Source organism: Anomaloglossus baeobatrachus, chromosome 5 (genome assembly GCF_048569485.1).
Source record: "Anomaloglossus baeobatrachus isolate aAnoBae1 chromosome 5, aAnoBae1.hap1, whole genome shotgun sequence".
NCBI lineage: Eukaryota > Metazoa > Chordata > Amphibia > Anura > Aromobatidae > Anomaloglossus > Anomaloglossus baeobatrachus.
The window spans coordinates 124,543,142-124,615,230 of NC_134357.1; the positions used below are offsets into that span (position 1 = coordinate 124,543,142).

The window sequence follows — 72,089 nt, forward strand, 5'->3', positions numbered from 1 at the left end:
TGCATGCCAGGATGGGGAAACATGCATGGCAGGATGGAGGAAACATGCATGGCAGGATGGAGGAAACATGCATGCCAGGATGGAGGAAACATGCATGCCAGGATGGAGGAAACATGCATGCCAGGATGGAGGAAACATGCATGCCAGGATGGAGGAAACATGCATGCCAGGATGGAGGAAACATGCATGGCAGGATGTAGGAAACATGAATGCCAGGATGGGGAAACATGCATGCCAGGATGGAGGAAACATGCATGGCAGGATGTAGGAAACATGAATGCCAGGATGGGGAAACATGCATGGCAGGATGGAGGAAACATGCATGGCAGGATGGAGGAAACATGCATGGCAGGATGGAGGAAACATGCATACCAGGATGGAGGAAACATGCATGGCAGGATGGAGGAAATATGCATGGCAGGATGGAGGAAACATGCATGCCATGATGGAGGAAACATGCATGCCAGGATGGAGGAAACATGCATGCCAGGATGGATGAAACATGCATGGCAGGATGTGGGAAACATGCATGCCAGGATGGGGAAACATGCATGGCAGGATGGAGGAAACATGCATGGCAGGATGGAGGAAACATGCATGCCAGGATGGAGGAAACATGCATGCCAGGATGGAGGAAACATGCATGCCAGGATGGAGGAAACATGCATGGCAGGATGTAGGAAACATGCATGCCAGGATGGGGAAACATGCATGGCAGGATGGAGGAAACATGCATGGCAGGATGGAGGAAACATGCATGGCAGGATGGAGGAAACATGCATGGCAGGATCGAGGAAACATGCATGCCAGGATGGAGGAAACATGCATGGCAGGATGGAGGAAATATGCATGGCAGGATGGAGGAAACATGCATGCCAGGATGGAGGAAACATGCATGCCAGGATGGAGGAAACATGCATGCCAGGATGGAAGAAACATGCATGCCAGGATGGAGGAAACATGCATGGCAGGATGGAGGAAATATGCATGGCAGGATGAAGGAAATATGCATGGCAGGATGTAGGAAACATGCATGGCAGGATGGAGGAAACATGCATGCCAGGATGGAGGAAAACATGCATGCCAGGATGGAGGAAACATGCCACGATAGGGTACATTTACCAGGAAGGGGTACATTTACCTGGATGGGGTAAATTAACCAGGATTGGGAACATTTACCAGGAATGGGGTACATGCCGGGATGGGGGAACATTTACAAGGATGGGCAATATGTCAGGATGGGGTACATTTACCAGCATGGGGGAACATACAAGAATGGGTAACATTTACCAGGATGGAGGACATTTACCAGGATGGGGCCATGATGGGGACAAATATACCAGAATGTAGGAAATATATATCAGGATGGGGGACATGTTTACCAGGAAGTGGCCCAGGAAGGGGGGCAGAACTACACAATGAAAGGGGAGGGGAGCAACTCCTACGTCTTTATGGGATTTCGAGATGTTCAGACTTTGAAATGTAGATGTGGATTACAGGATGAAATCTGATTGTATTCCAGGCTAAAATCTCTGTCTAATATGCTGCAATTTTTTTCCAGAAAGATCAATCCAACTGCTGTGTCTGGAAAGGGCAGGGGTTCAGCTTCAATGTGTGGTAAGCATGAGCGTGATACCCCCTGCTGAGGAGAAGACGGCAAAGGTAAGATTAAAATCAATTCTTTATATAATAGGATTGGTTGGCACTTCGGAAAAAAAATTGGGTTTAGGGCTACAGTTTAGGCACTCGGCCTGTAAAAGGTTCGCCATGACTGCCCTAGAGGCTTCTGGGTTGCATTGGGAGGTCCCCAAAGTGGATGTACAGGTGGCCAGGGTCGCTAAACAAACGGCGCTCCCCTTTGAAGATACTTCCCAGCTTAGAGATCAGATGGATAGGAAGGTCGAGGGCCTCATGAAGCGATCCTGGGAGGCATCGTCTTCTACCATTCAGGCCAATATTGCCTCCACTTGTGTCTCCCGGTCCCTACTTAGGTGGCTCGACCAGTTGGAGGCTCATATTTCCCAGGGTACCCCTCGGGATGAGTTGCTGGAATCCCTTCCCTTACTTAGGAAAGCTACCAGTTTTTTGGCGGATACCTCGGTGGAGTCAGTCCGCCTGGCTGCCAGGAACTCGGTCTTGTCTAACTCTGCCAGACGTGCCCTCTGGCTTAAGGCCTGGAGTGGAGACTCCACCTCCAAAATGAGACTTTGCTCCCTTCCGTTTAAAGGGGATTTGGTGTTTGGGCCTGGCCTGGATGACATTCTGGACAAGGCGAATGACCGTAAGGCCTTGCCAGATCCTAAACCCTCCAGGAAGCGGTCCTTTCATTCCCCGATGCCTCAGGCCTCCCAGCCCAGGGGGAAAGGGAAGTCGGGCCGGTGGAGCTATCCTAAGGGAAGAGGAAGAAACATTCTCATCCCTTCCCATCAACAACGTCCTCAGCAGGACAAACCGTGACTTGGCTCGGGTAGGGGGACGACTCTCGGCCTTTCTTCCCCAGTGGCAGTCCATCACCACCTGCCAATGGGTCCTGAAGATCATCTCCGAGGGTCTATTGATAGAATTCATCTCCCCCCCCTCTACCGGGCCTCCGAGTCACGGCTCTGGCGTCACAGGGTTTGCAGGCCCTCCTGTACTCAAAGATCCAGGAGCTAATGCACTCGGGGGTCGTTTCCCCAGTCCCGAGTCAGGAAGGAGGGGTAGGCCACTACTCCCGTCTCTTCCTTGTCAAAAAGCCGTCTGGCGACGTCCGGATTATCATCAATCTGAAGCGTCTCAACCGGCTGGTCAGATACCGGCGTTTTAAGATGGAGTCTGTGAAATCGGCTATCCCACTGATAGGTCTGCACCACCAGATGGCCTCAATAGACCTGAAGGACGCCTACTTCCATGTGCCCATCCATCCGCGTCACAGGCAATACCTCAAGTTTGCGGTTCTGCACGGGGAGGAGGTACTTCATTTCCAATTCAATGTACTTCCCTTCGGGATCTCCTCGGCTCCAAGGATCTTTTCAAAGATCATGGCAGAGGTGGTCGCCTTCATACGATTGCAAGGTGTCTGTCTGGTTCCGTATTTGGACGACTTTCTTCTCGTGGCTCCCTCCGCTCAGACCCTCCGGAGCCATGTGGAGAAGTCGTTAAGCATTCTTCGTTCCTTGGGCTGGATCCCCAATCTCAAGAAGTTCCAGCTGCAACCCTCCTCCACTCTGCGGTTTCTCGGGGTGCTGCTGGACTCCGACAGACAGGCATCCTTTCTCCCGGGAGACCACAGGTTGACCCTGCTAACCAAAATCTCAACGCTTCGCCGACAGGCTCGCCCGACCCTTCGAGCGGCTATGTCGGCTCTAGGTTCTATGATGTCCTGCATTCCCTCAGTCATGTGGGCTCAGGCCCACTCTCGTTGTCTACAGGTTCATATCCTGGCGCATTGGGACAGACTCCCTTCCTCCCTGAACAAACGGTTTCGCCTCTCAGGGACCGTCTCCTCATCCCTTCTCTGGTGGCTGCGTCCCAACAACCTGAAGGTGGGGGTTGCCTGGACTCGGACGCCCCTAGTTACACTAACAACCGATGCCAGCCTGCGGGGATGGGGTGCTATGGTGGCAAACTCCCCATTTCAGGGGGTCTGGAGTCCTTATGTCAGCTCCCAATCCTCCAACTACCGGGAGCTCAGGGCGGTCAGGGAAGCCCTCCTTGCTGCCCAGGATCTCGTCCGGGACACTCACGTCCTGGTCTACTCAGACAATGTCACCACAGTGGCACATCTCCGCCATCAGGGCAGTACAAGATCGGGCACCCTGAAGTCTGTGTCATCCCGGATCTTCCACTGGGCAGAACGGTCCCTGCTATCCCTTTCTGCAGTCCATCTAAAGGGATCCCTAAACCTTCAAGCAGATTTCCTGAGTCGTCGGGATGTTCACTCAGGGGAGTGGAGCCTGGACCAAGCAGTGTTCTGCTCTCTGGTGGCAAGGTGGGGTATTCCAGAAGTAGACCTCTTTGCTTCAGCAGGAAATCGCAAGGTCGCAACATTTTTCTCCCTCAACCCTCGGGACAATGCGTTGGGGGTGGACGCCTTCTGCCACAATTGGTCCTTTTGCCTCGCCTACGCCTTCCCCCCAATTCCTCTTCTCGCACGAACCCTGAGGAAGATCAGGGACGACGGAGCCGCGACTATCCTGTTAGCTCCTCTGTGGCCGCGGCGGAGTTGGTACAGCCTGATCCTGACTCTCGGGATCGACGGACCGGTCCTCCTGGGTTCAGACCCCAGTTTACTGTCTCAGGGTCCAATATTCCATCCGGACCCCCAGAAACTCAAGTTGGCTGCCTGGCTTCTGAGGCCCGGGCACTGAAGGCCCAAGGACTTTCTGACAAGGTCGTGGCTACTCTACAGAACAACCGTAAACCAGTGACTAATAGTATTTACAATAAAATCTGGATGAGATTTTCCTCCTGGTGTGGTTCTCGGCCTCCTGACCCGCTCCGGCCTAACATTGCGCAGATTCTCGACTTCCTCCAGAGTGGATTGGACTTAGGCCTTCGGCCCAGCACCCTGAAGGTGCAGGTCTCGGCACTCAGTGCAGTCTTTGACACGGCTCTGGCAGATCATCGCTGGATCCGCCGTTTCTTCGTGTCCGCTAGTAGGCTCTGTCCGTGGCAGAGGGTCCTGACACCTTGCTGGGATCTCAATGTGGTCCTTACCGGACTATCTCAGTCGCCCTTTGAGCCTCTGTCCTCCTATAGCATCCGTTCTCTAGCTCACAAGACTGCCTTTCTCGTGGCTATTACGTCCGCTCGGAGAGATCGGGGAACTTCAAGCATTGTCTATTCGGGAGCCTTACCTGACCGTCAGAGATGACAGCATTGTCTTTCAGCTGGACCCTTCCTTCCTTCCCAAAGTGGTTTCGGATTTTCACCATTCTCAGTCAATCGTCCTGCCTTCCTTCTGTCAGCATCCTAGGACTCCGGGGGAGGAAGTGTTCCATTCTTTGGACGTTCGTCGGACAGTGTTGCGCTACCTAGATGTTACTGCACCTTGGCGTATTGATCATAACCTATTTATCCAGCCCTTTGGTCGAAATAAGGGCAAGAAGGTGGCTAAGAGTACCGTCGCCAACTGGATTGTGCGGGCCATTAAAGACGCCTACCTCGCTCAGCATCTGTCTCTGCCTACCGGATTTACAGCACACTCCACCAGGGCTACCTCTGTCTCCTGGGCTGAACGGGCAGGGGCTTCTCCTGAGCAGATCTGCAAGGCAGCTACGTGGTCTTCCCTCCATACTTTCACAAAGCATTATCGTTTGGATCTGGATTCCAACAGGGATTTGGCTTTTGGCAGGAAGGTCCTGCAGGCTGTGGTCCCCCCCTAGGTATCAATTCGTTGGTATTCCTCCTATGCTGTCGTGGAAGGGACTAGAGAAATAAGAATTATTCTTACCGTTAATTCGGTTTCTAGGACCTTCCACGACAGCACGTAATTCCCTCCCTTATCCTCGATATTCCTGGATGTGTTGTACTTCTCATATGCTATGGGTTCTTTGTAAGACACTGGCTATGGGAGGTGGGAGGGTCCTTTTAACCTCTCTTGTGCTTCCTGTCCCAATTAGGGCGTGGAGAGACAACCTCCTATGCTGTCGTGGAAGGTCCTAGAAACCGAATTAACGGTAAGAATAATTCTTATTTTTTGCGAAGGGCCATGTGTATTAACATCACTATGATCAAATAGATTTCTTGAAGTATACCTACTTGTTGCTAGATGCACAGAAGCATGTTATTAGACTCTGATGGTTGACATATATAAATTGTAAGCACCTATCCCAGTCAGTTCACCTTCTGGTTGCAGTGTTGTTTTGTGTGATACACTTTGAAATTTAGCCTATTCATGTTTGTATTAAATGACATAGCACCTATTTATTCTTTTTTGTGCAATATAAGATATTAATTGGAACCTGGTGTCAGATCGCCCTCCCATTCTCGTGTAAAAAGATCCTCTGATTTTATATTTTTTTTATCAGTTTTTGCTAATAAAGATATACATTGTTTGTATGTATTAGTGAGTGTGGGTTTTTTTCTGGGTATTTGATTTCCGGTCAGGAGATCTTTGTTACATACAGTTAGGTCCAGAAATATTTGGACAGTGACACAAGTTTTGTTATTTTAGCTGTTTACAAAAACATGTTCAGAAATACAATTATATATATAATATGGGCTGAAAGTGCACACTCCCAGCTGCAATATGAGAGTTTTCACATCCAAATCGGAGAAAGGGTTTAGGAATCATAGCTCTGTAATGCAAAGCCTCCTCTTTTTCAAGGGACCAAAAGTAATTGGATAAGGGACTCTAAGGGCTGCAATTAACTCTGAAGGCGTCTCCCTCGTTAACCTGTAATCAATGAAGTAGTTAAAAGGTCTGGGGTTGATTACAGGTGTGTGGTTTTGCATTTGGAAGCTGTTGCTGTGACCAGACAACATGCGGTCTAAGGAACTCTCAATTGAGGTGAAGCAGAACATCCTGAGGCTGAAAAAAAAGAAAAAATCCATCAGAGAGATAGCAGACATGCTTGGAGTAGCAAAATCAAGAGTCGGGTACATTCTGAGAAAAAAGGAATTGACTGGTGAGCTTGGGAACTCAAAAAGGCCTGGGCGTCCACGGATGACAACAGTGGTGGATGATCGCCGCATACTTTCTTTGGTGAAGAAGAACCCGTTCACAACATCAACTGAAGTCCAGAACACTCTCAGTGAAGTAGGTGTATCTGTCTCTAAGTCAACAGTAAAGAGAAGACTCCATGAAAGTAAATAAAAAGGGTTCACATCTAGATGCAAACCATTCATCAATTCCAAAAATAGACAGGCCAGTTAAATTAGCTGAAAAACACCTCATGAAGCCAGCTCAGTTCTGGAAAAGTATTCTAGGGACAGATGAGACAAAGATCAACCTGTACCAGAATGATGGGAAGAAAAAAGTTTGGAGAAGAAAGGGAACGGCACATGATCCAAGGCACACCGCATCCTCTGTAAAACATGGTGGAGGCAACGTGATGGCATGGGCATGCATGGCTTTCAATGGCACTGGGTCACTTGTGTTTATTGATGACATAACAGCAGACAAGAGTAGCCGGATGAATTCTGAAGTGTACCGGGATATACTTTCAGCCCAGATTCAGCCAAATGCCGCAAAGTTGATCGGACGGCGCTTCATAGTACAGATGGACAATGACCCCAAGCATACAGCCAAAGCTACCCAGGAGTTCATGAGTGCAAAAAAGTGGAACATTCTGCAATGGCCAAGTCAATCACCAGATCTTAACCCAATTGAGCATGCATTTCACTTGCTCAAATCCAGACTTAGGACGGAAAGACCCACAAACAAGCAAGACCTGAAGGCTGCGGCTGTAAAGGCCTGGCAAAGCATTAAGAAGGAGGAAACCCAGCGTTTGGTGATGTCCATGGGTTCCAGACTTAAGGCAGTGATTGCCTCCAAAGGATTCACAACAAAATATTGAAAATAAAAATATTTTGTTTGGGTTTGGTTTATTTGTCCAATTACTTTTGACCTCCTAAAATGTGGAGTGTTTGTAAAGAAATGTGTACAATTCCTACAATTTCTATCAGATATTTTTGTTCAAACCTTCAAATTAAACGTTACAATCTGCACTTGAATTCTGTTTTAGAGGTTTCATTTCAAATCCAATGTGGTGGCATGCAGAGCCCAACTCGCGAAAATTGTGTCACAGTCCAAATATTTCTGGACCTAACTGTATGCATTGGTTACATGTTGCTTCTGGCGATCTTGTCGGGGGTGGACTGATGGGCGCATCGGGCATTGCACTCTTTAAAAGCAGCTGTCAGTTGCTACGGTGGCAAAATGATGTAGCTGGATGCCAAGGATGGTGGAAGAGGGATAAGTATTTGCTGTATATACAAATTAAAATATTTCATTGATGATAGACAACACGGATTTCTTCATCTTGTAAAGTAGTGATGAAAGGTGGTAGTTACAGGCGAGGGATTCCCTCCTGTAGGCGCCCTGGCACCACTTAACAGGCACAGTGTTGTGGTCCTGTCCGGTTGTGTGGATAGGTGAGGTGTTGTTCATACCTTTCAGGAGGCCGCTTCTCACCATTATCTTGGGCCGGTCAGAACAGGATCGTGGAAGCAACAGAAACGGGGTCTGATCGCTCTTATTAAACAACAATTCTTTACTACAGTCTCTGGATGGCAACTTTCTATGAGAAGTAGCAGGCACACATCTTACAGGACGTTTCATTAGTATCAAACATATTTCCTACAAGTTCACCTCAGCTGTTATTATTGTTGATGTGCGTTGCCCAGGGAATGGGGTACTTGGTCCCGGGCAGTGTATCTTTGGGGAATGTCACTTTGGTGGCCGTTGCCCGTTCCCGTGCCCTGGGTGCTTTTTAATGGGGAGTATTTACAGGGGAGAATAAAGTCATTTGTGTGACGCACCTGCGGGCTGCGGTTAATATGGGGGAACCGCTGCTGCTGGATTGGTTACTCCTAGGGCTAGTGGTAATGGCAGCTGTGGTGGTAGGCCCTCCGCAGGTAGGGCTCAGCCTGGGAGATGTATGATGGAGTAATAAGGAAGGCCACACCATTGGTGGTAATTAACAGTCTCTACTCACTCTTGACCCTCGGACAGCTGGTTCAGGTCCCTGTAGTTCCAGTGCCAGTTGATTACTGGGCCCAACTGTTCCTTTTTGTGGCAGTCACCTTGTTCGTACGGCGGGCAGTGTGGACACTGTAGGGCTAGTCTGTGTCCCAAACCCTGATCCTTGCTTTACTGCTGGTGCCCCCGGCTCTGTAGGTCAGTGAGGTCCGTGGTGGTCCCTCACTGTGTAGGCATTTGCCAGACCGTATGAAACTGGCGTCTGACCTAGGGCCCTGTGCCCCGTCGGTGCTCTGGTCCCAGCGGCACTCGGGTGTACCTGCCCTGGCAACCACTCTCCTGTGCCCCCGGGTCTCCGTTACATGACCCAGCTCTCATGCATCTCTTTCCACTTTCACTTCCTACTCTAACTGCCTACTCTCCCCTCCTACCAGGCTGTGTAGTACCTCTGGTCTGCCTCCGCCCTCTAGGTGGCCATCCCCTTGTGTCCGACTAGCCAATTACCCCTGGTGTGGAGTAGTGATGGGCAGTCTGGCTCTTTTTGGTGATCCGGTTCCCATGGTTCCGCTCACCAAAAAGAGCCGGCTCATTTGGATCGTTTTCTGTTCCTTATTAAATATGTGTTCACCCCAGGTGAACACATATTTAAGATTATAGTGACGCCGCTGAAACCACGCCCACTCGTGGCTAAACCCCGCCCACTTACAAGGGCCCAATTAGATCGCTGAGTGGGCGGGGTTTAGACGCGGGTGGGCGGGGTTTCAGCAGTGAAAAGAGACGTTTAGCGATTTTAGTGCCTCACTTTGGGGATCCGGCTCCTGTCAGTCACAACAGGGAGCCGGATCTTTGTGTCGTATTGTTCACGACCGACACATCACTAGTGTGGAGTGGAAACTAGGATTTTTCGTGTGTGTGTGGGTGTTGCTGGCACTGGTGTTCCAGGTCCCAGGGGGTAGGCCCTGTATCCTGGTGATGATGCAGTTCCTAGTAGTCCCCTGAGTGGCTCAGGGGCGCTACAGATGTTCATCAACAAAAGTCTATTGTTTGAATCAGGGCTTCATAATGAAGTGTTCAGCTCTTTCGTCATCTTTTTCGTCGTCTTTCTCAGTCCCGTAGCACAGCAAGGAAGCCCTAAGCGTGAACATAGCACGTAGGGAAGAGGATAATGACATTGGCAGTACAGACAAAGCACACTGTTGAAATATCTGACTGGGTGTCACGCTGTACAAAGTCTAGTAAGACACAGTACAGCGTAATCCCGACTAGGTGGCAGCAGAGTAGTGAAGAGAGACAAAGAAACACTGTAACGGAAAGGCAGCTGAAGTATAGCAGAGTAATTTCAGCAATGTTAACAGGCGAATCACCAGGGGAAAAAAGAGTCGTCAAACAGTCAGGGTCTAGCCAGGAAAGTCGAGTCACTGCAAAGGGAGGATCAATATCAAAGTCAGAAAGCAGAACCGAGTCAGAAGCCAGGAGATCAGGTATGCAGAGGGAAACACAAACAGACAGGAGAGGGAAGTCAGGAACCAGAACAGGCAGATAAATGGGGGAGGGTCAAAGTCATAACACAGTAGCAGGGAGGCAGAACAGATCAGTTACACTCACCAGAGCCAGTAAACAAGCTGCAAGGCAGAAATATCACTGGCACTGAGCCATAGGTAGAAAGGCAATATATAGCATACTGGGATCCAGAACCGAGGCAAGGGAAGTTAACCCCTGACATGACCAGGCCAGAGCTGGGTGTAACCAGCAGCAAGAAAAAGCCGGCCTGGATCATGACACTGGGGGCACCCCTGGAGTAGACCTCTGGAGATCCTGGCTTACTAGCGAGACTTGGCTGTCTCCCAGAGGAATGTCTGCTACTAGGGCTTCAGGGGGATCCTGGTGCACTTCTTATTCCCGAGGCGGTAATGGGTCGCCCAGTGCCAATGGGCTGTTGCCCTCTCACTGTGTCAGGAACAGTCCACCAGCCTTCGTCACCACTGAACCTTGGTGCCACGCACTCGAGCAGTGGAACAGGGACACCTGTTGTTGGAGGCCCCGGAGGAACTTTGGTCCTTCATGGCCTCATCATTTTTCGGTGTAGGGGTCAGCTGTCCCATCTTCCACCTGTACCTTATAGATTGGACCACTGGCAAACACTCATTCAATTACTTTTTAAGGCTGTACTTCCCTCAGTTTGCCCCTGGGGTGTTTCTCTTGGACTAGGACTGAGTCTCCAGGTTGAAGTGGTATCTCCTGGACTGGGCCGTGGCCAGTGTAGACTCTTTTCTACAGCTGCTCACTGGCTAACCGCCGAATGGTCTGTCATCACTAGCAATGTTCCTTCACCCATCAAGTGCTTGTCCGGTGTCAGATTTTCCAGCTGTTCCAGGTTTAGATCAAAGACCTCTCAGCCAGCCCTTCTGAACAGTATCAGATAAGGGGTGTAGCCTGTAGCAGGATGGACCCGGTTGTTGTAGGCTTAGACCATCTCTGGCAGGTAGTCTGGCCAATGCGCCTTCTTGTCTTGCTCCAATGTTCTCAGAATTTGGAGTAAAGTTCTGTTGAATCGCTTGTGTGGTGCCCCTGAATGTCAGGTGCCACAGGGTACTACATCTAATCCCGGATTCCTGGAAGACTAGTGCCAGAAAACACCACAACACACACACAAATCCACGCCCTTTTCCCCACACTGGGTAACAGGCTAGAGATGAACCTGATGGGTGGTCACCTATTGGCTGGGATGCATCCAATCCACTAGTCAGAAACCTGGGAGGAGGAGGGGCTAGTCAGTGGAGTGGACGGAAGATGGACATCTTGTTAAGGCTACTTTACACACTGCGATATCGGTCCCGATATCGCTAGTGTGGGTACCCGCCCCCATCTGTTGCGCGACACGGGCAAATCGCTGCCCGTGCCGCACAACAGCCGTCACACATACATACCTGTCCGGCGACGTCGCTGTGACGGGCGAACCGCCTCCTTTCTAAGGGGGCGGTCCGTGCGGCGTCACAGCGACGTCACTGAACCGCCGCCCAATAGCAGCGGAGGGGCGGAGCTGAGTGGGACGTAACATCCCGCCCACCTCCTTCCTTCCTCATAGCGGCCGGGAGGCAGGTAAGGGGAGCTTCCTCGTTCCTGCGGCGTCACACGCAGCGATGTGTGTTGCCGCTGGAACGAGGAACAACCTCGTTACTGCTGCAGTAACGAGATTTGAGAATGGACCCCCATGTCGCCGATTAGCGATTTTGCACGTTTTTGCAACGATGCAAAATCGCTTATCGGTGTCACACGCAACGGCATCGCTAATGCGGCCGGATGTGCGTCACGAATTCCGTGACCCCAACGACTCCGCATTAGCGATGTCGCAGCGTGTAAAGCCCGCTTTAGATAGTGAAAAGTCAGACAGACAGTCAGTCAGAAGTTGACGTGCTGACAGAAAGTGTAAAGTGACTTACTGAGTAAAAGGAGTATAGTTGCCAGGGAGAGTACGGTGTGAGTACTCACTGGACCGAGTACTGACGGGGTACAGAGCCCAAGTTCAGGGAGATGCTTCAGGCTCACCTGATAACAATCTGCCCGGTGAGGGGACCATCAAAGACCTTACCGACGTTAATGTCCGGGGCACAGCAGCAGAGAGGGAACCTGGGAACAGGAACAGAGGTCCGATCCAAGAGAGGTTCAAGCTTCCTGCCATACGGGCCACGATGGAGACGACAGGAGGGGACCCCAAACGCTCCAGGCCATGGGGACCCACCAACTACAGATGGGTGCATGGAAGTAAAGCTCACCAGTTCACTACACCGGCACTGCAATAAAGGGAATACCGGATTTGTAAAGACCAGCAGCAGCCGGGTTGCAGCAACTGTAAACCAGTGAGCAAAGCACAAGTTAAACCGCAGCCCCTGTGTTGTCTGAATTCTTCCTACACCTCTGCATCTATATACTACAACCACCATCATCCTCCCCTGGGGCCTAGCTCTACTTGCGGAGAGCCATCACATCTAAGCTGCCTAATACCACCAACCCCAGCAGTGAGAGACTTTGCAGCGGCGGCTTTCCCCATATAGCCGCATACCGCAAGTGGCGTCAGAAAAAACACTTTATTTTTATTTTTCCCTTATACAAAACCCATTTTAAGCGAACCCCAGGGTCACAGGACCGGGCAACGGCCACCCAGTGAACTATCCCAGTAATATACAGCCCGGAACCGAGTACCCCAAAGTCTTGGGGTGCGTCACTTGCATGTCCCATTACCCTGAGGGTAATAGTGGGTGGTCCTGGACCGCTTAATGCCATATCAGCGATATAGCTTTTCCACCACCTTGCCCTGGAAATGTGCGCCCTTTTCGGAATGGATCCACTTTGGGCACCCATACACTCGGATGAAATCTTGACAGATAGCCGGCGCTGCTGACTTAGCAGTCTGATCTCCAGTCGGGGTAACCACGGCAAACTTAGAAAAGTGATTGGTCATGCAGTATTGTGGCCTCCAAGCCGAATGTCCAATGAGGAAAGAGTCGATCAAGACTTTAGTTGGTATGGCTTGGACAGGTGCCCTCTATTCAGTGCTTTTGATGAGATTGCAAACTGACACCAAACTTCTTCCACAATGGACTCCAATCGGAGGTAGTACAAGTCCCACTTCAGCTACTGGTAGGTATTTGCAGGACTGAGGTACAAGCTTTCTTGGCGAATTCTTGGGCCAGGCCCCTTGGGATGACTACCTGCCACCTCACCTCGGGGTCTTTGGGGTGTTGTCTCCTGCAGTACAGTGATGTCTCCCAGACTTCTAGTCTATCCCACTGGCGTAGTACATTCTCCATCTCGGCGTTGAGGTTGTCTCTTTCTTCTTTGCCGGGCTTCTGTCACTGGATTACCCAGCGTTTTAGCTGCCATAGTGCTATATCTTCATTTTGGGCATGTACGCACTCCCCCTTGGTCCTTCCCAGAGACTGGGCAGTGTGCAGTCCTCCCCTCTGGACAGGGCCGCCACAAGTGAGGGCAGTAATTTCCAGACGTCCAGGGTTTCATCTTTTTCTATGCATTCAATGAGGTCCCCCAACACAGTCTTCATGGTCACTCTCAACAGAACATCTGAATTGGTGTTCTCGGTAGCAGAGCAGTAGCAGATGGTGAAATCAAACTTCACCAGACAAGCCACCCACTGTTGTTCCAGGGCCCCAAGTTTGGCATTCCAGAAGTGAGCAAGAGGATTGTTATCCATTCAGACCTGGATTTTGGTCCCTGTCAGGAAGCCTGCAAACTTTTTGGTCATGGCCCATACCAGGGCCAGGAGCTCTAAGCAGAAGGAACTGAAATTATGGGGGTTCCTTTCTGTGTCGCATGGAAACCTACTGGCATATGCGATGACCCATGACCATGACCATCTTATTTCTTTGACAAGACTGCACCCAGCCCATAGATGCTGCCATCTGTATACAGCAGAAATAGTTTGACAAAATTCACATAGGCCAGGATCTGGACTGATATGAGAGCATCCTTCAAAGCCCGGAAGGCTTTGTCCTAGTCCTGATACGAGAGGTATTTTGGTTCTTCGGCACTCCGGCTGTGCGCTGCTGCAACTCATTGAGGGGACCTGCTGACTTCGCAAAGTCCTTGATAAAGTAGCCGGCTAGCCCCAGAAAGGCCTTCAGCATTCTCAAAGTTTGGGGGACTAGCCAATGCTGGATGGCTGCCACTTTTCTGTGAATGAAAGACTCCATCTTGTGATTTAGTATGGTGCAGACACACAATCTCTGGCTTGAAAAGGTTTCACCTTCAGGTTATGAGCCCGCTAGCGCCCAAGTTCCTACCCGAGCCAGTTGAGGAGTTCTTAGAATGAGACAGAGTATATGATGATGTCATCCAGGTAAATGAGGGTACCTTCAAAGTACAGGTCCTCCAGACACCTCTCCATCAGTCGTTGAAATGTACCCGGAGCATTGGACATCTGGTTAATCTCTAATAATCCCATAGGGAAGATAAGTGTGGTCTTGGCTTTATCATCTACCACCACCGGTACCTGCCAGTATCCACTCACCAGCTCTAATATGGAGAAGTATTTGACCCTCTCCAAAGCTGTCAAGGATTCTTCAATTCGGGGTAAAGGGTATGAGTCTCGAATAGTGCATGTGTTAGGGTCGCCAAGGGGTGATGAGCATCTGTGGGTGGACTCACTGGACAATGCACTGGACACCCCTGAAGGAGCAATCAGCAGCGAACCCCTGTGGTGCACCAACAGAAGGCCTAAATGCATGGCAACCAGGGACCAGAGGAGATAGTCTCTTAAGGACGGGTACAGGCTCTTAATGTCCAATGCTGGTGTGCAAGGATGTGGCAGCACGGTGGTGGGAGCTCGAACTTGGCAGCACGGAGGTAGTGGGTCAGACGTGGCAGCACAGAGGTAGTGGCTCTGACATGGCGGCATAAAGGTAGTGTCTCTGACGTGGCAGCACGGAGGTAGTGGCTCTGACTTGGCAGCATAGAGGTAGTGGTAGAGAGCAGACTCTAGGACAAGAAAGAGATTAGGCACACAAGACTGGTACTAGGACTCACTAGCAGGACTAGACAGTGACACAGTAACGTACAGGGACCCGAGAACTAGCAACTCATAATAGGCAACATTGCTCAGGCGCCTCCTGTCAGGGGAAGCAGTCTTAAATACCTTTAGGGTAACAGGTGACATAGGAATAGCTTCTGGGTAATGGGACACCTGTGCCTTTAAGAAAAGTATTTACTAAACACAAGAATGTCAGGATCTGAATTTGCTGCTCCTGTTGGAAGGTCACCTCCTGGAAGACCTCTGTGAGATGAGTTAGCAGTGTCCATGGTCTTGCAAACTGTCACGCACACAGGCGTGGACCCAGTGTCATGGTACTGAGCTCCCCCAGGAGCGGCGTAACTTAGTGGCTACCTGGATCTTGACTAGAGCCTCTAATGGTCAGGTTAGGCCTGCTGCTACAGGTAGCTACCAGGTACCAGTCCAGGGGAACTCTCCGTACTAGATCAGGGGACCCCAAAGGGTCAGGGACGCTAATACGAGTCCAGGAGATTGGTAGAGCAGGACTATGAGCAGGAGAGGATTTGGGTACTGGTACTGACAGGATGGAAAGTGAAGATTAATCTGGTTCAGGGTCACGGACAGAACTGTTTCGGATACAGGCACAGGTGGGAGAGGCTGGTGTGGGATACAGCCCACAGGATATTGAAACAGGATATAGGAAGCTGGATGCTAATACTGGTACTGGCAACAGGACGTGGGTACAGGATACATATATTGGATGCAGAACATGAGTACTGGATACCGGACAGGACACAAAAACAGGTAAATGCACAGTAGAACAGGGTTAGGAACCTTGTTGCAAAGGCACCTACCTAAGGGAGAGGGTGCTCTAATTACCTAATGCCTAATGCAGTAACAGAAAGTGAGACAGTGCAGGAGGGCTGCTGCTCATGGTGTAACAGGGGCCTTCTTCCAAACTGTTCTTACAAAATTGGAAGCTACAATTGTCCAAAATATCTTTGTATGGTGAAGCATTAAGCTATCCGTTCAATAGAGCTAAAGGGCAAAAGCCGAACTCTAGAAAACAACCCCAAAGCATTATCCCTCCTCCACCAAATTTTACCCTTGGCACAATGCAGTCAGACAGGTAAAGTTCTCCTGCCATTCACCAAGCCTGGGATTCATCCATCAAATGCCAGAAGGAGAAGCAACATTTATCATTCATTAAAGGTACTTTCACACTTCCGTTTTGTTTTGTTTTTTTGCGCAATCCGCTGTCTTGGGAATCAGCGGAATCCATTAACAGATTCCGCTGTTTCCCATAGACTTGCATTGATGACGGATTGTGCCAAAAGTACCTGCGTTGCTTCCGTTGGCCGACGCTCTGTTGCTTCCGCCAAGCGGAAGCAACGCTGAATGTAACGTTATTTGCTTGCGGCAAAATGACGCGGACCAGCGGAATCCGTTGCTTCCGTTAAAATTTATAATGGCTCTCTATGGTAGCGGATTCCGTTGCAAAGTGCTTTACAACAGAATCCGCTGCTGGATTCTGCTAATTTCTACTGAGCATGCCCAGAATTAAAAAAATGGAAAAAAAAAACAGAGCCGACGCATTTCGTTAGACGGACGCCTAACGGACGCCAAACGGATGCAACGGGTCCGTTATTTCACAGGAATCAGCTAACGGATTCCTGTGAAATAACGCATCCGTTGACACCACAAATATAACGGATGCATCAAAACGACGCAGCACTGGACCCAGCAGATTTCGCCCAACGGAAATGTGAAACTAGCCTAACAGACATTTCCACTGTTTCAGTGTCCAGGGGAGGCTGCTTTATACTACTCCATCCAAAGCTTAATATTGTGCTTGGTGACATAAGGCTTACATGAAGCTGTTCGTTCATGGAAATCCATGCCATGAAGCTCTTGATGCACAGTTTTTTGTGCTGATGTTAATGCCAGAGGAGGTTTGGATTCTGCAGGTATTAAGTCAACAAAATGTTGGTGACATTTATAAACTATGTGTCGCAGGCGGAGGGGTGGGAACGCCGCTCGTCTGGAATCGCTGGCGCTCGGGTCCAGTGCTTCTGCTCCTCAGTGGCTCAAGCATGGGGCCGGACCCGGGGCTCGAGCAGCGCCTCCTCGCCCACGAGTGAAAAGGGGAGATTTTTGGTGGGTATTTGGGGATATCGGTCGTGACGCCACCCACGGGTTGTGGTGATGGTGGGCACCACCGCTGCTGGTGACGGGGGATCCCGGGAGCGATGGCGGAGAGCAGCTGAGGTGTTGACCCCTCTGTGGGTAGGGGCTGTTGGTCCCGGGGCCCCGGTTGGGGAGGTAGGGAGGAGGTATAGGTGCAGGTGCCGAGGCAGGGAGGCAGCGTAGGCGCAGGTGCAACGTTGCGGTGCAGCGCGGTGCGGTGCCGGAGGGCACCGTTGTACTCACTCAGACACAGAAGGACAGAGTCTCCGGTAAACCAAACGGCTGGATGGAAGGGGCCCACAGACGGCTGCGGTGTTCTCACTCTCCCCGGACGGGTTGATGGTGGCTATTGTTTTCCTGCACCTGTGTAAGTGTATTTGACTCCTATGGCTTCCCACGGGTAGTCCGCTCCCCGGCGTGTACGTGTCGGGAGAGCCCGTTTGCCCGCAGGCGCTGGCCCTTGGATCTCTGGCCCTTGGCGGTGGCACTTATCCGGCGGACGGGTTGGGCTGTTGCCTTCCACGGTAACGGGATCGGTGCGGATTGTTCATAGGGTCGTCCGCGGGCAGCGCCTACAGGCTTGTCCTCTGGGGCGGGCGAGTTAGACTCCGCTGCCGGTGTTGGGGGCAGCGGACCGATTGGCGGGGCAGCGACAACCGATACGGGTGGCTGGGGAGGCAGCAGGGTGAACGGGCACAGACTGGGCCCCTCAGCTGCAACGACCGGTCCCTCTGGGACACAGGGGCATGGTTCGCCTACCCGCTCCTCCAGCACTGCCTCCGCCTCGCGTCTCCGCACGGCCGCCGCCACCTCCTCCATTTTGGCCGCCCATCGTTCCATCAGGAACCGGACTTGGGCCTGCAGGCGGCAGCACATCTGCACTGTACAGGCCTCCACCCACACTGCTGTTCCTGGCGCGGGCTCCGGGATCTCAGGGTTGCCGGACGTGACGGACATCTTGCGCGTGTGCTTCCAGGAACCGGATGAATGGCAGAGTCCTGGCGTCCCTGCCCTTTATCCCCTCGGTTACATCAGGCAGGCCTTCACCCGCCCCCCCTTGGTTCTCTCTGGCACCTCCTTTTCTTGGGGGCGGGGCTTCGCCTTTGCGCCTTCCCTGCTCGAGGAAGACGACTCGAGCGGGACCTTTCGCGCTCAAGATGGCGGAATTTCAAATTTTTTGGCCGGACACCGCCGGCGGGGACTGCAAGGCGCACTTCTACTGGTAAGTAGACCGTTAGGATCCTGTTTGTGACGCCAAGTTGTCGCGGGCGGAGGGGTGGGAACGCCGCTCGTCTGGAATCGCTGGCGCTCGGGTCCGGTGCTTCTGCTCCTCGGTGGCTCGAGCACAGGGCCAGACCCGGGGCTCGAGCAGCGCCTCCTGAAAAGGGGAGGTTTTTGGTGGGTATTTGGGGATGTCGGTCGTGACGCCACCCACGGGTTGTGGTGATGGTGGGCACCACCGCTGCTGGTGACGGGGGATCCCGGGAGCGATGGTAGACAGCAGCTGAGGTGTTGACCCCTCCGTGGGTAGGGGCTGTTGGTCCCGGGGCCCCGGTTGGAGAGGTATGGAGGAGGTATAGGTGCAGGTGCCGAGGCAGGGAGGCAGCGTGGGCGCAACGTTGCGGTGCAGCGCGGTGCGGTGCCGGATGGCACTGTTGTACTCACTCAGACACAGAAGGACAGAGTCTCTGGTAAACCAAACGGCTGGATGGACGGGGCCCACAGACGGCTGCGGTGTTCTCACTCTCCCCGGACGGGTTGATCGTGGCTATCGTTTTCCTGCACCTGTGTAAGTGTATTTGACTCCTATGGCTTCCCAAGGGTAGTCCGCTCCCCGGCGTGTACGTGTCAGGAGAGCCCGTTTGCCCGCAGGTGCTGGCCCTTGGTTCTCTGGCCCGTGGCACTTATCCGGACAGGTTGGGCTGTTGCCTTCTGACGGGACTTAGGTGGGAATAAATCCCTTAGGTCCAGACCGTAATCAGATAATTTGACCTTTTCGGCGGCTCCTAGCCTAGTCGGGGTCTGAGTACCCTGCCTTGGTGCTTGGCTTCAATCTGCTGCCCGGTTCGGTACCAGCGGGCCACCGCCCGACCCTGGTCCTACGGTTCCGCTGACCTACACCAACTCCTGCAGACGGCCACCACCATCTGCCGACCTTGCTGAACGTGCCTGGGCTCCAACCCAGACACCAACAGTTTTTCACTCCTCTCACTTTCACTGCCTAGCACAATCTACTGTCTTTTCCCACCTCCAGGTCTGTGAACTCCTCGGTGGGTGGGGTCAACCCCTGGCTCCGCCCCACCTGGTGTGGACATCAAGCCTGGAGGGTGGCAACAAGGATTTGATTGACTGGTGTCACCTACCCAGGGGAGGGGGTGTGTGTGTGTGATGTTAGTGTACTGTGACCCCTGGGGGTCCAGGGTGTCACATATGCGCCTCAGAACTCGTCGACCTCAGTCTGTAACTTTACATTTTCTCCATTTTGTGATTGAGTTGCTGTGGTTCTTGAGAGTTTCAACCATTCAGTGATACCACTCACAGCTGAAATATTAAGGAGGGAAGAAATTTTATGTTCTGACTTGTTACAAAAGTTGCATCATGTTACAGGACAATCAAATTCAGTGATCTCTTTAGTAAAAAAAAATTCTTTTATAGATACTTGTAAATGTAGACTACATTGAGAGGGGGCAAAAGGACTGAAGAAAAAAAAATTGATGATTTAGAGGTGTGTCCCAATACTTTTGTACTTTTGTCCATACAGTTTAGTGCATGTTTGCTGTATGTGCCAGGAAGGCTTCCCGCAAACACTACACTGACCTGGCATATGCATGTTTGGAATGTGTTTGGGATATACGTGCCTGCATACAATATTTTTTATCCGTATTAAGTAGTCTAGTTGTAGCGCCCCTGGAGCTATCATCCTGTCAAAGATGCAGTGCCTACCCCCAGGAACCCAGAAGACCAGTGCCGGTAACACCAAAACACATATATAATCCCTGTTTTTCCCTTCCCCAAGGACTGGTGAGAGACTAGGGCTGGACATAATGGATGGCCACCTAGGGGTGGAGCTGATCCAGTCCACTAAACGACAACCAGGGGAGGAGGGGTCAGACAGTGAGTAGTCAGGAAGTGGAAGGAGACAGACGTAACCGTAACGACAGGAGTGTGTAACAGTGACCTGTCAGGCGCAGACGTGTCTTTGCCGAAGGAGTACTGTGGAGTACTCTCGGAACCATAGCACCGACGTGGTACAGAGCCCTAGGTCAGGCAAACGCTACAGGCAGACCTGATAAAATCTGCATAGTGAGGGGACCCTCCAAGACCTCACTGATTGTAAAGTCTGGGGGCACCAGCACTGATGGGAGAACCAGGGACCGGAACGGAACACCGACCATACAGGGTTCAATCTCCCCGCCGTACAGACTAAAGACTGAAAGACTACCAAGAGGGGACCCCCAAACGTTCCAACCCACCAACTAGAGACAGATGCAGGGGAAAGAAGACACCAGGTTTCCACACCGGCACTGGGACAAAGGGGACCAGTGGTGAGGACCAGCAGTAAAGAAACCAGTTACACTGCAATCCCTTGTATGGCCTACCTTCTTTCTGCGTCTAACTCCATCACCTACCCCCTGGAGCCCCAGCCCTACTTGCAGTGGGCCCAACATCCAGGCTGCCATTAACATCAGCCCCAGTGGTGAGAGAATGTGCAGCGGCGGCTCCATCTACCTAGCCGCAACCTGCAAGTGGCGTCACAACCAAAACTTTATATTTAGTCCCCTGTACATAACCCCCTTCAAGCGACCCCCAGGGTTACGGAACCGGGCAGCGGCCACCCAGTGAACTGTCCCCGTAAATATACGGCACGGGACCGAGTACCCCATAGCCCTGGGGCGAGTCATAGTCTAATGCAATAGCAAAAAAAGTATACTGTATAGTAGAGTATTTCACGTCATATCACTTTGATATATGTGAGTTAAGAATTGTATATATAAATTAAGAAAAAAAAATAATTTTTATTTTCTGGTCCTAATTTAAACTTTTTTTTTTACTCCAGTTTATCATTGATTCAAAAAGTAAGCAAACAATATCTTCATCCCATGATCGCATCATCTGTCTGTTGTAATTGATGGGCAGGAGACAGCGCAGAACTGCATAAAGAAAAGCCAAGAAAATGTTTGTGGCTTTGAAAAGCCCTGCTATTTTCTGCTCTGGGGTCTCACATCGCGAATAGTTGTGTATCACAGAGGGGTCAGTCCCTCGTGCAGCACACTCCCCTTCCCCTTTACTAGTCAGTCATGTGACCGTGATGTCATTCTTTCAAGCAGCAGCTCTATCCAGCCACATACACAGCATTGCCATTAGCATGTAACTTCCTGCCAGGGCTCAGTGTCCTGTGTAACACCCTGCAATACACAGAGAACATACAGGCTGCAAAACGACAGCTGACGGTGCGGATATGGGACCAGGATGCACATGGACTGCTGGTAGGATTGTCTATATACTCTGTATTCAGTCTCATCAGTGCCAACTCTAGTGGGGACGGTACTTTCATCCATGAATGCGAGAGATACTTGGAATATAGGTAACATGAGATGTTCCAGTGCCTTTGGCACGCTCACGATGGGGCAACAATATAGCCCTAGGACTATGAGGAGCCATTCTTCATGGCAGACCATCTATTACGTTATTGCCGGGAGTTTCTTACTGACTTGTACCTGGGCTGACTCTGAGCATTGGGACAGTCCTGAATATATGGAAATTGCAGAGAAAGAAACAATGTGGATGGATCCTGCAATTGATGACACCTTTGTAGACCTCAACAATGGACATCCAACATATGATGACCAATTTCAGGACAATTCCTATATAGAACAGAATATAGCAGCAATGCCTGGACAATGGGATGAGTCCGCTTTCCAGCCATCTAGCGTGTTCGCCACTGGTGGACTAGGCACAGTGATGGTGGACTCTTACCGGGGTCCAGGTAACAGTGACACCAGAAGCAACAAAGAGCTGCCCATTCTTCTATGGTGGAGTGAGAACCTGTTCCCTCACTTTCCGGGGGACACAGAGCGCATAGACTGCCCCCTAAGTTCCTGCATGGTGACAAAAGATAAGAGAGTAAAACTTCACAAAAGGACTAAATCTATCATTTTCTACGGCACAGATTTTAGAGCATATGAAGCTCCGCTGCCCAGGATGCCTCACCAGACATGGGCACTGTTTCATGAGGAATCTCCGATGAATAACTATGTTCTGTCACATTTGCCAGGAATACGTCTATTCAACTACACTGCTACTTTCAGGCGAGAGTCCGATTACCCCCTCACTTTGCAGTGGCTGCCCACAATTGGTTATTTGCAGAACCCAGCCATGTCTGTAGCAGAAAAAAACAAGTGGCGCGAAAGAGGGTATGCCCCCATATTGTACATGCAGTCCCACTGTGACGTTCCATCAGACAGGGACCGTTATGTCAAAGAGTTAATGAAGTACATTCAGGTAAGCAATGAATACATCAATAAGTGTCTATCACATTATTTTCTTGTCTCTTGTTACATTGGTTGAAGAATAAGATATATGTACATCAAGTTCAACCTTCCTCAACAGTTACATATTTTCTATTGCTAAATTATTTATGAACTACAATTCCATTTGTTATGAGAAAATAATCCAGTCCTTTGTTAAATGCTGATATAGTTTCTGCCATTAACTCCACATTCCACAATCTGACTGCTCTAAGTGTAAAGAACCCTTTCCTATTTAGTTGCCAGAATTGCCTTTGCTCCATAATACAATGTATGTCCCCTGGTCCTTATTATGTTCTTTGGAAGGAATAAGTCATGTGCCAGTCCTTTGCATTGACCAAACATATTCTACACATAAATGAGAGCTCCCCTAAGGCACCTCTTTTCTAAGCTAAACAAACCCAACTATTCTAACCTTCCATCATATGCTTGGAAAAAAGGTGTCTTAAGGCCGCTTTACACGCTGCAACATCGCTAAAGCGATGTCGTTGTGGTCACGGAATTTGTGGCGCACATCCGCCCGCGTTTGCGATGTCGTTGCGTGTGACACCTACGTGCGATCGAAAATCGTCGCAAACACGTGCAAAATCGCTAATCGTTGACATGCTCCCCTATTCCCAATTATCGTTGCTGCTACAGATACGATGTTGTTCGTCGTTCCTGCGGCAGCACACATCGCTATGTGTGACACCGCAGGAGCGAGGAACCTCACCTTACCTGCGGTCGCCGGCAATGAGGAAGGAAGGAGGTGGGCGGGATGTCCGTTCCGCTCATCTCCGCCCCTCCGCTTTGATTGGGTGGCCGCTTAGTGACGTTGCTGTGACGCCGAACAAACCGCCCCCTTAAGGCCACTTTACACACTGCAATATCGGTAACGATGTCGCTAGCGTGGGTACCCGCCCCAATCGGTTGTGCAACACAGGCAAATCGCTGCCCGTGGCGCACAACATCGCCCGGACCAGTCACACTACTTACCTGCCCTGCGACGTCGCTGTGACCGGCGAACCGCCTTCTTTCTAAGGGGGCGGTCCGTGCAGCGTCACAGCGACGTCACTAAGCGGCCGCCCAATCAAAGCGGAGGGGCGGAGATGAGCGGGACGTAACATCCCGCCCGCCTCCTTCCCTCCGCATTGCGGGTGGCGGCAAGTAATGTGAGGGTCCTCGTTCCTGCGGCGTCACACGGAGTGATGTGTGCTGCCGCAGGAGCGACAAACTACATAGTACACGCTGCAGCAGCGATATTTAAGAAGGGACCCCCATGTCACCGATGAGCGATTTTGAACGTTTTTGTGACAATTCAAAATCGCTCATAGGTGTCGCACGCAACGACATCGCAAATGCGGCCGGATGTGCGTCACAAATTCCGTGACCCCAACCCATTAGCGTAGCGTGTAAAGCGGAGTTTAGAAAGGAGGTTGTTCGCCGGTCACAGCAACGTCGCTAGGCAGGTAAGTAGTGTGACGGGTCCGCGCGATTTTGTGCGCTGCGAGCAGCGATTTGCCCGTGACGCACAAACGATGGGGGCGGGTACGCACGCTAGCGAGATCGCAGCGTGTAAATCGGCCTTTAGGCTATGTGCGCACGTTGCGTCGGAGTACCTGCAGTTTATTCTGCACGTTTTCCTTCCCTTGGTTTTTGACCAAATGGCTTTTGACCATTTTTTAGCGCTAAAAACGCATGCGTTTTTACCGCGTTTTTAGTGCGTTTTTAGCGCTTTTTACCTGCGTTTTCACCTGCGTTTCTGCAGATGCGTTTGTGAGATCAAGACACTGAGAAATAAAGTTGAATTAGTCAAAAAGAAAGAAAAAAGAGAATAAAAAGGATAAAATTAACTTTTAATAAAACTATATGGAAAATATCAATTTTAATGAAATAATAGTGGTTAAGCACATTTTAACAGAAAAATAGGTAAAGTTTATTATTTTTTAGCATTTAAATTTTCGGTTATTGTGTGTGTGTAAAGGAACATTATAAACCTTTAATTTTATGCCAGAAAAGCATGCGTTTTTGAAGCCAAAAACACAGTGGAAAAGCAGGTAAAAAGCATGAAAAACGCAGGAAAGTTGCTTTTGGTTGCGTTTTGACATTTCTCATTGACTCCAATGTTAAGGAAACGCTGCAGAAATGGCAAAAACAACTGACATGCTGCTTCTTTTTCAGCATGGTTTTTGACCACAAATATGCAAATTAAACGCTGCAGAAAAAAAAGCAAAGTGCAGACAGGATTTCTGCTTCTCCCATAGACTTTGCTGGAAAACAAAAACGCATACGTTTTGGCACAAAAACGCTGCAGCTAAAAACGCTGCAGAAACGCGGGAAAAAACGCAACGTGCGAACATAGCCTTAGGGAAGATCTCAGCCTTCCATCCAACCTAGTTGCCCGCCTTGGAACTGACTCTAACTTCTGAAAATCCTTTCTTAGGCTATGTTCGCACGTTGCGTTTTTTCCCGCGTTTCTGCAGCGTTTTTAGCTGCAGCGTTTTTGTGCCAAAACGTATGCGTTTTTGTTTTCCAGCAAAGTCTATGGGAGAAGCAGAAATCCTGTCTGCACTTTGCTTTTTTTTCTGCAGCGTTTAATTTGCATATTTGTGGTCAAAAACCATGCTGAAAAAGAAGCAGCATGTCAGTTGTTTTTGCCATTTCTGCAGCGTTTCCTTAACATTGGAGTCAATGAGAAATGTCAAAACGCAACCAAAAGCAACTTTCCTGCGTTTTTCATGCTTTTTACCTGCTTTTCCACTGCGTTTTTGGCTTCAAAAACGCATGCTTTTCTGGCATAAAATTAAAGGTTTATAATGTTCCTTTACACACACACAATAACCGAAAATTTAAATACTAAAAAATAATAAACTTTACCTATTTTTCTGTTAAAATGTGCTTAACCACTATTATTTCATTAAAATTGATATTTTCCATATAGTTTTATTAAAAGTTAATTTTATCCTTTTTATTCTCTTTTTTCTTTCTTTTTGACTAATTCAACTTTATTTCTCAGTGTCTTGATCTCAAAAACGCATCTGCAGAAACGCAGGTGAAAACGCAGGTAAAAAGCGCTAAAAACGCACTAAAAACGCGGTAAAAACGCATGCGTTTTTAGCGCTAAAAAATGGTCAAAAGCCATTTGGTCAAAAACCAAGGGAAGGAAAACGTGCAGAATAAACTGCAGGTACTCCGACGCAACGTGCGCACATAGCCTTACTCTGCAAACACGTAGACCAGCCTATATGCTCTTTAGCTTTAGACTCCTGCAATTAAGAGACCTTTGGTCACATGATGTGATGTCAAAAAGGTTTTGAAAGGGAACCTGTCAGGTCCAATATGCAGCCAGGACCACGAGCAGTTCTGGGTGCATATATCTAATCCCTGCCTAAAGCGGGCTTTACATGCTGCGACATCGCTAGCAATGTCGAGCGCGATAACACCCACCCCCGTCGTACGGCCGATATGTGGTGATCGCTACCATAGCGAACATTATCGCTACGGCAGCGTCACAAGCACATACCTGCTCTGCGACGTCGCTCTGGCCGGCGAACCGCCTCCTTTCTAAGGGGGCGGGTCGTGCGACGTCACAGCGACGTCACACGGCAGCCGTCCAATAGAAGCGGAGGGGCGGAGATGAGCGGGACGTAAACATCCCGCCCACCTCCTTCCTTCCACATTTCCGGTGGACATGTCTGTCGCTCCTGCGGTGTCACACACAGCAATGTGTGATGCCGAAGGAACGAGGAATAACATCGCTAAAAAGCAGAAAATTATTTTTTATTTCAGGACGACCTCTCCGCGGCAAACGATTTTGCCCTCTTTTACTATCGTTTCAGATCGCTCTTAACTTTTACACACTGCGATATCGTTAATGACGCCGGATGTGCGCCACAAACAACGTGACCCCGACGATAATTCATTAACGATATCGTAGCGTGTAAAGCCCCCTTTACCGTCCCTGTATACACTAGTAAAAATAAAGGGATCTTTAGAAAAGTATTTCTAAAGATCTTTTATCCGATGCTAATGAGCGAGGGGACTAGTCCCCTGGGTGTTAGTTCCCCTTGCCAGTCTCCCCCATTAGCATGTTAGTATGTCCCTTTGGGTGTGCTCTCATGATAATGAATACACAGCGTCATAGGATGATCTCACTCACCTCTCCGCCGCCATCACGTCCAACGGGGGATTTTGGCTCAGTGCACATGACCCCGGAGTTTAGGTCATGCGCACTATGAAGCCGGGTGTACGCGTCCTGGCTTCAAACTAAAGTAGTGTGCATTACCCAAACTCCGGGGTCATGGGCACTGAGCCGAAATCCCCCGTTGGACGCGATGGCAGTGGAGAGGTGAGAATGGGAGCCCTATGAAATTGCCCAGATGCTCTCCCTTCCGCCTAACGCCAGTCCTGCATACCAGCCTGTCTTCTGTTCAGTTCTTTTATTACTCCTGTAATTAAGAGACCTTTGATTTCATCATGTCACATGACTGTGAAGTCATCAAAGGTCCTTAAACAATCTTAACCTCGGAATACAACTGCTGGGGTCCCTAAGAGAGTGGGGTCCCTGAGAATTTGTGCAAACCCTAACGTTGGCCCTGACTGTAACCAGGGATTATTTTTGGAGAAGGGCCTATATTTCAAGCATTTTCCAAATATCCTGTAAAATCATGCTAGGGTTTATTTTTTGGGGTAGGTTTTATTTTGAGAGAAACAGGGTAACCCACACAGCAAATCCAAGCGGGTGTGTTTTCTGCTCCTCTGGGTGTTATACCTATTTATCTGTACTTGCAACAGCTGATGGAGCATGTCACCTTTTTTTCAGACAAAAAGACCTCCTCAATATGAATCGGGCGCATACAGAGGTTCATGCACTAAAGTGTGAACCTTAATATATGGCCATATACAGCTGTATTTATAATATGTGCCATTGGCTATAGAATGGTACGGTGGTGTTTTCTCTTACAATCATTGTATCTAAACTCCTTACATATGCACCCATATAATATACATCTTTTTACTGAATTATTTATTTTTAATATCTGCTAGATTGACTCATACGGTCAGTGTTTAAAAAACCGCCAATTCTCAAGCAAGAGACTTGAGGACACTTCAACAGCCACCACAGAAGATGAAGAATTCATGGCGTTTACTGCAAGATACAAGTTTCACTTGGCAATGGAAAATGCTATATGTGCTGATTACATGACAGAGAAGTTATGGCGGCCCCTGCATATAGGGGCAATTCCAATTTACAGGGGATCCCCATCTGTTAAGCACTGGATGCCAAACAACCACTCTATTATACTAATTGATGACTTTGCAACACCAAAGGACCTGGCCGAGTTCATAATTTCAATGGACGAGAATGATGAATCATACCTCAGATACTTAGAATACAAGAAGCCTGGAGGGGTAATAAACAAGCAGCTGCTGGCCAACATAGAGAATCGAGAATGGGGAGTAAATGATATGACCGCACCGAACTATCTCAATGGTTTTGAATGCTTTGTGTGTGATCACGAGAATCATAGAGTCAAAGCGGAGAAGAAACATAAGAAAACCAAGCATGAAAGTCCGGCTCCAGCACCACACATCGCTGGGAATAGTCACATGGGATGTCCCATGCCTGTGCCTGGTCTAGGAAGTGCGGATGATCTCCCAGAAGATGACAGGTAACCCATTCAATTAATGCGAATAGCTGCAAATATAGAAAGTGATTATCTCTAACAACTGTGTAAGCGGTAACCAATATTAAAGCCTCATTCACACATCAGTATTTCTGATCAGTGTTTCATCAGTATTTGTTGCCTAAACCAAGAGTGCCTCCAAAACACAGAATAGGTATCAAGCTTTCAGTAAAGCGGGCTTTACATCTAACGAGATGTCGGTGGGGTCACGTCGTAAGTGACGCACATCCGGCATCGTTAGTGATATCGTAGCGTGTGACAGCTATGAACGAGCAGAAATACTCACCTTCTCGTTCATCGTTGACACGTCGCTCATTTTCTAAAAATCGAACGTCCAGTTGTTCATCGTTCCCGGGGCAGTACACATCGCTCCATGTGACACCCCGGGAACAATGAACTGCAGCTTACCTGCGGCCGCCAGCAATGCGGAAGGAAGGAGGAGGGCGGGATGTTTACGTCCTGCTCATCTCCACCCCTCCGCTTCTATTGGCCGGCCGCTGTGTGACGTCGCTGTGACGCCGAACGTCCCTCCCCCTTCAGGAAGTGGATGTTCGCCGCCCACAGCGAGGTCGTTTGGAAGGTAAGTACGTGTGATGGGGGGGTTACATGATTGTGCGACACGGGCAACAAATTTACCGTGCCGCACAAACGATGGGGGCGGGTGTAAATTAAATTGTAACGTGTAAAGCAGCCTTTAGAGTTTCTCCACTCCTGGCTTTGGCAAAGTAACACTGATACAAATATACTGACGTGGGAATAAAGCAGGCTTTACACACTGCGATCTCGCTAGCGAGATCGCAAGCGATCATACCTGCCCCCGTCGGTTGAGCGACACGGGCATATCGCTGCCCGTGTCGCACAACCTCGCTTACCCCCGTCACACGGACTTACCTGCCCTGCAACGTCGCTCTGGCTGGCGACTCGCCTCCTTCCTAAGGGGGCGGGCCGTGCCGCGTCACAGTGACGTCACACGGCAGGGGGCCAATAGAAGCGGAGGGGTGGAGATGAGCGTGACGTAAACATCCCGCCCACCTCCTTCCTTCCGCAATGCCGATGGAGGCAGGTAAGGAGATGTTCGTCGCTCCTGCGGTGTCACACACAGCGATTTGTGCTGCCGCAGGAACGACGAACAACATCGGTAATGAGAGGAAAACAATTTTTTGTTTTAGGACGACCTCTCCGCAGCAAACGATATTCGCCGCTTTTGCGATCGTTTAAGGTCGCACATAACTGTTACACGCTGTGATATCGTTAATGATGCCGGATGTGCGTCACAAACAACGTTACCCCGACGATAATTCATTAACGATATCGTAGCGTGTAAAGCCCGCTTTAGACCTTAAAGGGAACCTGTCACCACTTTTTCAGGCTATAAACTGCGGCCACCACCACTGGGCTCTTCTATACAGCATTTTAACATGCTGTATATAAGAGCCCAGGCTGCTGGGTAGAACATAAAAAACACTTTATAATACTCACCTAGGAGGTCGCTCTGGTGCACAACAGTTGGATGGGTGGAGTCGTTCTCCGGGATCGGCGCCTCCCCTTTCGGCCATCTTGGTCTTCCTTATTCTGAAGCCGCGGTGCATGACGCATCTACGTCTTACACACGCGACGGCATTGAGGTCCTGCACAGTCTTGCACCGCGGCTTCAGAATAAGGAAGACCAAGATGGCCGAAAGGGGAGGCGCTAGTCGCAGAGAACGGCGCCACCCATCTGACCAGTCTGCACAGGAGTAACCTCGTAGGTGAGTATTATAAAGTGTTTTTTTGTTCTACCCAGCAGCTTGGGCTCTTATATACGGCATGTTAGAATGCTGCATATAAGAACCCAGTGGTGGTGGCCGCAGCTTATAGGCCGAAAAAGTGGTGACAGGTTCCCTTTAAAGAAAGAGATGGCAGGGAAGAAAAATATCCTGTAAGCAAAATGGTCAACTGGCTATTCCCATAAGATAAGATAAGTGACCCCCCTTCTCCATGCTCATCTCTAGTCAGTGCTAGGAGGGAAAGTGATGTGGACAATCTCTAGTTGACCGGCAGTTATTACGGTAATGTGACTGGCTATGGGCAAATAGATAAAAAGTAATACTTTTTATTTTTTTTTTGTTCAGAAATCTCATAAATCAATAACACACATAAAAATAAGGAACTTTGTAATATATCTTATCAGAGAAATCGTCTTCTTTCTCCTGGATTGATCTTTTGCTCCCAATTCTTGAGTAAGTTCTATAAACTCTGCTTTGAGTGAAGACACAATTTCCAATTAGTAACATAATAGATGTTAGCTGGTGCTTTTAAAATTCGATGGAGGTGAGAGTTGAGCTAGAAGCGGATACAGCCATTCTGCTGCAAGTTCTCATGAAATGACAATTAGGCGGGCTTTGCACACTACGACATCGCTGGTGCGATGTCGGTGGGGTCAAATTGAAAGTGACGCACATCCGGCATCGCATGCGACATCGTAGTGTGTAAAGCCTAGATGATACGATTAACGAGCGCAAAATCGTCGTAATCGTATCATCGGTGCAGCGTCGGCGTAATCCATAATTACGCTGACGCGACGGTCCGCTGTTGTTCCTCGCTCCTGCGGCAGCACACATCGCTGTGTGTGAAGCCGCAGGAGTGAGGAACATCTCCTACCGGCGTCACCGTGGCTTCCGTAGGATATGCGGAAGGAAGGAGGTGGGCGGGATGTTTACATCCTGCTTATCTCCGCCCCTCCGCCGCTATTGGCAGCCTGCCGTGTGACGTCGCTATGACGCCGCACGACCCGCCCTCTTAGGAAGGAAGCGGGTCGCCGGCCAGAGTGACGGTCGCAGGGCAGGTAAGTGCATGTGAAGCTGGCGTAGCGATAATGTTCTCTACGCCAGCTATCACACGATATCGTACCTGCGACGGGGGCGGGGACTATCGTGTGCGACATCGCAGCATCGGCTTGCGATGTCGCAACGTGCAAAGCCGCCCTTAGGGTATGTACACATGTTCAATATGCAGCAGAAAAATCGAAAACGATGGTTACTCTTTAAGGGTAGAATTTCTGATATCTTTTAAAATGTATATGTACAATATATGCAAATTTTTTAAACATAATGCTATTGCTGTTTTTGGAAACATCACCTGAGAACAGCGCTCTGCTCCTCCATATGTGTATCCTTGAAAGGTTGTACAAATATTTGCAGATACACATAAGCGCGAGCACTGTACCTTGACTTTCCCGTCATGCACTAGAGAACACAGCTGTCCTTCTCTCATCGAATTTGGTCAAGAAAAAAAATATTCCTTTTCCTTCCGATGAAATCTATGGTTGGGGATATATTCACACTGCTTCTACAATGTATATTGCTGTATGGTAGGGAAAGTTCCTGGCACATAAGACAAACGCATTGTAGAGTCACACCACCTGATTAAGGGCTAAAGAGTATCCTAAGGGCTCTATTGGGTTGGTATATATCATAATCAATGAGAAAAGTCTTTAGTCCAGCCACATAGATTAAAACAATAGATTCTTCTTTATTTTTCAAACAGCCATTGAACTTCCAGCACAGAAAACAATATAAAAGGCAGGCACTGCATACCAGCGCATTTCAAGCTGTTAATCATGCTACAAGAAGCCCACACTATGTGGTAAAAGTGGTTGTAACCCACTCCTTCTGTGGAGGTGTCTCAAAGACATGTGTATATACTGTATATATTCAGTTAGGATATGTACTCTATATATCACATTTAAGAACCGTTAACTGCTTGAAATGTGTTAGTTGTTCGGGTACCTGGGCTGTTGTGCCTGTCACGCCCGGGTAACCGAATGGTGTAGTGGGTCCACTGGTCCAAGGTACCAACCCGGAGGAGCGGACCTGAGCGGCCACAGAGTCTTCACTACAACCACCCGTGGTAGAAGCAGGTACACACATGGATTAGTGACCTCCAGGAGGCAGCCCTGGGTGATTCCGATACCTCGGCAGCTGGCGCCATAGGACAAAGACCAGAAATAGGGCGGATGAGGCAGAGGCTAGTGCGGTCTAGAACAGACTGGTACTGGTGGTCACAGGCAGGCAATAGGAGCTTGCAGGAAATGGAGAATACAGAATGGACACAGGCGGGTACACAGGCACAACTAGACAGAACAGAGACAGAGTCACAAGCCAATACGGAATGCGGGTTAGAGCACGGGGACCTGACAACTAGCATGGGCAGACTAGCTACAGGGAAATGTTGAACGTCCCACTGGGGGAGGATGCCTTATATACACAGTACTTAATGACGGGGACCGGGAGGCACTTTCGGGTTAGGTCGTGCAAGCCCTTTAGGAAAAGGGAGAGCAGCATGAACCGAACCAGGAAGCGTGGAGCAGGCAGGGATAGCAGGGGAACATCGGTGCCCCTGGCACACAGAGAGCAGGGGTGCCGACAGGTGAACAGGAGGGACCTGGGGCTGTGGGGCCGGACAAGGGAAGTGAACCGGGAGGAGTGTCTGCACTCCTGGGCTGGGAGTGCTGACAGTGTAACAAATCTATTGTTCTCAATCCATTTGACTGGACTAAAAACCTTTTTCATTGGTTATACTGCAACGTTGAACAGGAGACCATGCCATGAGCTGTTTCTTGTAACTTTTGGATTCTAGTATGCATTGTGTATCTTGCTACAACTATGGATAATATTATGGATTGTTATGCTATTCCATACAGACATAAAGTATTACTATAGGCGCCTATATATATGTGCAACATATGTGGCGCCCTGGCCTAGCCAGGTCGTCACAGATAACACACAAACACCCCCACCCTCATTAGACAGGGACACCAGCCAAACAAAAACCCTTGTTGCCTCCCTCAAGTGTCTGATGTCCACACCAGGTGGGGCGGAGCCAAGCAGTTGGCCCCACCCACCGAGGAGTTCACAGGCCTGTAGGCGGGAAAAGTGACAGTTCAGTGTTGGAGTTTGAAGTGAGAGGAGTGAGCACTTGGGTGTCTGGGTTTGTGGCCCAGGCACTGACAGCAAGGTTGGCAGACAGTGGTGGCCGTCTGCAGGAGTGGTGGAGCAACGCAGAACCGTAGGACCGGGGTCAGGCGACGGCCCGCCGGTACCGACCGGGGAGCGAAGTGAAGCCAGCACACACATGCAGGGCCATCGGATCCCGACCAGGCTTGGAGCCGCCAACAATAGTCAGATCCGAATGTGACTGGAACCCCAGGGGTTTCACAACAGCAAAAGTCCCGATTGAAGGCAACAGCCCACACCGTGAGGGTATACAGCTACCGCCTACGGCTAGAGACCAGCGCCTGCGGGCAAAGGGGCTCCTCCGGTACCCATACACCGGTGAGCGGACTACCGTTGGGAATCCATAGTAGTCAGAAGGAGAACATCAAGGTGCAGGGAAAGACAGCCGCCATCACCTGTCCGGGGAGAGACACTGCAGCCGGCTGCGGGACCCGTCCATCTAGCCGTTTGGTTTACCGAGGACTTTGTACCTTTCTTGCTGAGTGAGTACACCCGTGCCATCCGGCACCGCGCCGCGCTATCCCTGCAACCCTGCACCTCACCGACCCTGCCTCCCTGTCGCATCATCGGGCCCCGGGACCACCGACCCTTACCCACGGAGGGGGAAAACAACATCCCAGCTGCTCCTTACCATCGCTCCTGGGATCCCTGTCATCAGCAGCGGTGGTGCCCATCTTCACCATGACCCGTGGGTGGCGTCACAGACTAAATCCCCCAAACCAACCCCCCCGTTCACTCACGGGCGAGGAGCGCCGCTCGAGCTCGAGATCGAGCCACCGAGCAGCCATCGCAGCAGTGCCGGACCCGAGCGTTAGCGAGCGCAGCGCAGTGGCGTCCTCCCCGCCCGCGACACATATACCACTGCATGTCTAAACAGTGCCATACATAGGAAGCACCTCTCGGCAAAGTTAGTTGGAAAATCATACCATCAGTTACCTGAGAGCATTGCAAATATAGCACATGCCTCACTTACACGGAATCTGACAGTATGATCAATGCTCCTGAGCTGCCTATATAGCAGGGGAGGGTTGATCCTACTGACTGATCCCCCATTTTAGGAGTCATGTTGTAGAGCTTCTCTGGATTTTAATCCCATGTAAACCTCCAAAATAGCAGCAAGTAAACCTACAATGTTATAATTATTGTTTATCTTCTACCACATGTAATACTTTAAAGAAGATTTCAAGAGATATATAGGTTATCCCTTTTCAGAAAACTTTAAGCTGAGTTCACATGTCCTCACAGATCCGTTCCATAGAGCACAGAGATCCGTTAAAAAAAAAGTTCTGCAAAAACAACTTTTTATCCCTTTTTAACATTGGAGTCACTCGAGAACGGATCCGTTAACAGATTACTATTTAGTCATCCGTTGTTTTTTTATTTGTAATGGATCCATTTTTTAAATAGTAATCTGTTAACGGATTCGTCCTACATAGACTCCCATGTTAAAAAAATTAATCTGTCAGTTTAACGCCTTCACAACATTTGACATACCCATATGTCATGGTCAGATAGGGGTTGCTGACTAATGACGTATCGGTACGCCATAGTGATCGTGCGGGGCACAGGAGCTGTGCAGAAAAAAGAGGATGTCCAGCTCTTCAGGCTTCTACAGGAGCTGTGCCCACACGATCGACTCCAGGAGCTCAGTGTAAGGCCCTGTGCGCACACTACGTTTTTACCCGCGGTTTTGCTGCGGAAATTTCTTGAGAAATGTTTGTAACCTTTCTGCACACATTTCCCAGCAAAAACTATGGGAAAAAAAAATAGTTGTGCGCACACTGCGTTTTTTTCTCAAGAACATTCTTTCTGCAGACAAATCGCGGCAAAGACGCGGGTGCGGGATTCTTTCAGAGGGTCCGTTTTTTTCTTAGGAAAATGGCACTTTCTAGTGCGCACATAGCCTAAGAGATAGCCGAGCTCTTACTGTCACAGCCAGCTGCGGTATCTGTATAGCCCTGGCTGTTTAACCCCTAAATAATGCCAATCAATAGTGATCGCAGCATTTAGGAGTCTGGGAAAGGGAGTGCGCTTAATCTCCCATGCGATCGGCAACCCCACATTATAATTGCAGACTGCTGATCATTTCCGTCATTGCAAATATTGACATCTCGGTTTGCTGGCTACGGTGGCCTATTAGACGATGCCAGCAGCATGGTCTAAGAAGTGTTCTGTCAGTGTCACACTAACAGCTGTAATGCAGTGCTATGCATATGCATGGCAATTGATTATATCAGTTATCAGACTTATAAAACTTAAAATCCCATTGAGGGACTAAGTAAAAAAAAGCTTAAAGAAAAAGTGGAAAAAATTAAAAAATATATACCGTATATTTTTTTTTAATCACAAAATAAAGAACAAAAAAATGAAAAACAAAATCTACCAATAAATATATATATTTATATAAAAACAAAAATAAAAAAGTATTTTGATATTGCTATCTCCAGAAAACCCTAATCTATAACACTGTCACACCAGTTAACTCCTTCAGTGAACAACGTAAAAAAACATGAGAAAAACTATTTTGTCATCATACTGCTGAAAAAAAAATGAGATAAAAAATGTACTTGTAAATAAAAATGGTATTGCTCAAATTGTTATCTTGTTCCATAAAACACAACCCCCAACTCAGCTCAGTCAGAAGAAAAATGAAGAAAAAGCTATTGCTCTTAGAAAAGAACAACGAAAAACAATATTTTTTTTTATCAAATTGTTTTTATTGTGTAAAAGCGGAAAAAATATAAAAGATATAAATGTGGTATCATTGTAATCATACTGAGCTGAAGAATAAAGCCGTCTTATCAACTTTACCACATGGAGTAAAAAAAAACAACAAAACAATTCATGAATTGCTATTTCATGTTCATTCTGCCACCCAAAAATCGATCAAAGAAAGCGATCAAAAAACATTATGTGCCCGAAAATGGTACCAATAGAAATGTCAACTCATCCTACAAAAAACAAGCCCTCAGATGACTCTGTCAGCAGAAATATAGATAAATTATAGTTAAATAAATGTAATGCAAAAATATTTCTTTCTAATAGAAGCATATTTTAATGTGTGATAGGTGACCAAGTATAAAAAACAAATGTATATAAATCTGATATCGGTGTAATCGCACAGGCCTAAAGTGATCTTATCACTTATAACGCACGATGAATGGCATAAACAATAAATAAAAGAAATTCTTGAGCTGCTGTTGATTTGTTCATTCTTCCTCCCAAAGAACACAGTAAGGCTCGGCTCACATTTATCCTGCGCTATACACTGAGAGCTTACACTGGGGTTTCCATGTAAATCTCTGAAATACGTGATTCAGACAAAATACCGATTGAACATTCACTATAATTAGGCAGAGGGATTAATTTTAGACTGTCTGGCCTATGATCCGGTGGTGTCAATCTTTTTAAACATTCATGAAAGCGCACTTCTGAAAAGGACACCATTGAAAAGAGGCCAGATGCTGTCCAGAGAATCTCTGCTGCCTTGTAATAGTTAATAAAACCATCGGGGGTGTCATCACGTCATGTCTGTCATCGGTCATGGAAATATAGGGGGTTTTCATGTTACTGGTAATATAAAGGCTCTGGAAAAGCACTATGCCTCCCCGCCTCGCAAAAGAAAAGAAGCAAAATCTGCGCCCAAATCCAAATACCACCCTCCCTTGTGAGCCTTACATTGTGCCTCAATCACATTCAGCATCCACATGTTTGGTATTACTGTAGTGAGGAGAGCTTAATTTACAGGGTGCAGGTCTCCAGAAGCATGAGTGGGGCACAATGTATGGGCACTACAATGTACTGGGCACAATGTATGGGCACTACAATGTACTGGGCACAATGTTACCTAATTCTGGATTTTATTTTTCTTACTTCAAATTACATTACATTACATTTGGTTAATACACTTTAAAAAATTGCATAAATTCTAACAAAATATGAACTTTAAGCAATCATGACAATGGAAAAGGTTTTTCTATCAAGGGTTTTTTAAACTGCTATTCAAGACAATGAGGTTTATATTAATGCATGTAGGGAATGTAATGTGAAGTATATTGGTTCTAAAATAAGGAAACTAAAATCCAGAATTAGGGAATATCTATATATCGTTCAACCATCAAATCGCAACATGTCCAATGCAACAAAACATTTCACGAAACGTCATAACTGAAACATTTCTAATTTTTTAGCTTATGTTAGTCAACATATTCCCAAACATGTCCATGGTAGTGATAGGGAACAAACCCTTTATAATATAGAAGTGTACTGGATCTTTTCTTTGAATACTTGGGTGCCAACAGGTTTGAATCTTAAATGTTACATTATTGAGACAATCAGTCTCATTTTTAGCCATAGTTTTTAACTTAAGGTTTCATGTTATTTTTTTTTCTTTCTACACATGTGGTTAAAATTGTTGGTACCGCTCGTTTAATGAAAGAAAAACCCACAATGGTCACAGAAATAAGTTGAATCTGACAAACGTAATAATAAATAAAAAATCTATGAAAATTAGCAAATTAAAGTCAGACATTGCTTTTCAACCATGCTTCCACAGAATTTAAAAAAATAAATAAAACTCATGAAACAGGCCTGGACAGAAATGTTGGTGTGATGGTGGGATATTGTGTGCTATGTACCATGTGGTGTAGGTTTCTATTTTAGGCGTGGTTCACTGTCCATTCTGCATTTCATGTGTGTACATTGTCCTGTTTGCAGGTTTAATCCCTCCCCTGCCAGGCTTTTGTTCCTACTGTAAACTCTCTGCTTACCTGGGGGAAAGTGTCAGTCTGTTTGATAACTTGAATAGAGAAGGATTGATCCTCTGGGAGAAGCTGGGACTTCTCAGAGAGACCGGGACATTTATGGCACTACTGGACAGTTTTACTCTCTGTTTTGTGGATTATGTTATGGACCGTTTGATTTGCTTGGAATAAATGCTCTTTGGATTGTACAGCCATCTCTCGCTCTGTTGATTGCATGATATGGGAGAAGACAACTGGTGGCAGTGGTGGGATCAACAGAGCAAAGCCTAATGGAGAGCCAGTCCACCTCCTCCCAGATGTCTGACGGACAAACATTGGGGACGGGGATCCCTGCCCCAAAAAGCCAGTGGGTGGTGTGGTTCGAAGAAGAGATGGCAGCTCTTGGCCCAGGTGTATCTCAGGAATATAAGGAGCAGGCTGATCGTCGAGCACAGAGAAGCAAGAAGCAATGGAGTCCAACAGAGGGAGTAATGTGAGTTGGAGTGTAAACCCAGCGATCCGGGAGCCTGTACGGATCACCTGGGAGAACTTCAAGCCATTTGATGAGGCTTCCGGAGATGTGAAAGGGTTCTTCAAGGACTTTGAGCAGCAGTGTGTTATGATGGAGGTTCCCCACTCTGGCTGGGTGCGTTTGTTAGTGGGACTCCTGAACGGAAGCCTGGCAGAGGCTTATCGCACCATTGACTCACAGCAGAACCGGGATTACAACATTGTAAAGCGGACTATCCTGGATTACCATGCCATCACCCCAGACTCATATAGGGCACAGTTCCGAGACCTCCCATGCACCACGGGGGGATCGTTTAGGATGTATGCCCATAAGATGTCCCAGGCATGTCGGAGATGGCTGGAAGCGGAAGACGCCTTCACTGTGAAAGACGTTATACAGGTATTTCTTATAGAACTATTTCTTTACAAGTGTTCCTCAGAAATACGGGAGTGGGTCAGAGAGCGCACACTGTGCACCTTGGATAGAGCTGCTGCCCTGGCTGTTGAGGCCCTTACTATCCGACCGCAATGGAGGGGGCTTCTGGACAATAAGACACAGCCTGCTCCTGCTCCCTGGCCCTCTCCAGTTATATCTGCCCCTCCAACCAGCCACAGGCAGTTGACAACCACGGCTCACAATCCTGGGCCCCAACAGTTCCGACCACGCCCTGGGGGAATCACAGAGAGGAGATGTTATGGGTGCGGAAAACCTGGGCAGAGAAGGATTGATCCTCTGTGAGAAGCTGGGACTTCTCAGAGAGACCGGGACATTTATGGCACTACTGGAGAATTTTACTCTGTGTTTTGTGGATGATGTTATGGACCGTTTGATTTGCTTGGAATAAATGCTCTTTGGATTGTACAGCCATCTCTCGCTCTGTTGATTGTGAAATATGGGAGTGGGACCCCGTGACAGTTGGTATTCTTGAAATTAATGTGACAAAAGGGCCATGTTAAATCAAGGTGTGTCCACTAATTAGCATCACAGGTTTCTACAATCTTGTAATCAGTCAGTGGACCTGTATATAGGGCTACAGATACTCACTGTGCTGTTTGGTGACATGGTGTGTACCACACTCAACATGGACCAGAGGAAGCAAAGGAAAGAGATATTAGAAAGAAAATTATAGACAAGCATGTTAAAGGTAAAGGTTAAAAGACCATCTCCAAGAAGCTTGATGTTCATGTGACTACAGTTGCACATATTATTCAGAAATATAAAATCCATGGGACTGTAGCCAACCTCCCTTGACATGGCTGCAGGAGAAAAATTGATGACAAATCAAAGAGACGAATATGAATGGTAACAAAAAAACCCAGAAAAACTGCTAAAGACATTATAGGTGAACTTCAAGCTCAAGGAACATCGGTGTCAGATTGCACGATCCGTCGTTGCTTGAGCCAAAATGGACATCATGGGAGACGACAAAGGAGGACACCATTGTTGAAAAAAAAATCATAAAAAAGCCAAACTGGAATTAGCTAAACTATATGTTGACAAGCCACAAAGCTTCTGGGAGAATGTCCTATGGACAGATGAGACAGAAAAGGAACTTTTTATCAAGGCACATCAGAAGTTTGTTCACAGATGGAAAAATGAAGCACATCAATAAAAGAACACTGTTCTTAGGGGTACTTTACACGCTGTGACATCGCTAGCAATTGCTAGCGATGTTGCGTGTGATAGCACCCGCCCCCGTCGAGTGTGCGATATTGTGTGATCGCTGCCGTAGCGAACATTATTGCTACGGCAGCATCACATGCACATACCTTGACAGCGACGTCGCTATGACCGCCGAACAATCCCTCCTTCAAGGGGGTGGGGCGTTCGGCGTCATAGCGACATCACTTCCGCGTCACTAAGCGACCGGCCAATAGAAGCGGAGGGGCAGAGATGAGCAGGACGTAACCTCCCGCCCACCTCCTTCCTTCCACATTGCCGGTGGACGCAGGTAAGGAGATGTTCGTCGCTCCCGCGGTGTCACACATAGCGATGTCTGACGCCGCAGGAACGACGAACTACATTGTACCGGTGGCAGCAGCAATATTAAGGAAATGAACGACGTGTCAACGATCACCGTTTTGGAATGATTTTGTGATCGTTGATCGTCGCTCATTAGTGTTACACGCTGCGATGTTGCTACCGGCGCCGGATGTGTGTCACTAACATTGTGACCCCGACAATATATCGGTAGCGACGTCACAGCGTGTAAAGTACCCCTTACTGTGAAACATGGAGGAGGCTCTGTTATGTTCTGGGGCTGCTTTGCTGCATCTGGCACAGGGTGTCTTGAATCTGTGCAGGATACAATGAAATCTCAAGACTATCAAGGGATTCTAGAGAGAAATGTGCTGCCCAGTGTCAGAAAGATTGGTCTCAGTCGCAGGTCATGGGTCTTGCAATAGGATAATGACCCAAAACACACAGGTAAAAACACCCAAGAATAGCAAAGAGGAAAACATTGGACTATTCTGAAGTGGCCTTCTATGAGCCCTGACCTAAGTCCTATTGAGCATCTTTGGAAAGAGCTGAAACATGTCATCTGGAAAAGACAACCTTCAAACACAAGACAACTGGAGCAGTTTGGTCTTGAGGAGTGGCCAAAATACCTGTCGAGAGGTGCAGAAGTCTCATTACCAGTTACAGGAATCGTTTGATTGCAGTGATTGCCTCAAAAGGTTGTGCAACAAAATATTAAGTTAAGGAGGAAACCATAATTTCTGTCCAGGCCTATTTCATGAGTTTTATTTTTTTATACTTCTGTGGAAGCAGAAAAACAGCAATGTCTGACTTTCATTCGTTCATTTTCATAGACTTTTTATTTATTATTACTTTTGCCAGATTCAAGTTATTTCTGTGATCATTGTGGGTTTTACTTTAATTAAATGAGGGGTACCAACAATTTTGACCATGTGTGTATTGTTTTTTGGATTCACCCATTATTATAGGGCCCCACCCAGGTCTTTGCTTATTCTAACCCAAGTCTAAAGGGTGCTTTACACGCTGCGACATTGCTAGCGATCTCGTTAGCGATGTAACACGCCGGATCGCACATATGTTTTGCTGAGATCGCACATGTGACCGGTGCTAAAAAAAATGATCTCGGCAAATCTTATCTGCGATCTGGCGTGTCACATCGGTAACGAGATCACTAGCAATGTCGCAGTGTGTAAAGCACCCTTTAGAACGCAAGGAGCATTCGAAATGCATATGGTTATGTGATGTTTTTTCTCTAATCCCCCTTCACACTAATTTTTGCAGTGTGATTTAACCCATTCACGACCTTTGACGGATCTTTCCGTCATGGAGCGTGTCACGTTAGTCCCCGCCCCCTGCCGCGGGCAGGATGCGGCAATCCGCGCACATATCAGCTGTTTTTAACAGCTGACATGTGTGCCTACATGTTGCGAGTGGAATCCCATTCCACCCGTAAGATTAACCCCTTACATCTTGCTGCCAAAGTCTGGCAGCGAGATGTATATACGCGCGGTCATGATTTTTACTTACTGCCGCCTCCACCGGAAGTCACATGAGTGATCACGTGACATTCGGTGGTTGCCATGGTAGCAAAGGGTCATGTGATGATGCCTGCAGCTATGACGAATCACTTTCGTTTTCACTCGGCCCGGAGCCGAATCAATCAGGAAGTGATGAAATTTGCTGTATAGCTGTGATCAGGAGATAGTGCAGAGCGATCAGATTGCTGATCACTATAGCCTCCTAGGGGGACTAGTAAAATAAAAAAAAAAGTAAAAAAAAAGTTTTAAAAAATAAAAAAAATTAAAAAAAACCTAAAAGTTCAAATCACTCCCTTTCACCCCATTGAAAATTAAAGTGTTAAAAAAAAATAAAATATACACATGTTTGGTATTGCCACGTTCAGAAATGCCTGATCTATCAAAATATAAAATCAATTAATCTGATCAGTAAACGGCGTAGTGGCAAAAAAAATCTCGTTTTTTGGTCGCCGCAAGTTTTACACAAAATGGAATAACAGGTGATCAAAACGTAGCATCTGCGCAAAAATGGTACCATTAGAAACGTCAGCTTGAGACACAAAAAATAAGCCGTAACTGAGCCATAGATTCCAAAAAATTAGAACGCTACGGGTTTCGGAAAATGGCGCAAAACGTACGCCACTTTTATTGGACAAGCTTGTGAATTTTTTTTAACCCCTTATATACAAGTAAACCTATACATGTTTGGTGTCTACAAACTCGCACCGACCTCAGGCATCATACCCACACATCAGTTTTACCATATAGTAAACACAGTGAATAAAACATCCCAAAAACTATTGTGCCATCACACTTTTTTTTTGCAGTTTGTCCACACTTGGAATTTTTTGCTGTTTTCCAGTACACCATATGGTAAAACTTATGGTTTCATTTAAAAGTACAACTCGTCCCAGAAAAAAAAAGCCCTCATATGGCAAGATTGACGGAAAAATAAAAAAGTTACGGCTCTCGGAAGAAGGGGAGCAAAAAACAAAAAAGGAAAGTGCCCAGGGGCTGAAGGGGTTAAAGCGATTTAGTGTGTTATATACTTTTTAATGTTTTTCAACTAAAGGATTTTTTTCTGATAAAATCTTGGATCAGAAGCTGGATTGTTTCTTTTTCTCACATGTGCAGCGAACGCCAGGCACGTGATCCCGTGCTTCCTCATTGCCTAGACTATGTAGACTATGGGGAGATAAGGTATGCACACCAGTGACTATGTAAGGGGAATACATGGAATAGCAGAAACTGCTGTGTGAATACTGACTTGAAAAATCCAATAGCTATATGTAAGAGTGAATATGTGAAAAATGGAATCTGCATTACTGCCATGAACTACCATGAACATGCCATGCAGATTCCATTTTTCACATTTTCACTCTTGCATATAGCTATTGGATTTTTCAAGTCAGTATTCACACAGCAGTTTCTGCTATTTCATGTATTCCCCTTACATAGTCACTGGTGTGCATACCTTATCTCCCCATAGTGATGTTTTTTTAGGTTTTTGCACCCAGTTCGGACTTAGAATGGTGTTCCAAACGTTATTCCTATTTGTTAGTATTTTTTCGTTTGTGAACCCTCCCCAACCACACCTATTGCCAATCCATATCATACGCATAAATAGCCTGGGTCTCAGTTTCCCATACACGGTAGGTTTTTTAACTGCATGAGAGGACACACACAAGCTAGGGACCCCAACGTAGAGAAATACTTTGGCGTAGTGTTGGGGCTCTATTGCATTGATCAATTCAGTAGCTAAATTTCTCTTGATTCATATGTTCATGGCAGTAATGCAGATTCCATTTTTCACATATTCACTCTTGCATATAGCTATTGGATTTTTCAAGTCAGTATTCACACAGCAGTTTCTGCTATTTCATGTATTCCCCTTACATAGTCACTGGTGTGCATACCTTCTCTCCCCATAGTGATGTTTTTTTAGGTTTTTGCACCCAGTTCGGACTTAGAATGGTGTTCCAAACGTTATTCCTATTTGTTTAGACTATGTAGACATCATATTAAGCTGATCCCAATTTTTTATCTTCTCACTACTGAATAACCTGTTATTAATAAAACGGCAGGGTTATCTCTATTTTATGCATAAAATAGAAAATCTCCAGAAACTATACTGTTCCTCCATTTCCTTGCCTGCTGATTGGCTGCAGCCTTCAATATCCCATCAGGTTAGTGTACCACCCCGATGTTGCTCGGGTTGCTCGTATCCAGGGTCGTGGTGGCTCGAGGGACCTGGCTCAGCAGACACTTGGATCTGTGAAAAGGGGGTTATTTACAGGGTATACGTTTGTGACGCCACCTGTGGGTTGCGGTAATAGGAGTACTGCCGCTGCTGTAGGGAGTACCGGGGCAGATGGAGTGAAGCAGCCTGATATTAGTCCCTTCACAGGTAGCGATGGCCCCAGGCTCCGGGGTGTTGGTGATTAGTTGGGAGCGCAGGGTGCAGGGGGAGCGAGGTATTCACTGTGGGTAGTCGTGGTGCAGGATGAGGATTATAAAGTAGACACATACACTGCAGATAAACCCTTCTCTGTATGTCACAGTTGCTACGGGGGAGCCCCGTCCAGGTGTCCGCTCCCACCGGTGTCACTTGATGGTCCCAGAGCCCACCTCCATGCACAATTTAGTGTCTGTCTGTGGCCCCTCGGCTTGAAGCAGTTAGGGCCCTGCTACCCTTGTAAAGTGTAGCTGTGCTCTTGGGAGCTGGCACGTGGGACTTCTGTGGGCTGCTTTTGGCTGGAAAACCCTGTCCTACACATTGTGCTGATGCTCCCAAACTCTGAGCTCTGTGAAAGGTCCATGAAGGTCTCCTTTCTCTGCAGGTTAATTAGCAGGACATTGAATCGGCTCCTGACCTAGGGTCCTGTACCTCGTCGTGCTCTGTACTGGTCAGTTTCTTTTGGGTTAGCTGGTGCTGACAGTACTCCTAGATTATGTCCGCCACACCCTTTCCAATGTTACTGCCACTGGTCCCCGACTCCTCTGGTCCCGGACCACCGTTTGTGACCCAACCACGGTCTAGCTCCCCGGGAGCTCACTCTCCCCAGCCCCTCTCTCCTTAAGGGCTCTCACTCGCCTCCTCTCTCTTCTCTATACTCTACTGAACTGACTCACTTCCCTCCCACCAGTCTGCCTGACCCCTAGGTGGGTGGCCCTTTTCCAGCTAGACCAACCCACTGGTGTGTCTGACAGGTCATGATGTGAGGTGTTGACTGGGATTTGTGGTGCTGTTGGTAGTGACACCGGTTTCTTAAGGCCCTGCACCCTGGGTAAGGATGCAGTACCCTGTGGCACCCTGATTCACCTTAATGGAATAGTGAGGGCTGCAGCTGATCAGCCGTCCATGATTGGATACAGCGGTCATGTGATGACTAAGAGTCACTGCACAAATAGTGGAGGAACGTCGCCAGTCTGGGAGGTAAGTCTTCTTAAACTGGACATATTTCACCTAGGACGCTCACTTTGCAGAATACAAGGCATCATGAATTTTTTTCCACCATTGTAAATATTTTTGTAGTTCTGGATTTTATCAGAAAAATCCCAGCCATCACTTCTTATTATTGTGCTTTGGTTTATGTATTTTTTTAATAAAAATCAATCTTTTCTTTTGTATTTCCTTTTTTGTAGCTGGAAACAGATGTGGCTACAAGATTACTGGCAAAGTTTTGATCAAGGAGAGGCACTTACTGCCATGATTCTACGAAATGAAACAAGTCAAGATAAATTTTGGGATTTCATGCATGAAATGTATATAAAGAGAAACATGAATCATTGATTGGTATTTTATACATTTTTATGGACCGTGCTTGATATTTTAAAATACCAAAAGTAAAGTCATTCTTGAAGGACTTTGACCACCATGACATGTTTAAGTTCTTCTATTGAAGGATGGACATGCGCCTCATGGTCATTTTTTTTCTAAGTGCCAAAGCATTTTTTATCGAGGAATCTTGAACTTTATTTTGGCGTTTGAGACTTTTTCTCAGGTTTCTAATCATCGTACTCCAAATTTTAAGGTTTTCAAGTTCTTCATGTCACCAAAAAGAATGTGAACATGTGAATTAATTAGAATGATTTAAGATATAAAAGGCAGGTAAGAAGGGATGAATGTGACTTTCATAATTAATGGTAGATTGGTAAGGTGGCAGTACCAATAGTCATAGGAAATAAAAGAAAACGCACCCTGCACACAACTCATGTCATCTACAATTTAAACAGGTGCAACTCCAGCGGGAGCCAGGGATTGTAGACCCCTTCAACCAAGAATGCTCAACAAAAAAAGGCCTTTCTTGGCTTCACACAGGCTTTAAATGCCCAACTGTGCAACTCCAAAGTGAATCAGTGTGTGTAAAGGTGGCTTTACGCACTGCAACATCTCAAACGACATCGCTGTAATGTCACCGGTTTTGTGACGTTACAGCGACCTCCCCAGCGTCATTGCAGTGTGTGAAACACATCAGCGACCTGGCCCCTGCTGGGAAGTTGTGATCGCTACAAATCGTTCAGGACCATTCTTAGGTCCTTTGTTTCCCGCTGTGCAGCATGCATCGCTAGAAAGTTTCAGTGTGTAAAGGGGACTTTACAGCGACTTCCCTTTCAAAAAGCTGCTTTACAACGTCCCCAACAACCAGCTAGGTCGCTCTGCAGGTCCGGATCGCTGTTGCGTCGTTGGCCAGGTCTGCCTGTTTGCAGCTCACCAGAGACTTTGTAGCGATCCCGGCCAGGTTGGGATCCCTGGTGGGATCGCTAGAACGTTTCAGTGTGTAAACCCAGCTTAACAGTCGGGTTGAAGCACTTTAGAGAGTTTTCAGTCTTGCACCAACTTTGAAGGCTGGAGTAGCCTCAGCAGTTAGCCAACTGGATGGATGGAACAGCATCACATTTGCTCTCAGTGGAAACTATTGGAGTCGTGGCCCTGGATACATTTCTTTATTTTATAAAAACATTTTAACAGTGTGGTCTTTAATTTGGACGTATAAAATATAATAGCCAGCCAACACCCTGCTGCAACAGCAAGGAGAAATGGTAACTCTGATCCAGGTTATTTCACCCCTTAGATGTTGCAGTCAATACAAATATGGTAGATAGAAAAGGGGGACCCAATTTTGAGGTTTGATATTAAGCTCAGCCTTTTCTAGTTACGCCTTTCGGTAATACTTTCATTGTTTTGGAATATCTATTAAAGGGGTTGTCCCGGTATAGGCATATGATGACCTGTCTACAGAATAGGTCATCAACAGCAGATCAGTGGAGGTCCAACACTAGATGCCCCCACCGATCAGCTGATTTGTGACCCAGAGGTGGCCAGATGTCACACTTTAAATTCAGCTGCTGAGCAAGGCGCCATTCAAAGTGGAGTGGCTGCTGGCAGCTCTTGCCTTGTACTGTTCAACAGTGCCTGTGCTTTTGATTAGAAGCTCTACTGCAGAACCTGCTAACGGCCGGTAGAAGCAACTACACTTTGAATGCAGCTCGGTTCATAGTGTTTACATCCTGCCACCAAAGGAGCAAAAATTGGTTGATCATCGGGGACACCGGGTATTGGACTCCCACCGATCTACTATTGATGACCTATCTTGTATAGATAGGCCAACAATTCCAATACCTTGACAACCCCTTTATACTTTATATCAGCACTTTATACATTATCATCAATGTCTCCACTGGGGTTCACAATCTAAATTTCCTATCAGTATTAGACATGCGGGAGGAAACCTGAGTACCAGGAAAAAAACACGTGAAGATTATACACACTCCATGATGTTGTCCTCGATCACATTTGAACCCAGGACCCCATTGCTGTAAGGCTGCTTCATTTTAAAGAACATTAGATGTCCCAGACAGGGGTCATTTAACATTTCTACCTTTGGAACCCAGAGACGGGTGGAATGACCTGAAGGATTTTAGCTAACATCCTATAATCACCGTCTTTTGTTCTGTAATTAAGGCCATTACTGTAGCACCACAGGAGGTTGTTGTTTTCCATTGAGTTTAGCCATTTAGTTTCTAGTTAGTTCTATTCAGTTTGGACTAAGGGTCATTTGACCCTCTTTCGGGACTTCAAGGGGGGAGCTCGAAATTTCTGGGACTTCTAGTGTTAATTACAGAAAGAAATGAAGCAACATGACAAGTAGTCTGATTAAAAATCTACCATTTTGTGTCACCTGCTATTATGCAGACTTATTGTTCTTTACGATGGTCTACTACATAGACTACGGCTATACCTTGTATTGTCTCAAACTGTGCTCTACTATTAACAAAGTTGCTCAGTCTTTTTATTGTAGATGTGCTGGAGAAATAATGTAAAACATTCTGCAAAGGTGTACACACTAAAATTACATCGGATAAACTGGAAATGTACGGTATCTACACAATTTATAATCACATTGTGGAGATTTAAAGAGTGCATCAGAATTGTTTTGTAAATGATATCATGAAGTGGAGTACACAGACAGTACAATGCCAAATGGAATGTGTGACACAACTAGCAACTACAGGAGCTAAATACATGCAAAAAAGTATCTAGAAAAAAGCCTGCAAAACACTCCAAATTTTAAAAAACAACTTGCGCCATTTCATGATGTTACACCAAATTTATCATATCATCTATTGTTAGAATTTGGAGCAAAGAGATGAATGCTATGACATTGTTACTAAATATCGCACCATTGTGATTGCTCTTCCAGAGGTTGTGCAAACTATATGAAAAAGGCAATAGTTTCTTAAAAAAGTTTCCAAATAGCTTAACTTTAAAATGAAGAAAACAGTGTCACAGATAGGCAGTTAAAGGGGTTGTTAGGTCATGGGGTACAAGTGAATTGAGCTAGCCTGGATATGTCTAGTTGGATTGTGGCCGGAAGTAGTCACATGACCGCTTGAGCCATTGCCAGCACTAAAGAACCCTGCAAGACAGGCACTGCGAGGAATCACAAGTCTGCAGTCACAGTGTCTCCATACATGTACACAATGGCCAGACAACCCTTTTAAAGGGTCTGTTACCCCCATATTGCTAATTAAACCCCTTTGCAAGTATGTAGAGGACTTAGCTGCTATAAAAATCATTCCTGTAGATTAGATTTTAGAGATTTAGTGGACAGAAAAAAGGTATATAATTTGTATGGAAATGAGGTGGGCCGGCTTCTTCAATGTACATACTGAGCCCTTTGTCATAACTTGAGTGACAGCACTCAAGCAAACGTTGCCTGAATTAAATCAGAAGCTCGGCACCTCCACACTGACACTGCAAGAGCCCAACCATGCTCAGTGTCAGTGTGCGCTATCATCGCTGGCTCCTGTCTGCAGTACAATAACGAATGGCTGCTGCAGACAAGACTCAGTGATGAGAACGCACTGACACTGAGAGCATGGCTGGGCTCCTGCTGTGTCAGTGTGCAAGTGAAGAGCTGCTAAATGGGTTCAGGCAGCGCTCAGAGCACTATCAATCAAGATATGGCAAAGTGCTCACTATGTATATTGAGGAGACCAAGCCAAGTTTGGTATATGTGTAAGGTTATCAGAATTAAATTACATCACAACTAACTGGAACAAACTCCATGGGTCAAGAGGTCCATCACATGCTAGTGGTTACTGGTGAAAGATGGACTCATATTTTACCTTTTTTTGTCATTTTACATCTTTACTTTTATTTTTAAAAAGCACAAAATGTAAATTTTAAGAGCTTTAAGTTACAAAAGTACAATGCAATCATGGTCACACATTTCTGTTATGTTGATTCTGATACATAACCTACAGATGTTCCAAAAGTTAACTCGATATTTACCATGTTACATACCATGATACAGAAAACCTTAAATTGACACTTCAATGACTTGTGATGGTTTAAATGTCACGGTATCTTTCGGTACATGATATGTTTGTTAGTGAACAGGGCGCGGTAGAGAATACGATTTGAGTCGGTGGTTTAGCGGTTTTATGTATGTGCTGTTTTAACGTTTGTAGCAGTTTTATAGTAATATTTTCATCATTACCTGTGTGGGTATAGAGAAAAAAATAGTTTACATAATAATGTTTTTATGTTCATGTATGATGTATCATGTTCATGATTGAATATTAAGGTATTTGGTTATTTTTATTATACATTTTTTCCACATGACACCCCAAAAAGTTCACAAAATACAGTGGAGCATGCAATAATATAGCTACAACATTGTAAGTACAATGAAAAAGTGAGATCTCGCTCTCTGCACTAACCCAACATTGGCACGTGCTTTACTAATCTGTTACCAAACGGTAATATCAGTACAGCGGTTATTGTTTGGTACAGTACACGGATGAGCTGGGTTAGTGCAAAGAGCGAGATCTCGCGAGACTTTGCTCTTTTTACTGCAAGAGGAGCTGCGGAGGGTTGCGGGATCTCATTCTGCATGCCAGAATCCCATAACACAGAAATTAAAACTTGACGGGTTCTTTTGGCAACAATAAGGACCCTTCCGAGCATTTTAATTACTATATGATATTTTTGTAAAATCACCAGCCTGGGGGTGCCCATTGTTTTATTAAATTAAAAGGGCATCCCCAGGTTGGCAAAAGGTAGTCTTTAAAAGGGTTTACCAATTTTTAGGAAAGTTGACCTCAAATGCTTTAAAATAATAAATAAAGCAGGTACTCACCCTCCCCGAGTGCAGCGCGGACTCCATAGGTCTCATTGTTTTAGCTGCAGCAGTGACACCACATCAATAGCGAAGTATCACCACTGTAGCCAATCACTGACCTCTGAGACTTGTGCCATCTACCTCTGTACAACCACTGAGCTCGTTGATTGGCTACATTGGTGAGATTGTTGATATGACGTCACCATTGCAGCCAAAACACAAAATTGAGATCTGGCGCTGGGTCTGGGGAGCGTAAGTATCTGGGGAGGGTAAGTACCTGTTCTGTTTCAGTTTGAAGTCCACTTTCCTGAATGTAGAAAACCCCTTTAAAAAGCACCAATGGATTGTAAATGGACTTGAAGCAATACAAATGGTTCTCTCGTAGGAATAATGGTCTTATTCTTAGCTGACATCTAAATTGTAACTTCTATTGGTATGAGAAATTATAATACAAGGTTACTACTCTAAAGACGTATAGATAAATGAATTCAAATCCCTCAAGATTTAGAATATTATCTTTGAATATGTTTTTAAACTATTTGTGAAACTATTTAGTAGTGCAAATAATGTATATCTTGTAGGAAAACATATAGTTAGGAAATATTCACCCAGTCAGTATTTGCATCTGCCATGGATTTTGAAGGTGATGGGTGGCAGAAAGGTGCAGATTACATTTGTGTGTGGATTTTTGTGATTTTAGACCAGTGATAATGCACAGCTTTTCACTGCAGAATCCACACTAACAGCAAATATTTGTGAATTGTAATGCCCACTCATAATCCCACTGGGAGTTTACTTTTTAAGGCATAAATCACCACGGATCCTTCAATGTTCATTGATCTGGTGATGTAAAGACCCCCCCCCCACTGAGCAATGAGTGCCATAAATGTCCAGTGTTAGGTTATGGTGGATCCTCAATTTTTGGTGGAATCTTTGGAAATGTGTCATAATTAATCCTGAGGTTAGGCATCTTTAAGCCGGGTGGATTTTTTAGCCAGATACAGTCATGGCTGTAAGTGTTGGCACCCTTGAAATTGTTATAAAAATTGAAGTATTTCTCCCCAAAAATTCTTGCAATTACACGTTTTGTTATTCACATGTTTATTTCCTTTGTGTGTATTAGGACAACACAAAAAAATGGGAAAAAAAGGCAAATTGGACATAATTTCACACAAAACTCCAAAAATGGGCCGGGCAAAATTGTTGGCGCCCTCAACTTAATATTTGGTTCCACACCCTTTGAATAAAAAAACTTCAAACGCCTCCTACAACCATCAACAGCTTCTTACACCTCTCATCTGGAATTTTGAACCACTCTTCTTTTGTAAACTGCTCCAGGTATCTCATATTTGAAGGCACCTTTTCACAACAGCAAATTTAAGATCTCTCCACAGATGTTCAATGGGATTTAGATCCGGACTCATTGCTGCCACTTCAGAACTCTCCAGTGCTTTGTTTACATCCATTATTGGTTATTATTTTGCGATGAAACTGAGGCAACCAGAGCCTGCAGGATAGTTTGAATTTCTTTGGAACTTGATTGGGGCTGCTTATCCACGATCAATTTTTCTCTGCCGTTTATTTCCAGGGAGATTAGCTCCAGTGCCATGGGTTGTAAATTTCTTCATTATGTTGTGCACCATGGACAAAGGAACATCAAGATCTCTAGAGATGGGCTTGCTACCGTGAGATTGTTGAAATTTTTCAAAAAATGTGGTTCTCAAGTCCTTGGACAGTTCTCTTCTCCTCTTTCTGTTCTCCATGCTTAGTGTGGTACACAGAGACACACAATGCAAAGATTGAGTCAACTTCTCCCTTTTTTATCTGGTTTCAGGTGTAATTTTCATATTGCCCACAACTATTACTTGCCACGGGTGAGTTTGAATGAGCATCACATGCTTGAAACAAAGTTGTTTACCCACAATTTTGGAAAGGTGCCAACGATTTTGGACCATTTTTGGGGTTTTGTGTGAAATTATGTCCAATTTGCCTTTTTTTCCCCTGCTTTTTTGTGTTGTTCCAATACACACAATTAAACATGTGCTTGACAAAACGTGTAATTCCAAACATTTTCTGGGAGAAATACTTCATTTTCTGGAACAATTATAACGGGCAAACACTTTAGGCCATGACTGCACCTGAGCTATGTATTTTGACATAGTATGACATTTAATCTGACAGTTTATAACAACAAATATGGACCTAATGTTACATTATATGAACAGTGTTATAATTATGTAATAGAAACCCATCCTTGGTAATAAAGAAAATCTTGCATAAAATTTGTGCTTTTCTGTTTTGTTCTTGGGTAAAATTAATGGTCAGTATTAAAAAGCACACATGTGACGATGGTAGCAAAATATGATGATGGCCGTAGTGTGAGAAAAAAATGCAGAACTATGACAAGTGGAACCTCAAAGAACAGAACATCAAATTGAGTCCTTTCCATTCAACTATGTTTCTCAATCTGTCTGGAGTGCCTGTTTTGATCCACTTAAATCAAATCAGCACAAAATAAGAACAGGTCTCTATATTTATAGCCTCACTGACTGTTTCTGGGTGCAACAATTTATCAAGGTTTAGTTCATGGCAAACCTATGGTGAACATTACATGGTGCCCCTAAATCAATGAATCGTCTATGTAATGCAAACCAGGGCAGCTCCTCTAGAAAAAGCGATGCTCTTTACATCTCCTCTCCACTGTTGAAAAAATGATAGAGATCTCGAATGTAGACCATCTTCTGAGGATTATTCCCAAGATAGTAAGTTATCTGACACCCTTGGGATAGGAATAACTTTTCAATTGAAAATGAGTCTCCATGACCCAAGCTCCACACAGCACATATTGAATGGAGCGGAGGTGCACATTCTCCATCTCAATTCCATTAATTGTCTAATGCCACCTTCACATGTCCGTGTCTCCGGTACGTGTTTGGTCCGTTTCCTTACGTGCCAGAGACACGGGCAGACGTAGACCCATTAAAATTAATGGGTCTGCGCTCACGTGCATGTCTTGCCATGGACTGTGTGTCCATGTGGCGCATACGTATGTCCGTGTGCTCCACACGTAGACATGTCAGTTTTTCTCCGGCATCACGGGTGTTATACGGACCGCACGGATGTGATCCGTGTGACTCCGCACCGGAGAAAACACACGTGTCTGTGAATTAAAAGGAATTTCTATACTCACCTTTTCTAGCACTGCTGTCTCTGCCGCTGCTGTCACTTGCTTCCGACCCCGCTCATTATGCTCATTGCATGTTCACTTCACTGCAGGCAGGAAGCAGCAGCAGCAGCGGGGAGTCAGCAGCACCGAAGACTGTAGATCAGCACCACGGACAGCAACGCCAGGGACAGGTGAGCAGAGAGTTCCCATTCTCCGTGTGTTATCATGTATAGCACACGGAGAACACACTTGTGCCATAAACACGGCACATGGAGGGCAATACGCACCTTTGACACATCCGTGAAAAACGTGCTTGATTTTCACGAACGTGTGAAAGAGGAGTAAGGGACTGAGCTCTGCTATTTCCAACAGGCCCACAGACAATAAATAGACTGGCGGTAAGCATGCGTACCTTTGCTCCATTCAAAGTGGGTCTATGCAAAGCCCAGTTCTTGGATTCCAGAGACCCCAGTTCTTGGATCACAATAATGAAGGGTCTTCCCCCTGCCCTGACAGCAGAAGTGAAGGGGAGGGATAGAAACATTTGGCATTTCAGTTGAATTTGGCAATGATATATCATTTTCTTCACTAAAAAACACATGCATGCATTTATACTGTAGGTGAGCTGGGAGAAATTGCTGACAGTTATATAAGGGCTTTAACACTAGAACTACTGGACTCGTGACACCTATATAGAAATACATGGTGCAAAGTAGTCAAAATGACTACCTCAGTAGTTCTAGTGTTAAGTATTTAAAATCCCCCGTTCCCCTCTTGGCAACATAATTTACTTCCGTTCTATGGACTTGAATGGTAAACTAGGTATAGGAGAATAATTATCACTTTTAAAAGTGTAACACATACCTCGATCACCAAGGTACAGTGGAACCTTGGATTACGAGCATAATTGGTTCTGGGAGTGTGCTCTTAAACCAAGTTACTCTTATATCAAAGCAAATTTTCCCATAGGAAATAATTAAAACACAAACAATTTGTTTCACAACCCAAAAATATTTGCTGTATTTCTACAAACTTATTACGATAATACAAAATAATGTACTGCATTGATATACAATTATTACAGTACACTAATACAAAATACTGTACAGTAAAAACATTTAAAACAAATGAAACTGCACTTTAGCTTACAATAGAATTGTTGGTGTGTAGGAGGTACAGCATAAGCAATGTGCTGCACTGGTTATCAATAAGAAAGTACAATACTATATCCACAAATGCAAATTGATAGACATGCTGTATAGTATATACTGTACTGTACAATGGTATACTGTGTACAGTATACAGTACATGTGTACAGAAGGTTACCTCCAGAGCGGGTCAGAGCGCGGTGAAAGGACAGAATTGGAGGTGTGCACGGTGAGTATTTGCTCTTATTGCAAAGCATTGCTCTTAAACCAAGGTACAAATTTGTAAAAAGCTTTGCTTGTCTTGTAAAATGCTCTCAAACCAAGTTACTCTTAAACCAAGGTTCTACTCTATCTCCTATCTTTCTACCACTGGTTCTAGAGTGTAGGGTTGCAGCAATGAAAAAAGAATCATATGAATATCAGTGGTGCAAAATAACAAAAAAATATTTTATTGGTGGCACAGAACGCAAAAAATGGAGCTTCTCCTCAAGACTATTTTCAAGATCAAGTTATATTGAAGGAAATGACTGAATACATCAGTTCATCAAATGCTGTAATGAAAGCTATGAGCATGATGTGGTCAGATCCTGCTTTATATATCGATCTTTACACAGTATATTACGCATAGCACGCTTTGATTCATAAAGCCTTGAATTGCTCTCGGACCGTCTATAATTCCTGTAAGTAGCTGTGTGACACAGGACAGTCTGAGGGTTTTATTAAAATTCCTTCCCAGCTCCTGACTCGTGAACTTAAATAGACATGATGTCAGTGTAATCAATGAGACTATGTCTGGGAATCTTTTCCATTAGCTAATGATATTTACAGGCAAAGCAAGATGTCCATCGCTAGATACAAGAGATCATTCTCAAAAATATACAAAGTGAATAGTCAAGAATAGTCAGGCTACGGGGCATTTTGGAGAGAAAATGACTGGAGGCCCATTTAGGTACCGTATGGGCCTATACAAGTATATGGCTGGCTTCTGATAAATGTATACACTGGTAATATGGCAGTGTCCACACAGGCTGCCGTGCACACATTGGTATGCAGCATGTATCATGACACTTCTTTCATATCATTAATCTCTCTTAGCTTTAGGACAGATATATGCGTCATGATGATAAGGGAGTAAAAATAACTGCAGCTCCCATGTCACAGCTTGCTGAAGAGTATATCCATCATTGTCCTTTTTTATTTATTTCATTGGGTCCAAAATTCAGCACTATCTTCATAGCCATCAATGCTCCACAGTTCATACACAGTATCAAACTGCATATGCACAAATCAGATGAGCCAAAGAAAATATCAACATCTTTCAAAATTTACAGAGAAATCTGCAACAGAAAAGCAGCAACAAATTGTCCAAGTTTTGCTGTCTTTGGCTTTTACAACTATTTTCACCTTAGTATCCCCCTGGTGTTAAAGGGTTATTCACATTTTTAAAAATCTATATTGTCAAGCCTAACCGAATACCTCCAGTTTGTGAATGACAGGTGCAGAGATTTCAAGCAGAGGAGGCTGGTCATTCACAGACCAGAGGCAGGCAGACAGGCTGGGGAATCACAGACAGGGAGGAGAAGACCCGGTGTACAGCCTCCCCGCACTCAAATCTAACTAGGGTAAAAGGAAAAAAATGGTAATTCAGCACCGCAAAACATATTCCAATCTAAAAATTAGAAAAAATATTACAGGCCTACGCCTTTCTGACTGCTGAGTCCTTAGTCATAGAAGTACTAAGTCGATATGATTCCAAAACAGCTATTTTGGAATTATATAGACTTAGAACTTCAATCATTAAGGACTCTTAGCAGTCAGAAATGTGTAAGTCTTTTTTTATCTATGTTATGGACACAATTGTTTAATAAAGATTCAAGGGTAAGAGGAGAATCCAGGGCACTGCTAGACACTATTATATCACCCACTTTATAGTCCATCACACACAGGCAGAAAATCGGTGCTGCTCCGGGGTGCACATACAGCAAAAAGACAATAATCCATATAGAATTGTAGAAAGATGGCACTCACCAGGTTGTTGCTGTGCATAAGGTGATTTTTATTCAAACGTGGAGGTTACATGTGTGGGGGCCGGCGGGGAGGGAGCCTTCGCCAGGCACGTCAGACGACGGCCGTTTCGCACTTCCAATGTGCTTCAGCTGGGCCCTTATGCACAGCAACAACCTGGTGAGTGCCATCTTTCTACAATTCTATATGTTTAATAAAGATCATTTTCTTTTAATATTTTTTGTGGCCGGCCTGGAGTTTCCATGCAATGCACTAACATAATAAGGATTTTTTTCACATTGGTGGTGACTTCAACTTCAAATGGAACAACAAAGCAGATTTTTTTTTCACCAAGATATTAATTTAGTCAGTATTACAGTGCCATTACAGCCATGTCTGTACTTTACCGTACAAAATTGTGCAGACGGGTTCTCTTTAACCTGCACTCTGGGGTCACATGTGTAATTTCTATAAAGGGAAGCTATAATCATCTAATATAGCCATGTCAGTAAAGCAAAAACAATGCTAAATGTAAAGTGACAAAAATAACAAGAAATCACCGGATAAAGAGGTTGTCTCCAGTTCACTGTTCATGCTTCAGAAGTACACATCTCCCTATCTCTCTGCTTGATTGACAGGAATGGTGCACTCCTAATAATTTAACGAATTGTGTGCGTTTTGTATGATATAACCAAATGATACATATTAATGCAGCATGATAAACAAACATGCAGCCAATATCAAGATGACACTATAATATTAGCATGACATGTTTGGTAAAAGTCCAAATTAAACTGAAAACCGATTCATACAGAACTAGCCATAAATGAGTATGAAAAAAAAACTTTAAAGGGAATCTGTCAGCAGGTTTTGCTGAAAAAGAAGAAAAAATGTCCAGCTTCCGGAATAATAGTAAAATTGCTGCAATTTTATTTAGGACGTGAAAAATGACACAATGACAAAAATAGGGAGCCCATATGTGGCATAAGGCTACGCGTTTTGAACGCTGCCTGCGTTCTTTGTCAAGCCTAAGTGAATAGATCTTGCTCAGAAGTATTTAAACTCACTCCTACCAATGGGAGGAGTGTGCTTAATCAGAAAACACATGTGCCAACATGGGGTAGATAACATACAAAACAACAATACAAAACTTCAACAATAAAAAAATATAAATCTCTTTTATATATATATATATATATTTTATTATACATACATATATATATATATATATATATATATATATACACAAACATACACACATACACAAAAAAGAATTTTTAATATTAAAATTCCACATAAAAAAAGAGAAAAACAAAAAATTTTATATATTTTTTTCTTTTTTTTCTTTTTCTCTTTTTTTTTTTTCTCTATCATCCGAAATATACATGTAAATATTATCTACCAAGATTTAATAAGATTTAATAATGAAACATGACATCTCGTCTCAGATTAAGGCTATGTTCGCACGTTGCGTTTTTTTCCGCGTTTCTGCAGCGTTTTTGGCTGCAGCGTTTTTGCGCTAAAACGCATGCGTTTTTGATTTCCAGCAAAGTCTATGGGAAAAGCAGAAATCCTGTCTGCACTTTGCTTTTTGTTCAGCAGCGTTTAATTTGCATATTTGTGGTCAAAAACCATGCTGAAAAAGAAGCAGCATGTCAGTTGTTTTTGCCATTTCTGCAGCGTTTCCTTAACATTGGAGTCAATGAGAAATGGCAAAACGCAACCAAAATTACAATTCCTGCGTTTTTCATGCTTTTTACCTGCTTTTCAACTGCGTTTTTGGCTCCAAAAACGCATGCTTTTCTGGCCAAAAATTAATGGGTTCTAATGTTCCTTTACACACACACAATAACCGAAAATTTATATGTAAAAAAATAATAAACTTTAGCTATTTTTCTGTAAAAATGTGCATAACCACTATTATTACATTTAAATTGATATTTTCCCATTTAATTTTTTTAAAAGTTAATTTTATAATTTTTTTCTCTTTTTTCAATCTTTTTGACTATTTCAACTTTATTTCTCAGTGTCTTGATCTCAAAAACGCATCTGCAGAAACGCAGGTGAAAACGCAGGTAAAAAGCGCTAAAAACGCACTAAAAACGCGGTAAAAACGCATGCGTTTTTAGCGCTAAAAAATTGTCAAAAGCCATTTGGTCAAAAACCAAGGGAAGGAAAACGTGCAGAATAAACTGCAGGTACACCGACGCAACGTGCGAACATAGCCTAAGACCATTAAGACCATTGGGTATTCTAGTTCCCAAATGAAATATCCAAAAAGCCTCACTTGATGTTGGATATCACCACCACGAGGAGAAATTTTAACTTTTTCTAAACCAAAAATACGCAGGGAATTAGTATTGCAATTGTGATGTGAAATGAAATATCTGGATGCCGATGAGAGATTTCTGGCTGGAATAACAGTGCCCTTAGAATTGTAAATATCCCGGATATGTTCATTAAAACGCACTTTGAGTTTTCTCACTGTGCAACCAATATAAAGTAAATTACAACTGGTGCACTTGATGCAATAAACCACATTAGTGGTATTACAATTAATGTACCTTAAAATGGAATATGTGGCAGTCTCACCAGCATTTGAAAATGAGCTACAAGGTAAAGCAAATTCACATGTGCGGCAACGAGAAGTGCCGCACTTAAAAAATCCCTTGTGTTCAAGCCAGGTGGAAACAGGTTTATTTTTTACAAAAAAACTAGGTGAAAGAATGTTGCCCAGTGAAGGTGCTTTTTTAGCAACCACATTGCAACCAGATTGCAGTATGGTTGCAAGAACAGGATCCTCATTTAAAACGGGTAAATACTGTTTAATGATGTTTTTAATGTGATTAAATTGTGTGCTGTATTGTAAAGATAGCACTATTTTATTATGCAATATCGTATTATTCTTATTATTATTATTTTTACATTCAGAGTTTTTATTTGAAAAATCTATCAAATGATCACGTTTTTTATTTTCTACTATCTTGCATGCTCTCTGAAGTGTCCAGGATGGATAACCCCTTGCATTTAATCTGGATTCAGCTGACCTGACTTTATTATATGCAGAATGCTCACTGCAATTACGCAAAACCCTGGTAAATTCACCCACTGGTACAGCTTTGATTGTATGATTGGGATGACTACTCATAGCGTGTAAAATTCTATTTCCAGCCAATGGTTTACGATATATAAAAACGATATACGATATATAAAAAAATGTATTTATTTTTTTTCCTCTTTTTTATGTGGAATTTTAATATTAAAAATTATTTTTTGTGTATGTGTGTATGTTTATGTGTATATATATATATATATGTATGTATAATAAAATATATATATAGATATAAGAGATTTATATATTTTTTATTGTTGAATTTTTGTATTGTTGTTTTGTATGTTATCTACCCCATGTTGACACATGTGTTTTCTGATTAAGCACACTCCTCCCATTGGTAGGAGTGAGTTTAAATACTTGTGAGCAAGATCTATTCACTTAGGCTTGACAAAGAACGCAGGCAGCGTTCGAAACGCGTAGCCTTATGCCACATATGGGCTCCCTATTTTTGTCATTGTGTCATTTTTCACGTCCTAAATAAAATTGCAGCAGTTTTACTATTATTCCGGAAGCTGGACATTTTTTCTTCTTTTTCATTGGACCCTTGCACTGTCAGAGTGTATCCGTGCATGCCGGACTTTGCCCCAGTAGAGCTGGATCACCTGGTTTCCTCCTCTTCGATTTCTGACACTCCGTGCTCCTGGTGGTAAGCTGGACGTTGATTTATACTTTATTACCTATAAATCGAAATTTTATGAATGGACATTATCATGGCTAATAGGGAAGCCAAAGCTGCCTCTGTGTTTGATGAAAGTGTTAATCCTCAATCATCATCAGGCTCCATGTTATCAGATATGCGTGAGCTGGAAAAATTATTGTTTATAGAAAATAAAACGTGGTGGGATTGTACAACCCTAAACAAGTACATCTCAAAGGATATGATTCCGAGAGGCCTTCGCATTAAAAAATCACCTACCACGATTTTTTTGTTCTGCCTTTCAAGAGGAATGGAATCAAATTCTCAGTACCTGTTCATTGAACCTGATGCGACTCATTGTTAAGTATGAGGAACTCAAACTAACAGAACTTCAAAAGGATATTTCCACATTGAAGTAGAGTGTTGTCTCACACTATAGCAAACAGGAATTTGATACTGTCATGGAACGAATTAATAAATCAGTTTCAAATTTGGATGACAACATTATGTTTTTAAAAAAGAAAAAGTTCCAAAGGGACCTCAATGACTATGCTACAAATAAAATTTATGATTGGCATGAGGATATTTTCTATAACAGGACACCAAAATCCATTCTCAAGAAGAAAAAATTTAATCGAGTTTCACGTGTAAGTTTCAGTTCTTCTGAGGCAGAAATGTCTGATGGACATAATGTGGACACAGATAATGTTTCCAACAACTCCTCCTTCAATGAATTGCCCAGGACTTTTGTACCTTCTAAATCAAAAAACGGAGGAGGGGGAGGAAACATCGGAGGAACCTACAATGTTATAACAAGAGGCAAGAAGCACAATTACCGCTAAATCAGAACAGTGTTCTTAATTTGTCATCGCGTCTTTTATCGGATGACCATATTGAACTCCTATCACGAGGTATGAACTTTGTTCCTGCACGGGACTTTAATTTATTTTCAACATTACTGGATATCAACAGATTTATGAGAATTCTTACTGTCAAAAAACATTTTTTTCATGATGATGTTGGAAAGGATTTTTTTAATGTGAATAATCCTGTCAGTATTAACCCTTATCGTTCTTATGACTTTTCAGAACAATGTGCAGTGTTGTGCTTGGAGGATTTGAGTGTGAATACTGCTGATGATAATTCCATTGATCAAGCTACCCAGTTTTTCCCAAAAAACCCTGCATTTTATCCAATAAATTCATGGGTTGAATGCATGGATAGATTTCAGGACCTGATTGAACAGGATTTAAAAAAGCTGCATGACAGTGTTCACACTCTACCTGCCAGGCACAATTTGTCTTTTAAATTAAGAAAAGCACTGCAGGATCTTGAAACAATGACTGACATTGTAATTAGAATGTCAGACAAGGGTGGGGTTGTTGTAGTAATGGATTCACTGGCCTATTGTACCCAGGTTGAATCCATGCTCAACGACCCCACTGTATACAAAAAATTAGATTTTGATCCCACTGAGAAATTTTCTGCATTGATTGTCCGATTGATTGATGAAGGTGTACATTTGAATTATATTACTGAGAAACAAAAGGATTATCTCATTGTACAACATCCTGTTACCCCGACTTTGCATGCTTTACCCAAGACACACAAGGGAATATCACCTCTCCCAATGAGACCAATAGTCTCAGGTATCGGCTCTTCCAATGAACACATGAGTGAATGGCTGGATTCAATACTGCAGCCTTTAACCCATAGAACTCCAGGGTACATCAAAGATAGTATTGACATTCTTGATCAGTTCTCTAACAAAATTTGGCAAACGGGCTTTAGTTGGCTTAGTTGCGATGTTATGCTCCTATTCTCCAGCGTTTCAAAATTATATCGTACAAGTTGCGCAATTTTTGATGGAGCATAATTTTTTTGTGTTCAACAAACAGTTTTATTTACAGTACCACGGAGTTTCTATGGGTGCTAAATTTTCGCCTTCAATTGCAAATTTGGTTATGGCTCATTGGGAGGAAAAATATTTGTATAATATTAATAACCCTTACTGTAAATTCATCCACTGGTACGGTAGATTTATTGATGACCAGTTATTCATTTGGAATGGTCCCACCTTATTAATTCCGGAGTTCATGAATTATTTAAACAATAATCAATTCAATTTAAAATTTACCCATTTTTGTGACCGTAATAAAATTTATTTTTTGGATTTGACTTTTACAGGCATGCCTAATCAGATTATATCTACTTGTATTTATCGTAAACCATTGGCTGGAAATACAATTTTACACGCTATGAGTAGTCATCCCAATCATACAATCAAAGCTGTACCAGTGGGTGAATTTACCAGGGTTTTGCGTAATTGCAGTGAGCATTCTGCATATAACAATGAAGTCAGGTCAGCTGAATCCAGATTAAATGCAATTTTATTTAGGACGTGAAAAATGACACAATGACAAAAATAGGGAGCCCATATGTGGCATAAGGCTACGCGTTTCGAACGCTGCCTGCGTTCTTTGTCAAGCCTAAGTGAATAGATCTTGCTCACAAGTATTTAAACTCACTCCTACCAATGGGAGGAGTGTGCTTAATCAGAAAACACATGTGCCAACATGGGGTAGATAACATACAAAACAACAATACAAAAATTCAACAATAAAAAATATATAAATCTCTTATATATATATATATATATACATACACACACACACACACATAAACATACACACATACACAAAAAATAATTTTTAATATTAAAATTCCACATAAAAAAGAGAAAAAAAAATTTTATATCTTTTTATCTTTTTCTCTTTTTTTTTTTTTTCTCTATCATCCGAAATATACATGTAAACATTATCTACTAAGATTTTATAAGATTTAATAATGAAACATGACATCTCGTCTCAGATTAAGACCATTGGGTATTCTGATCCATTATATAAGCGACGGATATAATCTGTAATATATTTTTTCTTCCTCATTCCCTTTTCTGAATAAATATGCCTGCTGGTTTATTTTCTTCTATATTGGTTTTTTCATTGCCTGTAATTTCTATGAGCCTCCTACCTATCTGGGTGCCTGTAATATATGTGACAGGCTTTTCTCGGCCCAATATGGATTTTGATGGGCCGTTTTTTGAATCAAATGGCCGCTTTGTATCGCTGGCTTAGCGATACCAACTGTGGCCAATTTGTTGTAGTCATATACCTGCTGCGTCATGGTTCACATGACTACTGCGTACGCCCCTATTGTGACGTACACATCGCGGCCGCGATCATGTGACCCGGAAGTGGGTTCACGACGGCATGCGGATGTGACGTCAGACGCCATCGCAAGTGAGCGGTTCATTTAAACCCGACGGCGTGCTATGACAGGCGCACTCTGCCCAGGAGTTTCCCTGGTATTGATGGAGGTAAGCTGTACCCGCCGCTCTATATCAGGCCGCTCGCTTTGTATTATTGACATAGACCCCCACGTCATTTGATATGGTTTGTACCTATGTTTTCCAACAGTAATTTATGCCGTTTTGCATGGGTCTTATTGTGACCTGAAATATTGGATCTTTATCCTCCCCTGATGATGTAAAGAAACGCGTTGGGAGAATCCTGCACGACTGCTGGACTTATATTTGGAACCTGTGGAGACCCTGAGTCATCCAGATAAAGGACCAGGCAATCTCATGTGTGTATGGTTACCAAAAACATCCGGCAATAAGTGCTCCATATGTTACAGGGAAAGGGTGACACGGCTGACGGGGTAAGACCATTCCTTTTTCCATCTTTACTCACCGCCAGCTGCGGTTTTGGCAGGTGTTTTGTGGCTGTATAATATATATCATTCAATACATGATTTGTACTACTGATATTGAGTGCGGTACATTTTGACAATTACGTATATGAATGTCACTCTCCACATATCAATTTGTGTGATCAGCCAATTGGTCCTCTGCTTTGTTTGAGTATTATTGGCTGTTTTATTGGTCTGATTGTCCTTTTTAGGTCCTTTTTGGATATTTTATATTTTATTAGATTAAAGGCTAAGTTTTAGGCGTAATCTTTTCTGATCACTTTGCTATTCCTATATATTTACCAGTGAATTGATACCCAGTAGCTATCCTAGTATTAATTGAAGGGTATGGCTGGCTTTCTTACAACAGGCGTTGATACCAGTTCATGGGCCACAGAGGCAAAAGAGGTTTTTTCAGAGAGGGAATTTACACAGAAAAAATACACACCATCACTCAACGGTGCTTTTAGGGATCTAACCAAAACCTATAAGAACAGGATTACTTCCTGGTGGGAGATACAATCTCTTGAATGTTATCTTAAGGACCATATTGTACCACGTAATATACGCATCTCCCTTACTCCGAATTATAGGTACAAAAACCCGGAGTTAATTTCTGCATGGCATAAAGAAATCACAAACTGCTCCCTGAAACTAATGACCCTCTTATTAGAAGAGGAGAAGAAGAATTTGGCCAAATTAGACGGCCTACTCAGGGAACAGATTGAGATCACAAAAAAATTCTCTAGTGAGACGGAATTTGGGACGAAGGAGACCACTTTACAGGGTATTATTGAAAAACATCAGTATCATCTGAAGGAGAAAAAACACAGGTTTTACATTAGAGACGTGCAGGAGTTTAGAGACAACAAGGCATACAATTTTCCTGCTATTAGATACAATAAACCTAGTGATACAGAAGGTACATCTACCGATACAGAGTTTTCTGATACAGAGGGGAGGGGGAACCAGCGGAGGACTAAACAAAGGGGAAGAGGTAGAAATTCCGATAGAGGTGGTTTTAATAAGGGACCTTTTTTAGAGTCCAACCACTTTCTGAGGAGCAAACAAGGCCCAGTGGGATTCAATCCACAGGGGATTCAACCCAGATAATTAACCTCTCGAATAGACCTCTCTCCAAGCTAGAAATGACGGTACTCAGTAAGGGACTCTCCTTCGTTCCTACGTCGGATTTCAATCATTTTGATGCGGTAAAAGATCTCAACTTATTTACACGAAAACTTAAATGGAAGAAACACTTTGCCATGGAGAATAAGAAAATATGTAGAGAGATGGGTATTGCGAATGATCTGTTGGAGGATGTTAGATTCCTTTATAATTTAAGTGATATTAATCCAAATTCTGAAGGTAGAGGTCCCTTCACTGACCTGAAACTAAAGAGCAGTAAGATGCCTCCGGCTAATAGTGAGGTATCCTCCATTGATATTTTTTGCAACTTGGTCACAAGGGATCTAGCTACGATCACCGAGAAGCACAATAGCAAATTTAATCTTACCAAAGATGAGATGGAATGTTTGGGGAACCTGGAGAGGGACACTGATATTGTGATAAAGGAATCAGATAAAGGTGGCAACATCGTACTTATGAATGTCTCTGATTATAAAAAAATGTGTATGGACATCCTGGATGATAGATCCAATTATGAGAAACTTGATCGGAATCCCACATCTGACTATCTGTCGACTTTGAGAGGATTATTGTTGAGTGCACGTGATAGAGACTTGATCAGTAAAACTGAATTTGACTTTTTATATCCTCCGTTCCCAGTGACTCCTACCTTCTATTGTCTACCGAAGGTACACAAAGGCCTATCCCCTTTGCGGGGAAGGCCAATAGTGTCGGGTATCGGAAGTGTGTCGCAGAATATTGGTGTTTATGCTGACAGAATATTAAGACCTTTTGTTACATCTTTGGGCTCTCATCTTAAAGACACTACAGATTTGCTTAAAAAATTGGAGGGTATCACCATCGAGGACGATGTCATTTTTGTGAGCATTGATGTTGAATCCCTCTACTCCTCGATTAGACACGACCTGGGCTTACAGGCGGTAAGTTTTTTCTTGAAAAGTAGGGGACAACAATTCGATGATCATAATTCTTTCCTTTTGAGTCTTGTTGAATTTTGTCTCAAAAACAATTCCTTTTTGTTTGATGGTCAGGTATTCCACCAGCTGAGAGGGACCGCGATGGGGAGCCCGGTGGCCCAATCGTATGCTAACCTCCTTCTCGGCTGGTGGGAAGAAACCTGCGTTTTTGGTGATTCATCCCCTGTGCCTCAGGACAGCATCGTCTTGTGGTGTCGTTTTATAGACGACGTGTTTGTCCTGTGGAGGGGCACTGAGGATGAGATTGTAAGAACGGTTGCTGCACTTAATGACAACTCCCTGGGTCTATTTTTTACCTGTGAGTTTGATAGATGGAAGTTACCCTTTTTGGATGTACTTGTTGAGAGGGATTCTGTGGGTGATATCCACACTAGCACCTATAGAAAACCGACTGCCACCAACTCTCTTCTACGTTGGGAGAGCAGTCACCCTAATGGCCTAAAAAAAGGCATCCCAAAGGGTCAATTTCACAGATTAAAACGAAACTGCTCGGATGAGCAAGGTTTTCGACAACAGGCACGCGACTTAAGCCTCAGGTTTCAGCATAGAGGCTACCCTGACCATGTGATTAAGAAAGCCTTTTTTGAGACTCAACAGAAGACTAGGAATGACCTTTTGCACGGACCAGGGAGACCCACATCTGATGAGGAAATTATTCGGTTCATTACCACCTTCAATAATGGATCAGGGGAGGTTAGAAGGATCCTTGAGAGACATTGGTCCATTCTCAAAATGGATAATGATATTGGTGAATTTTTACCCAATGCCCCCTCAGTGACCTACAGGAAGGCCCGCTCGATTAAGGAGAGACTGGTTCACAGCCATTTCTCTAGTCCTAATAGGACATGGTTGAGGAATCCAGTCAAAGGATGTTATAAATGTAGCGGCTGCATTGCATGTGGTCATATTAACCCAGGTAAATTTTTCTTTTCTCACGTCCTGGGGAAGCGCTCATTTATTAACTGTAAAACGAAGGGAATTTTGTTACTTACCGTAAATTCCTTTTCTTCTAGCTCTTATTGGGAGACCCAGACGATTGGGGTATAGCTGCTGCCCTCTGGAGGCCACACAAAGCACTACACTAAAAAGTGCAAGGCCCCTCCCCCTCTGGCTATACCCCCCCGTGGTATCACGGGTTCTCCAGTTTTAGTGCCAAAGCAAGAAGGAGGAAGCCAATAACTGGTTTAAACAAATTAACTCCGAATAACGTCGGAGAACTGAAAAACCGTTCAACATGAACAACATGTGTACCCGCAAACAACCAAGAAATCCCGAAGGACAACAGGGCGGGTGCTGGGTCTCCCAATAAGAGCTAGAAGAAAAGGAATTTACGGTAAGTAACAAAATTCCCTTCTTCTTCAGCGCTCTATTGGGAGACCCAGACGATTGGGACGTCCAAAAGCTGTCCCTGGGTGGGTAAAGAGATACCTCATGTTAGAGCTGCAAAACAGCCCTCCCCTACGGGGATGTCACTGCCGCCCGCAGGACTCTTCTACCTAAGCTGGCATCCGCCGAAGCATAGGTATGCACCTGAAAATGTTTGGTGAAAGTGTGCAGACTCGACCAGGTAGTTGCCTGGCACACCTGTTGAGCCGAAGCCTGGTGTCGTAGCGCCCAGGACGCACTCACGGCTCTGGTTGAATGGGCTTTCAGCCCTGAAAGAACCGGAAGCCCTGCAAAACGGTAGGCTTCCAGAATTGGTTCTTTGATCCATCGAGCCAGGGTGGCTTTAGAAGCCTGCAACCTCTTGCGCGTACCAGCGACAAGGGCATCGGAACGGCGTACGGGCGCCGTGCGTGAAATGTAGATTCTGAGTGCTCTCACCAGATCTAGCAAACGTAAATCATTCTCATACCGGTGAACCGGATGAGTGCAAAAGGACGGTAAGGAGATATCCTGATTAAGATGAAACGAGGATACTACCTTAGGGAGAAACTCCGGAATGATGCGCAGCACTACCTTGTCCTGGTGAAAACACCAGGAAGAGAGCCTTGGATGACAGAGCTGCCAGCTCAGACACTCGCCGAAGCGATGTGATCACAACGAGAAACGCCACCTTCTGTGACAGGCGAGAAAAAGAAACTTCCTTCAGAGGCTCGAAAGGCGGCTTCTGGAGAGCAACTAGAACCCTGTTCAGATCCCATGGATCCAACGGCCCCTTGTACGGGGGTACGATATGACAAACCCCCTGCGGGAACGTGCGCACCTTAGAAAGACGTGCTAGACGCTTCTGAAAGAACACGGATAGTGCTGAGACTTGCCCTTTGAGGGAGTCTAGCGACAAGCCCTTTTCTAACTCCTATTGTAGGAAGGAAAGAAAGATAGGCAATGCAAATGGCCAGGGAGACACTCCCTGAGTAGAGCACCAGATTAAGAAAACCTTCCACGTTCTGTGGTAGATCTTAGCAGACGTGGGCTTCCTAGCCTGTCTCATGGTGGCAACGACCCCTTGGGATAATCCTGAAGACGCTAGGATCCAGGACACACAAGCCACACAGTCAGGTTCAGGGCCGCAGAATTCCGATGGAGAAAACGGCCCTTGAGACAGTAAGTCTGGTCGGTCTGGTAGTGACCCCGGTCGGCCGACCGTGAGATGCCACAGATCCGGGTACCACGATCTCCTCGGCCAGTCTGGTGCGACGAGTATGACGCGGCTGCAATCGGATCTGATTTTTGCGCAGTACTCTGGGCAAGAGTGCCAGAGGTGGAAACACATATGTGAGCCGGAACTGCGACCAATCTTGCACTAAGGCGTCTGCCGCCAGAGCTCTGTGATCGCGCGATCGTGCCATAAATGCCGGGACCTTGTTGGTGTGCCGAGACGCCATTAGGTCGACGTCCGGCCCCCCCCCAGCGGCAACAGATTTCCTGAAACACGTCCGGGTGAAGGGACCATTCCCCCGCGTCCATGCCCTGGCGACTGAGGAAGCCTGCTTCCCAGTTTTCTACGCCCGAGATGTGAACTGCGGATATGGTGGATGCTGTGTCCTCCACCCACATGAGGATTCGCCGGACTTCCTGGAAGGCTGCTGACTGCGTGTCCCTCCTTGGTGGTTGATGTATGCCACCGCTGTGGAGATGTCCGACTGGATTCGGATCTGCTCCCTTCTAGCCACTTTTGGAAAGCTAATAGGGTAAGATACCCTGCCCCGATTTCCAGCACATCGAACTGAAGGGTGGACTCCTGCTGAGTCCACGTCCCCTGAGCCATGTGGCGGAGACAAACTGCTCCCCACCCTGACAGACTCGTATCTGTCGTGACCACTGCCCAGGATGGGGGCTATGGCAATGAGGTGGGAATAAGCCACTATTGCAGAGAGTCCTCGGCCGTCAGGGAAAGGGAGACTTCCCGTCCAGGGAGGTCGACTGCCCATCCCATTTGCGGAGAATGTCCGATTGCCGTTGGCGCAGATGAAACTGCGCAAAGAGAACTGCCTCGATGGCTGCCACCATCTTCCTTAGGAAGTGCATGAGGCGCCTTAAGGGGTGCGACTGGCCTTGAAGGAGAGACTGCACCTCTGACCACAGTGAACGCTGCTGGTTCAGCGGAAGCTTCACTATGGCTGATAGAGTATGAAACTCCATGCCGAGATACGTTAGTGATTGAGTCGGAGACAGATTTGACCTTGCCAAATTGATGATCCACCCGAAAGTCTGGAGAGTCTCCAGCGTAACATTCAGGCTGCGTTGGCATGCCTCGAGGGAGGTTGCTTTGACGAGTAGATCGTCCAAGTACGGAATCACTCCGTGAGAGTGCAAGACTGCTACCACTGCTGCCATGACCTTGGTGCCCACCCGTGGGGCTGTCGCCAGACTGAATGGCAGAGCTACGAACAGAAGATGTTCGTCTCCTATCACAAAACGTAGAAAACGTTGGTGCTCCGTAGCAATTGGCACGTGGAGATAGGCATCTTTGATGTCTGTTGAGGCAAGGAAGTCTCCTTGAGACATTGAGGCAATGACGGATCGGAGGGATCCCATCCGGAACCGCCTGGCGTTCGCATGCTCGTTGAGCAGTTTCAGAACCAGAACAGGACGGAAGGAACCGTCCATTTTTGGAGCCACAAAGAGATTGGAGTACAAACCCTCGCCCTCGTTCCTGAGGGGGGACAGGGATCACCACTCCTTCTGCTCTTAGAGCGTCCACCGCCTGCAGCAGGGCATCTGCTCGGTGGAGAGGTGGGGCCGTTCTGAAGAATGGAGTCGGAGGACGAGAACAGAACACTGTCCTGTGCACGTGAGCACAATGTCCGTCACCCACCGGTCTGTGACCTGTGGCAGCTAAATGTCGCCAAAGGCGGGGGAGTCTGCCATCAACCGCGGATGCGGAGAGAGGGAGAGAGCTGAGAGTCATGAGGAGACCGCCTTGGTAGCGGTTCCTCCGGCTGCCTTCTTTGGGCGTGATTGAGCCCGGCCGGAATCTGAGCCCGTCTGAGGTTTTGTAGCCCTTTTGCACGAGGACAATTGGGACCTGCCCGAGCTTGGGAAGGACCGAAACCTCGACTGTACTTTAGGACAGCATTAATAGGGTAAGTCGCAGTGCAGACATTGCGGAGTTACGGACGCCTCTGCGGTACAGATGTACATGTGCTCAAGGCCAGCTGCGCAAGAACCGCTGAAAAGGTTAGGTTGCCTATACGGCTGTGAATGCCGGAGCAACCGACACGCCGATAGCCTCCTAGACAGATTTCAACCAGAGTCCATCTGTCTGTGAATGGCATCTTTAAGTGAAGCCCCATCTCCAGTGCAACTATGGCTCTATATGCAAGCCTGGAGATTGGAGAATCCACCTTTGGACCCTGGGTCCAGCGCTGACCACGTCAGGGGAAAAAAGGGATAACGTGTATCCTAAAAACGTTTGGAGAAGACGCTTATCTGGTAAGCGTGGTGTTCCTGGACTGCTTCTCTGAAGTCAGCGTGGCCAGAAAAATACTCAATATCTGCGTGAGACACTGAAAAGGAACTTCTCCTGTTCGTCTCCTATCTCCACTGGGGGAGCTGAGGGAGGAAGATCCAACCTTCCATTGGTGGACGGTATAGGATCATTCCGTATGGCGTTACCACCCGGTGTATCCGGATTGAGAGCGATGTCAGTATCAAAGCCCTGAAGAGCTGCCTTTTGTTCAAGTAGATTGCCCATGGGTGCAAGTCTCTAAATTATGACTACTCCGTCCCTGTCCATGGACAGGGTTGACAGGAGGTTTCTTTGGCCACAACTAGTAGAGCCCCGGCAGACGAAGTGCTAGAGACCCCGGCA

General features: G+C 45.6%; 1 protein-coding gene across 1 annotated transcript; it reads left to right on the plus strand.

The window, feature by feature from the left end:
* Window positions 1-21,663: 21,663 nt before the first annotated feature.
* Window positions 21,664-47,522, plus strand: POFUT4 (protein O-fucosyltransferase 4). Its single transcript, XM_075348843.1, has 3 exons — window positions 21,664-22,820; window positions 27,872-28,497; window positions 45,902-47,522. The coding sequence occupies exons 1-3, from the start codon at window positions 21,876-21,878 to the stop codon at window positions 46,047-46,049; spliced, it is 1,719 nt and encodes a 572-aa protein (XP_075204958.1). The 5' UTR covers window positions 21,664-21,875; the 3' UTR covers window positions 46,050-47,522.
* Window positions 47,523-72,089: the final 24,567 nt, after the last annotated feature.

Coding starts and splice junctions, on each gene's coding strand:
- POFUT4 (XM_075348843.1), top strand. CDS start 21,876: ATGAATGCGAGAGATACTTGGAATATAGGTAACATGAGATGTTCCAGT. Junction 22,821..27,871: donor AGTTAATGAAGTACATTCAG/GTAAGCAATGAA, acceptor AATATCTGCTAG/ATTGACTCATACGGTCAGTG. Junction 28,498..45,901: donor GATCTCCCAGAAGATGACAG/GTAACCCATTCA, acceptor CCTTTTTTGTAG/CTGGAAACAGATGTGGCTAC.